At 40.4% G+C, this 72089-nt stretch overlaps 1 long non-coding RNA gene across 2 annotated transcripts; it reads left to right on the top strand.

The window, feature by feature from the left end:
* The first annotated feature begins 18208 nt into the window (after nt 1–18208).
* LOC310843871 lies at nt 18209–63244 on the top strand. 2 transcript variants are annotated; one of them, XR_014563723.1, is made up of 5 exons: nt 18209–18318; nt 33510–33613; nt 59848–59956; nt 61728–61791; nt 63038–63244. It is a non-coding gene; the product is annotated as an uncharacterized lncRNA (long non-coding RNA). The 2 variants fall into 2 exon arrangements; XR_014563722.1 differs by lacking the exon at nt 59848–59956.
* The last annotated feature ends 8845 nt before the right edge of the window (nt 63245–72089 follow it).

Below are 72089 nucleotides of genomic sequence, written 5' to 3'. Positions count from 1 at the left end.
AAAAAGAACACTCAAGTAAGAAAGAGATTGTGATGAAATTAAATTAATTATTAGCATCTGTCTAAGCACTGAGGTTGGATAGAAACCTTCACCTGGAGCTAATATAGGGGAGGCACTGTGTGAAACAGAGGTGACAAGGATGAGTTTTTAAAACTAATTGCTAAACTAAATACTAACAAGTCACCAGATGGCATTAAGCAGAGTTGTTAATCAATCCAAAGGTGCAACTGCAAAACAGAAACAGCAAAACAAAACAAAACAAATTCATTGCAATGACTACTGGAATAGTTCATTAGTTGGCTGGAAGACAGCCAATGTATCACTTTTTAAAAAAAATAATTCCTAGAGCAAGAATGAGAAACTTTTGGTAGTCCAGATGTTGCTGCACTATAACTCCCATCAGCTCTGACCATAGGACATAATGGCAAGGGTTGATGGGAGCTAGAGTCCAACAATATCTCTGGCCTATAGGATGTTGTGAACCGTACATCTCTCCTCTCGTTATCCTTCTATGGTAAAATGGCAGGATGCATTATTAAGGCTAAAATGATTAGACACTGAGGAACATTACCTGAAATAAGACATTATCCAGTCCACATAATATATTTGGAGTTCCCTCTCAATTTTTTGATCTATGCATCAAGCCCACATGGCATGGACACACAAGGCTTTCTTTGTGATTGCCCACAAGTCCTAGTGCTTTGCCAAAGTTAACAACTTTGAAAACAATCTTATGTGGCTTGCTTTTAGTGGCCATTATGAGGTAATTTTAATTTGACCATATATTATACACTTAGGTGAAACCTTAGAGTGCAATCCAATGCATGCCTACCCAGAAGTAAGTTCTTGTTCTGTGTGGCTTACTATATGTATCATACTATTTGTTGTTTGTTATGCTTACTTATATGAACTCTCAGATGCACCTGCTTAGCAAAGATTCTTCACATTTGTTACTGCTCTTCCCAAAGGGGTAGTCATGTCAGGCAACAATCTGAACTGCTCACTAGGAGCAGTGGGGCAGAATAGGAAGGACAGCAGCAACGTGCATGCAGAAGGTCCCGGGTTCAATCCCTGATAAGGCTGGGAGAGACGTCTGTTCAAAATCCCGGAGAGCCACTACCAGGCAGCTTCTTAAATTCCTATGCTCAAGCCAGCCAGGGTGGAAGGTAGGGTGGAGCTAGATTATTATTTTTTGTCATTTTTGCTCTGCCAGCTCATAAAAACATAAGAGCCAATACCCCATCTAGCTCAACATCCTGTACTCGCAGTGGCCAAGCAGATGCCCGTGGGAAGCATCCAAGCAGGATCTGAGCACAACAGCACTTTCCCCTCCTGCGGTTTCCATCAATTGATATTCAGAAGCATAGTGCTGCCAACAGTGGAGGTGGAACACAGTCATCACAGTTAGTGGCCACTGATAGCCGTATCTTCCATGAATTTGTCTAAACCTCTTCTAAAGCCAGCCAAGTTGGTGGCCGTCACTACATCTTATGGGAGTGAATTTGGTAGTTTAAATATGTACTGTGAAGTACTTTCTTTTGTCTGCTGTGCATCTTCCTACATTTAGCTTCATTGACCCGCTCAATCCACCTTCTCCACACCATGAATAATATTGTAGCAGATTTGTGGTTTTATTAGTAGAATATAACTTCAAAGTGATTATCAGATTGAGTTCTATATTTACTATTGTGTCATCTAGAGATATGTTTTCTATTATTTCAACATTTCATCAACATAGGATTATGAGATCCTTTAACAGATATATTAATTGCTGCCATGCCAGTCAAGGGCATTTCCCCCATTGCATCTTTTAAAAGCAGACTTAATGCAATGCACAGTTGCACAGTGATAGCTCTATCCCCTGGTGTAACCACAGTCTAGAGAGTGGCAAAGCTCTGTCTCAATACATAAGTTTTGGCAAGTTGTGAACATCAGAGTCATTTGAAAAAGGGAAGTGAGCTCCTGGCGGCTCCATGCACGGACTTCTTAGTGCTGTGTGAGTATGGTACCAGTGCACAGATGAAGCATTCGTAAAGGACAGTGAAGCAGAACATGGTATTGGTGCTCTGTTACTGTCACATAAGATGCTGTTTTGGACCATATCAGCCCCACTTGCACTGGAATGAAGACTGGGCAGCCTGTAGGCCATTGGTATATTTTTGAAGCTCAGTTTATGCTATGTTCTCTTGATTAAATTCTGCATCCTCAGTTCTTGTATGGCTATTTATGAAGCAGCTGCTTCGCAACGATTTGCATGGATCTTTAATTTGCAGTTTACTAATCCTTTCCTTCTATATTCAAAAAAGACAACCTAAGCTAATTATAAGATGATCTCAAATCACAGGAATTATGGCTTGGCTCATAATTAGCTGGGATCAATACCAGCTCACCCTCCTGCTTCCTGTTTCCATGTTCCACTGCAACTTACCAGTTCATTTTGACTTAGAAGCAATAACATACTTGTTTCAATCCATCTGCATTGGATTGATTCATTGTTTGCACACTACTCTTGACTTCTTGTTATCATTATGGTACTCACTTATCTTAAAATTCTGCTCAGTTCAGTAGCTGCACCCTTTACGGACTTTGCTTACACAGCAATTCAAAAGTACATTAGATACAGTTTTGGGTGCTGTACCTTCATTACAAATATGCTGAAAACTGAAGCACCTACATTTCAGAAAGTTGTTTGTTCACTATGTATTTTGACACCTTTTTAAGATGCCATACCCGAATTTTGCATGGTAGTTCATGAAATCAAGAACGAAGTTTTCAACTGTGTTTGCGTAGAACTGGATGACATTCTGAATCAGGATGGTGGACTGAACCTTTCAAAACTGCAATGATTTTAACCATGTTTTGTATCATAGCTGCTGAGATCAAGGAGCTGGTTGGATACAGTTAGACACCAATTTGAATCAAGATGGCAGAATAAGCCTTTCAAAACTGCATCGATTTTGTGGGGTTCCTAGAATTCCTGAGCTGCTAGTTTAAAATAAAGTAGAGGTGAGTAACCCATGACCCTCCAAATGTTGTTGGACTACAGCTCCTATCATCAATGCTCATTGGCTTTTCTGGAGTTGAAGTCCCACAACAGCTGGAGGCTCACAAGTTTCCCTCTGCTGCTCTAGAAAATCTTCTGAATTTTATACCAAGGGGTTGTATGTTTTGCCTATTCCAATTTCTGAAACAAACCCTTAAAACGTTTCTGTTGTGCATATGCAGAATGTAAGTAGACTGATAAGAATAAATCATGTTGTATAATACTGACACCATACATTTCTATTGGACTCTGCTCTAAACAATATCAATGATTTTTAAATTTATTTGGGGTTTTTTGTTTCTTAAAAAAACAATTTTCATCTCTCTCTCTCTCTCTGGTGTATAGGTTTAGGAGAAAGTGAATTATCTCAATCATATTTATGGGAACTGAGTGTATTTCAGCAACAACCATTATTTCCCACCTTTGACAAAGCTGGTGTAAAATTCAGATGCAAAATAACCCCATTTAATATACCAGAAAGCCTCTTAAAAGACACATTTAATTTCAATTTCTCAGTAGATGTGAACTCCCCCCTGCCCTGCTTCACCCCTACTTTTCAGTTTCAACCCCACAGCCACTGGCCATTTCTTTCTTTTTGACCAGCTTCTCAAATTTTACAGGAGGAGAAACAGGGTTAGACAAAGCAACAAGTAGTGTGGGAAGGCATATTCGAAGTCACAAGTGTTTCCCCAAGTTGGTAAATATTAAGGGATTAATTTCCAGGAGGCTACAGTCAGATTATTGAAAGGACATGGTCAGTGCAAATCAATTACACGGATTGCAAGTAAAAGATGATAGAACTGTTTCTGAAAGAACTCATTGCAATGACAGAATGTGGTAGCATGCAGAAAGTGCTATGCATGTTAGTCTCTCTTATTAAGGCATAGAAACAATATAGCAACACAGGGTGACGCAATAATGGTTTCCAGCTTATAGCTCAGTAGGGTTACTTAGCAACTGCTAGCTAACCTGTACCTTAAAAAAACCCCACCACATTTCTATATAGAGCTTTAGATAGATATCTAAAACTCATTTCCGGTTCTTCTTCTTTTTACTTCATAAACCAGTGCAGAATTGACATACTTAATTTTCGTGAGAGCCTGGACATTTCCATATATAAATGAGGGGGTGGGGAGGGATTTTAGACTTGTCATAGGCAATGCTGATTAACTCAAGAACATGGCACCACAGCCTTGATGGCAGCCTGAGGGCTTCATGCAAAGCTGACTGGAAAATCCCAGGGATTTCATTGAGCCCCATAGCAACAAATGCATCCTGGCTCAGCACACTGAAATCTTCTAAGGGGGTGGGGTGGGTGGGGAGAAGCACATGGTAAAAAAGACCTCGGTCAGAATGAACAGTCGTGGTTTGTTTGCAAAGAAAAATGGGCAAAGAACATAGTCTGAGAGTTTTCTGTATATCCTAACTCTGCATCTGCATGCACAGAGCTTAGTCTTCTCCCATTGCACGAGAACTGTATTCTGTAAAGCAGGACTGGACAGACTTCAAGCTTGTCAATCTAATAGGTTTCTCCCTAGAAACCTGAAATATATCAGCAGGAATCAAATGCGAAACAGTGACTTAGAAAGTTGAATGGCCATGGAATTAGAGCATGGCACCAGTTGCCTCTTACAGGAGCCTGGCAAATATGACCAAGGTGGCTTTATGGGTGAGATCCCAGAATCATGAAACTATTTTCAAGAGCCCATGGGGGCTTTAGATTTTGTCCCCACTTGAGTATCACCTCCCAATACTATAAAGCAAATTGATTTTGAAACCCAGAATGATTTCAAAACTAGTTTATAAAATGGCATAATATTAGTTGTTCTGTTTTTTTATTCAACACAGCAATTTGTATTCATTGGGAGCAGCAATTCATCTTAATACCAGTTGCTGGAGGCCACAGGAGGGGAGAGTGGTATTGTGCTTCAGTGCAAGTTTTCCACAGGTATGTGGCTGGCCCCTATGAGAATAGGATGCTGGACTAGATGGTCCATTGGCATGACCCAGCAGGCTCCTCTTATATTCTCATGTTAAATACAATACTAGCAGCAGCTGAAAAAAGCATGTCAGCTCCTTTAGTTTTTAGCCACTATTATCTACAGATCTCCACAATTTTTCACATTTTATAAAATATATGTCAACAACACAAATGTCCCTTTGAGGTGTTATTTGGTCTGTGACTATGAAAGTTGTGTTTTCTGCTTGAATTATACATACTGAACCGTAAAACTTAACACTGTTGATTTTTTAGAAAGCTAATATATTGGGGGGAGGGGAGAGTTGAGTAGCAGGAATGCTGCTCAATACCAAACTGAATTCTTTCAAGCTCAAGATTTTTGGTCTGAAACATTCAAAGATGTCCAGTGACCTGAAGCTAAATCGTGCTGAAGTGTTGCAAAATTCCTGATCGGTGTAACCGGCAACTAAGGAACTGACAGTCACAACTCTAAAGATATAGCAAGTTGCTCCTAAATCACTAGGGCAACAGGTTGGAAACTGCCAACTGCGGTGCTGCTATGTGTTACTTGCTCATTTCATCACATTGCTAGATTAGTTCAGACCACTGCACCTGTTTGGTTCCCTTTGTTCATTCACTTCACTGCAGGAGCTATAAAGTTGTTAAAATACCAAGAAAGATAATGGGCTTCAGCAAGTTGGGTAGGAGGGGGGTGAAAAATGTTGCTGTATTGTCATATTTTTTTAAAAGCGCTTTTAAAAAATGGGCTAAAAATCTTTACTTAAGCAATTCCCAGAAAAGGCCCCAGAAGATTCCTTTACCAGTCAGGAATGTACATGGCAACTGGGAAATCAATGGCTGACTTCTATCATGTGACATTATGCTATTGGATAGAGTGGCACAAGAGAGTTTTGTGATATGCAGAGTATCAGCATACTGAATCCCTTTGAGAAATTTCTTTTTCAACATGAGAGAGCCTTTTGGGTTAGGCCAACAGCTCATCTAGTCCAGCTTCTTGTTCCCACAGAGGCCAACCAGAAGCCTATGGGAAACCTGCATGCAGGATCTTAGCAAGGGAGCCCTTTCCCTTTCTGTGGTTTTCAGCAGCTGGTAGTCAGATGCATTACTGCCTCCAACTGTGGAAGCAGAGCATAGCTATAATGGCTAGAATTGCTGTATTCTAAGTGGGCATATGCATACACAAAGTCGAAGGAACAGTTTTCAGAGGTTATGTGGCTCTCTCAAAGGAACTTGTTACAATCTTTAAAAAGTCCTTCACTGCATAATGTGGGGGCACCATTCAACAGAGTGAGGCGGCCAACTCTGGAAGCAAATACCTGGTGACAGTGAGGAGCAGAAAGGTATTTGAGAAAAAAACTGTTCCACACAGCCTGCCTTAAAGTAATATTCAACTGCTACCAGCATCTGTCTGTGGAATGGGAAAGGAGAGAAACTTGTCCTCCACCTCAGGCAGCAAAATGCCTTTGGCAGGTGTTGTGTGGCACAAAGATTTATGGAGAAACCTAGAGAGGGATACAGTGGTAACTTGGGTTAAGAACTTAATTCATTCTGGAGGTCCGTTCTTAACCTGAAACTGTTCTTAACCTGAGGCACCACTTTAGCTAATGGGGCCTCCAGCTGCTGCCGCACTGCTGGAGCATGATTTCTGTTCTCATCCTGAAGCAAAGTTCTTAACCCAAGGTACTATTTCTGGGTTCTCAGTCTGTAACCTGAAGCGTCTGTAACCTGAAGCATCTGTAACCCAAGGTACCACTATATTCATTTTCCTGTCTGCAGTTTCACCCTGGACTTTGCTTAGCCAACCAGGCCTCAGGATGCAAAGATGATTCTAAGTATTCTCATTCTAGATAATGCTGATATGTCTCAGACTGTTGGTGTGCCTGTTTATAGTAAATGTAGAAGCAGGGGGTTCTGATCGGATATCAATACCTTTGTATTGGCAAGGGAAATCAATTCTCCATGATATGTTCCCCACTTTCTGGCATAGGAGAATAGAATGAAAACATTTTATGGGCCCTAGCCATTCTTTTCTCTGCTCCTGATGTTGGTCAAACATCATTTTTCACTCATGCTTTCTAGCTAACCTATAGAATGTACTATCATATGATGTGTTGGTGACAAATGGCACTGGTGGCATTAGAAGAGGGTTAGACCAGTAGCAGAGGAGGTGGTGGGGATCTTATCAGTGTGGTGTAGTGGTTAAGAGCGGTAGACTCATAATCTAGGGAACCAGGTTCACGTCTCCGCTCCTCCACATGCATCTGCTGGGTTACCTCGGGCTAGTCACACTTCTCTGAAGTCTCTCAGCCCCACTCACCTCACAGAGTGTTTGTTGTGGGGGAGGAAGGGAAAGGAGAATGTTAGCCGCTTTGAGACTCCTTATAGTGATAAAGTGGGATATCAAATCCAAACTCTTCTTCTCTTCTTCCAATTTGTCAGACCCAACACCAGATGACACGATGGGGTAGCACTGCTTACCTGAGTCACTGTTTGTCCCATGATGGGGAAGAGCTGGGGCAAAGCGGCAGTGAAGTCTGCATGGTGCAAACATATCTTCAGAAGCACTAGATTGGCTCCACTGCTGTTCTTGCAACAACCTTGCTGCTGCCTTAGCTGGAGGAGGGCCAGGTAAGTGGCACAGCCCCACTGGGCCATCCACTACTGGGTTAGCCAAATTAATGATAAGAGCTTCCATATTCAGATGCAGTATACTGTCAATGACCAGAAGCTGAATATGAACTATAGGAATGTTAATCCCTTGTTTACAAGCCTTCAAAAGCATGTTAGCCGATCACTCTTGGAAATAAAATGTGAAACATTGGCTCTGATCTTGCTGGACAGTCTTGATCCAGAGCCCTTTACAAAATATTATGGAACCTGGCTTGTGTTACCTCTACAAGAACTATTTTATTTATACTTAACAACCTCTTTACACTAGCTACAAAGGACTCCCAAACCTAAGAGCTGCTTGAGTTTTCATTTTATTTTATTTTTTTATTTTTTAAAATATTTTTTATTGCTTTTTAGAAATACAGAAATACAGAAAAAAGAATAAAGAGTGGTTATAAGAAAATAGAGTAGAAGAATAACAAATTTCCATATTCTTTTTCCATCTAATCTATAGGACTTCCCCACATCCTCCGAACCCTGCGTTCTCTGTCTTATAAAGCATCAGCAATTTGTTAACTTATTTCAAAACTTATTGTAACTTCCATTTTATCATGTTCCCTAATTTCAATTTTACTGTAACTCAATTCTTATATGCTTTGTATTAAACACAATAAAGTTGTTTCATTATTTTACCTCTAAATTCTTGTGTCTTAATTTTCATTTCATTAACTTACATTTGCTGAAGCTAGAATTTCCTGAAAGGTGCATTTTTTAACATTCATACAGCTTATAGTGTTTTTTCAAATAGTCCTTGAACTTTTCCCAGTCCTCCTCAATTGTTTCTTCTCCCACGTCTCGGATTCTGCCAGTCATTTCAGCCAATTCCATATAGTCCATCAACTGCGATTGCCATTCCTCCAGCGTGGGTAAATCTTGTGTCTTCCAATATTTTGCAATCAGGATCCTTGCTGCTGTGGTAGCATACATGAAAAAGGTTCTGTCCTTCTTAAGCACTCTCTGGTCCACCATGCCCAGAAGGAAGGCCTCTGGTTTCTTAGGTAAGGTAAATCTCAGTACCTTTTTTAGTTCATTATGGATCATTTCCCAGAAGGCCTTCACTTTCGGGCAGGTCCACCAGAGGTGAAAGAATGTCCCTACCGCCTCTCCACATTTCCAACATTTGTTGTCAGACAGATGGTATATCTTAGCTAGCTTGACTGGGGTCATGTACCACCGGTATACCATTTTCATAATATTTTCCTTCAGGGCAGTACATGCCGTAAATTTCAAACCGGTGTTCCATAACCTTTCCCAGTCTACAAACATAATGTTGTGCCCCACATCCTGCGCCCATTTTATCATGGCGGATTTGACTGTCTCATCCTGTGTATTCCACTTAAGCAGCAAATTATACATTCTCGAAAGTAGTTTACTTTTTGGCTCTAACAATTCAGTCTCTAGTTTCGATTTTTCCACCTGGAATCCAACTTTTTTATCTATTTTAAATACCTCTTGAATTTGCGCATAGTGCAGCCAGTCTCGTACCTTAGTTTTCAATTTCTCCAAACTTAACAACCTCCAATTGTCTCCAATTTTTTCAATTATTTCCCAATATTTAGGCCAATGGGCCTCCATGTTGAGTCTCTTACGTGCCTTGGCCTCCACCGGTGAGAGCCACCTCGGAGTCTTACTCTCCAATAAGTCTTTGTATTTTATCCAGACCCTCCAAATTGCTCTTCTGACAATATGGTTTTTAAACAATTTGTGCACTTTAACCTTGTCATACCACAAATATGCATGCCACCCAAACGCATTGTCAAACCCTTCCAGATCTAGGACGTCAGTGTTCTCCAATAAAATCCAATCTTTCAACCAGCAGAAGGCTGCAGATTCATAATATTGCCTCAAGTCTGGCAGGGCAAATCCCCCTCTTTCTTTCGCATCAGTTAATATTTTAAACTTTATTCGGGGCTTTTTGCCCTGCCAAACAAACTTAGAAATATCCTTCTGCCACTTTCCAAAACATTCCACCTTGTCCACGATCTGTAGGGCCTGAAACAAAAATAACATTTTCGGCAATACATTCATCTTTACAGCAGCTATTCGGCCTAACAAGGAAAGTTTCAATCTTGACCATATTTCCAAGTCTCTTTTGATTTCTGACCAGCATTTCTCATAGTTATCTTTAAACAAATTCAAATTTTTGGAGGTCAAGTACACCCCTAGGTATTTTACTTTTTTAACCACATTCAACTCCGTTTCTTTGGAGAACTCATCTGTTTCTGTAACTGTCAAATTTTTTGCTAAAACCTTGGTTTTTTGCTTATTTAACTTAAACCCCGCCACCCGACCAAAATCAGAAATTAATTCTAACACTCTTTTAGTGCTGGAGACTGGTTCCTGAAGTGTTAATACCAAGTCATCTGCAAATGCTTTTAATTTGTATTGTTTCACTCCGACCTCGATTCCCTGAACCAACCGGTCCTTTCTAATCATATTTAGCAACACCTCCAGAACTGAGATGAACAATAGGGGGGATAGAGGGCACCCCTGACGTGTCCCTTTTTCAATTTTAAACTCCTCTGTCACCACATTGTTTACTATCAATTTAGCTTTTTGTTCTGTATAGATTGCTTCTATACCATTTTCGAACCCCCGCCCCACTCCCATCCCTTCCAAATTTTTCTTCATAAACATCCAAGAAATATTATCAAAGGCCTTCTCTGCATCAACAAAAATCAAAACCGCTCTGGTGTTCAGATTTGTTTGTAGAAGCTCCAAAATGTCAATAATGTTTCTTGTGTTGTCAAACAAATGCCTACCAGGGAGAAAGCCGGCCTGGTCCTTGTGAATCACTTCATTTAGTACTTTTTTAAGTCTATTTGCCAAAATATCAGCAAAAATTTTATAATCCACATTTAGGAGTGAAATGGGGCGGTAATTCTTAAGTTGGGTCTTTTCAGTCTCTAATTTAGGTATCAATGTGATGAAAGCTTCTTTCCACGTTTCCGGTGCCTTCCTTCCCTCCATTATCTGGTTACAAACCTCCATCAAAGGTTGTATAAAATAGTCCTTTAAAACTTTATAGTATTTGGAGGTTAAGCCGTCCGGGCCTGGGGACTTGCCAAGTTGAAGATTTTGAATGGCGCTTTCAATTTCTTGCTGTGTAATGTTACAGTTCAGGTTTGTTCTCATTTCCAGGGGTATTTTTTGTAATCCATTAGTTTTAAGAAATTGATCCACCTCTGAAGCTTTTTGCGGCCCTTGTGAATAAAGTTCTTTGAAGTACCTCTGGAAGCACTTTCTGATTTCCTCGGGTTTCTGAACCATTCTCCCTTCGATCTCTAGATTTGTAACCGTATTAAGCTTTTGTCTCTTTTTCAACTGCCAGGCTAGCAGTTTCCCACACTTATTCGCCGATTCGAAGGATCTTTGTTTCATTTGTTTAATTTTCCATTCCACCTCTTGATTTATCAATTTTGAATATTGCGCCTGGAAAAATTTCACTTCTCTTAACACATCCTTCGACTTAGGCCTAGATCTTAATTTTTTCTCTCCTTCTCTTATTTTCTCCAATATCTTGTCCTTCTTTTCATTCCAGAGCCTTTTCTTAATCGTGTTTTGTTGTATTAGAAACCCTCTCATGACTGCCTTACTTGCGTCCCAGATTGTTCTTTTTTCCACGGTAGTATTCAAATTTATCTCAAAATAGTCCTTTAAAGTTTTTTGGGCCTTCTTCACAATCTCCTGATCTCTTAATAAAGTGTCATTCATTTTCCATCTAAAGGAGCCGGTTGTATTAAGTCTCAGTTCCACTTTCAAAGCACTATGGTCGGAGCAGGTTTTTGGGCAGATTTCCACTTTTCTAGTCTTAGGTGCCAGTCCTCTAGTTGTCCAGATTTGGTCGATTCGTGTCCATGTCAGATGAGCTTCAGAAAAGAAAGTCCCTTCTTTCCCTAGAGGGTTCTTAACCCTCCAAATGTCAACTAAGTCCATATTGTCTGTCATTTCAAAAAAAGTTTTAGGTAGTCTGCCGTCTTTCGATATGTTGGCACTTTGTGACTTATCCATATTTACAGACACAACCCCATTCATATCACCCAGCATAATGATGTTACTATAGTCCAAATAATCCAGCATAGTCTCATGCAGCTTCCTGAAAAATTCCGACTTTCCCTCATTTGGAGCATATATTCCTAATATCAAAAATTTTTCTCCTTGTGTCTGTATTTCAATCGCCAAAATTCGGCCATATTCATCTTTGAATAAAAGTTTCGGTGACAGGCTCTCCTTTGCGTAAATCACCACTCCTCTCTTCTTAACTTTGTCCGAAGAAATAAATTCTTGGCCTAGTCTTTTGTTAATTAACACTTTTCTATGGAGCCTTGTCACATGTGTTTCCTGTAGGCAGATAACGTCCAATTGTTCCTTTTTCAAGATGTGAAAGACTTTTCTTCTTTTTTCCGGGGAGTTTCCGCCATTTATGTTCCAACTAAGAAGCTGCAGAGACATCCTGAATCAATTGACGGGTTCTACAATGGGGTATCTAAGCTTCCACCCGATCCCGGGGGAGGTAATGCTGGTCCTGATCCAGGTGGTATAACTCTTGGAGGTGGTCCCAGTGGTGGTGGAGGCCAAGAAGCTGCAGCTCCTTTTTGCAGGTCCTCCTCGTGGTCGTGTAGGAACTTCTGCTGGTCTTCAGGTGATTTAATCTTTATTTTCCTTCCTTTGTAAGTAAATGAAAGTCCTTGTGGAAACTCCCACCTATAAGGAATTCCGTTGTGTCTCAACAATTTGGTCAGATCTATATAGGTAGTCCTAAGTTCCAAGAGATATTTGGGTATATCTCTGTAAATTTCGGCCCTTTTGCCTTCTACCTCCAAAGATTTCTTAAAATGTAGGCCTAATATCTTACCCCTTTCTTCTCTTGATCTCAGAGCAACCAAACAGTCTCTGGGCTTGTCTTTCTTTACTGATTTTCCCAGTCTAAAGGCTGTCACAATTTTAAAGTCCTTTTCTTCCTCAATTCCCCAGAATTTGGAGAACAAAAGTGTCAAAAATCCCTCTAAATTATTTTGCTCCAGTTCCGGGATAGCCCTTATCCTGAGATTACTATCTTTACTTTTCAATTCAACCAATGCCAGGTAGGCTTGTTGTTCCCCTACCTGCCTTCTCAGAGGTCTTACCTCTCCTTTAATTTCATCAACCTTTAAATTCGCCTGTTCTGCTTTTTGGTTGGCTTCCACAGCTAATTTGTAGTTTTCTGCCGTAGCTCCTTGCAATTTCTCAATTGCCTGAGTGTGCTGCGAAACCTGTTCAGTTAATTTGCCAATAGAGGATGTAGCTTGGTCATTCTTTGATGTTTGATTGTCCACTTTTTGGTTTAAAACTGCCAATTGTTCCAAAATTTGTTTTAAAACTGTTTCAGATCCTCCAGTTGCCATATCTTCTGCAGCAGGCTGCACTAGTTCCACCTCCTGTGCTGTCAGCACAGTTGGGACAGATGATCTGCGGTGATGAGTTAAAGTTGTTTGCAAAAGTTGCCCAGATTTTTTCTCTTTTTCTTTATCTTTGGCTTTAGCTGCTCTTGTTCTCCCTGTGCCGCTCATTCCACACCTGCCTCTGTTCAAGGTCAGATGGTCTTTTGTCCCATGGGAAAAACAAGTCCCAAATATAAACAAATGAAACCACAAAAAGTTTCAATAAAGCTCAATTCCCATGCCACTATATTTCCACAGTCCTATAGGGGGAGTATTTCAAAGTTTCAAAAAAGAAAGGAACTATTTTCCGCCATTGAAGTTCCTCAATTCCCCATGTTGAGTTTTGTAATTCCCAAACACAAAAGGAAGGTTTCCAGAGCTTCTGATCTCTTAAAATCCAGCCACAAGGTATCAATATAGGTCCATGCAACAATGTTTAATGTTAATATCTCAGTCTATGCAACAATTTCAATCTCTGTAACAATGTCGTCAGTTTGACAGCAGTTTGACAGTTCTTTTTCTATGCACTGGCAGCCCGATGACGGGGTTATCTCTTTCAACCCCGTTTAGCCCAGAAATAGGGGGATAGTTCCAAAGAATAAAAGTCTATAAATCACACAGTTCTTTCCTTTTTATCTTCAAAATGCAGAGTCTATCAATGCACCCTTTCTTCCATTTTTACAATCCCTTTTTAAATACTTCAGCTCATTTCCGAGCCCTTGCTTTGATCTAATTAGCAGAGTCGGGAGGCGGACTTCCTGTTACTCGCCTCCCGTTTTCAGCCAAATTTCTTCAATTTAGGTTAAAACAATTTAAGTCCCTTACTCACGGGTATGTTGCTCCAATTCCGATAATTTCAAGAAGAAAGGTCAGCGCTCATCAGCAGCAGCAGCGCGGCTTTGCTTCCACGAAAAGAGCGATGAACTCACAGCGCCGCTCCCCCTTTCACGTTCCGGAGCCTCTTACGAGGCTCCTTCCCCGCTTCTGGGGGGGCTCCAGGCGCCCGCCGAGTCCCACGGCCGCAGGCTCGCTCTGCCTGTGGTTTTTCTTAATGGGTCTCCGCTTTGCCGCAGCGGACGACCCTTTTTCGCGGAGCCCCTCTTCACAGCGCGAAGAGGACCGCCATTGCTGTTTCACGCCGCCTCCGGAAGTTATTCATTTTAGAATAACACATAGCAGAGGTGCCAACTTGCAAGGGTGATGGGAGGGCAATGGCAGGAGCTGGAGGTGTAGCTGAAGGTGTCAGATGTGCAACTTCAGTGGCCAGCAGCTCCTCCTCCTCCTGCTGGTTCCACCACTGCTTTGACCACCCTTCCCCTCCATGGCAGGGGAAGAGAAGGACCCAACTACTGGAGCTACGCCACACTCAGCTCCGCCATTTGCCTCCGTGCTTTTGGTTCAAAAATATTGAGGAGGTCCAAAAGTGCTCAGGCCCCAGGAGCTGGTGCCCCTGACATGTACAATGTGAATGTGTTTATGAAGATCAACCTGTACCTGCAAGGTGCTTTCCGTATGAAAAAGTGAGAAGATTGTATTGTGTCTTTCAGCTGTGTTTATGCAAGTGATTTCTTAGACTTTATGTTGCATATTAACTAAAAATGCTTGCCATCATTTTTTGTAGCTTATCCTCTAGTTAAAATAATAATAATCAGCATTTAAAATGGATATTATTGTATCTCTTATATGACCACTTGAATTTAATTAAGCATTCAGTCCTAATTCGCTCCAATTCACTTTCTCTGGAAAAGAATCAAAATGTTTGTGTATTTTACATGTATATTTTTGCTTTGGATGAATAATCAGCCCAACCAGCTACTGATAATAAATTTCAATTTACATAAATTTGAGGAAATTCTAACCTAATATATCAACCAGTATCACAATGGTAATGCATCTGTCATTATACTTCCACATTTTTAGATCTGAAAGTGAAAGCAGGAAGCAGTGGCAGAATCTAGTTCCAGAGAAGGCAAGTGTCTCAATGGGCATTGGCTGACTCAGCCTGAATCTTTATTTCGGATCTATATAACGACCACTTAATAATAATCTCTAAGTGATGTGCATAAAATAATGTAAAATAATGTCCATTATTACACAGATCAAATGAGCAAAAACTAATAGAAAATACTAAATTATATATATGATGGGCTTGTTAAAATAAAATAAAAAACAAGTTTTTAGCAGATGTCTTAAACAATGTAGTAAGACTGCTTGCTTAATGTTAATAGCTAGGGAATTTCAAAGTATCGGTGTTGTCACCCTGAAACATTGACTTCTAACAGATGTGGAACAATGACCGCTCCCCGCTTAAAACGGGGGCCACCCTTTGCGTGGACGCGTGCAGCCCCTAGATCTGGAGCGGCTCCAACAGCATAGGCTTGGCTTTGCCTTCCCTCAGGTGGGATACCTGGAGGTCTCCGCCTACCTCAGTCAGTTGTCCAATCCCACCTGGGGGAAGCGTTGCCAAGGAGACCAGACCAGGTAGGGGAGGGATTACCTGCCCACACAATAGAGGGAGGATCTTACCTGGGAATTCTCCCTTGGCTCCAGAGCTTCTCCCACCCTACCCACCCTCAGTTAATGTCTTATTTTGCGGGTTAACTTTTCCTCACAGGTTTTGCAGGTTAACTTTTCTTCACAGGTGTGCGGGCGCTGCTACGTTAAGGTCGCTGTTAAAGGGCCGGAAAGGAATTTCCCTGCATTGGCAGGTTTCGCCTTTCCCGTAGCAAAATGTCACAACTTTGGTGGTATCAGGGCTTGGGCGGAATGCTTTTGTCCATCTTCCTCTTTGCGGCGGCGATACCAGGGTTCCCCGTTAAAGGGGTTTTCTGAAGGGAGGCTTTGACCATACGCCGAAAGGTTGTCATTGCTCTCCCCTGCGGCGGTGGCGTTACGGGGGCGGCTATCTCTGCTTGAACATATGTTCTCCAGAGCCGGCCCACCCCCCACACACACACACACTGGATAACCCTGATGCTCCCTAGGTCCCCAGCTGGGGACTGGGGAGGGAGAACGCCCAATGCCTGAGCCAAGATCTACCCACATTTGAAATTTAATAAAGTTGTGGCCAATTTAATCCCATAGCACGTTGTCTTGAGTCGTTATTCCACATGACGGGGGGACCGCGCGGGATCTGGGGACTCCGCCTGTCCACGCAAATACTACATGCTATTTTTAAAAGTGCAAGTCCTGCAAATGAAGTGGTTGACTGGCTACTTATGGGGCAAGACTATCATTTGGATGAACTCGATCCAAGCTCCTAAGGGCTTTATTAGGGATAGGTGGAATAGTCTTAATCTAATTTGAGCCCAATGGACACAACTTGAATGATAAATCCTTTCTGTCAAAAATCTGTGCATGGAATATTAAGGTAAAATTTAAAACAAAACAAAGCATGCCAATAAAATAATATTAATTATATAACTAATGAGGTGGTCCAAGGGCTTTCTATCTCTCCTTATACTTTCTTCTTTGGATAGCTTGGAAATAAAGTGTTTCTCAGGGTCATTTAAATGTTTTGCAGAAAAAGCCCCTGGAAGTGACAGTATGTTGCTACATGGTGCCCTTCCTAGTTAACTGTATGGAAAGAAAGAGGCAGCCATGCCCTCCCATGCAATGTCCTTAGTAACTTTACAGTGATTTAACTGGAACTTCCCTTGTCCCATTCTTGATAAAGGTAATCCATCAGGACAGCCAAGGACAATTCAGTCTCGTGAACAGATTGAACACAGAGTGGAATGGATCTAGATAATCCATATCATCCACAAATGCCTACAATGTGCTGCGACAACCCACTCCAGCATCTTCCTTATAAAGAAGCTTTTTGTGGCTGGTCAAAATCACTGGGTCCAGAACTGGCTTTTTAGGTGTGGCTCTACCATGCTCCCAACTCAGCCAGTGAACCCTTCTGTTAGCTTTAATAAGGGTATCAAGGAGGTACATAATCAAGTATAGAGATGCAAGCAACTGGGCTGAATGAACTGAAAGTGATCCAGCAACACGTCCCAAGCTTGTGGCATTGAGCACTTTGATTGGAATGGTACCGACTGTTCAGTTAGTTTCCCCCATGTTGAACAACTTTAGCCTTGAAATCTGAAGCCTGTTTGTCACAGCAGGTCACCGAGGGCTCTCTGGGTCGTTCCCCTAAAAGGTCAGCAACCTCCAGACCACTTGAAAGAGTTCTGCTGGCCAGCTGCTTGAGATATAAGGTAGTCTGCAAAGAGCACCTTCCTTGCAGTATACACTTCCACATGGTAGACATGACTATCTTTCTTCATATGGAGGAACATGAGTTGGAGGGGTCATGTGAACCCCATTATAATTCAGGATATTATTTATTTATTTTCATTTGACAAAAATTATATGCTGCTTTGGGGGGGACACCCTCTAAGGTGTTTATAAACATACAAATGTTTTTGTATAAATATTCATATACTGTCTTCCATATGAGAATTGGGTGGAAGAAAATGGTAAACCATGAATGAGGTACCTGAGGTCCTCCAGATGTTGATGGATTTCATCACCCCAACAAGTATGGCAAGTGGCCCAGGATCATTCAACCTGTGGAGAGCTACAGGATACTTGCCCCCATCACAGACAGACAGACAGATCACAACTACAATGCTGGCTGGTTTGTTCTTTTCCTACAAACACAAGGTAGTTCCACAGTCAGAGAACAGCACTTGTTATCTACACTCCCTTTGAGAATAATACCTTTTATCTATATTCTAAGGACAGTTTGCTTTTGCATTATTTTACAGAGTTCTGCTTCCTAGGAAACAAGCTGCTATGCTGCCCTATAATAAGAAAGAGGAAGTAATTGGATCCATACCCTGTGAGGAGTTGGCTGAGGTGAGATGCAGGTGAAACTGTTGTGTAGAAAACAGAGGTGTGCTTCCTGGAGGGGTGAGAGCATTCCTCTGTCATATACACAGCTCTTTCACCTGTGAGGAATGGTATTGTATTCCATTCAGCAGAAGGGACAACTCTGAAGAAAGTTTTGCATGTGTTAAGTCTGTGCAAGAAGCTTGCAGGCTAATTAGCATAAAGTTCTATTCAGGGGGAAGGACCTTGCAATTTTGAAGTTGCTTGACAGTTGAAGTGACAGTTGAATAGATTTGCTGAATGCTGAGACTCTGTAAGTGAGGATTTCCCTCCCTCACCTAAGTATATCTGAAGACTAAAGAATGCCTTCATTCTGTCTGGTGAGGGAAGAGATTTCTTAAGTGATCTGAAAGTTGTGTTATCTCAGGAAAATGAGGTCCACTTCTATGAGGGAAATCTCAGGGGGAAGCTGAGTAATAATTTGGAAGCTGTTACTTGCCTGTCTTTAATCTAAAGTTACTCGAATCCTACAATAGCAGCCACTGTTAAATGTTATGAATGCAGGTGAAGAGATGGAGTTTTATCCAGTGGTAGTCGTATTCAGGAGGGAAACACTTCCATTTCCACAAGGCAAGAAAACAGAATTTCACTGATAAATCTACCCACTGCAGCACCACATGTCCAGAAGTGACTGGTGTTATGGAGAGGTGCTGAGGAATCACTCTCCCAACACGGGTATCACTGCAGCTTACATTAAATGGTGCAGGGGTAGGGCAGGATAGCAGCAATAGCTACTGCCCCTGTCCAGCCCCGACCTCATTGCCACTGTGCCCTGACCTATTATCATCCAGGTGAACTGCAACAATGCTGGTTGTGTCCCTTGAAAAACTGAAAAATGGGTGCTTGGTCTTGCATGAAAAGAACTATCAGCTATAATCCATGGAAGAAATGTATAATGGGTGGTGATGGTTGTTTATACAGATTGTATAGGCATGGTGGTACTAATTTTCACAATCTTTTGAAACCTATTTGGACTTACCTATTTCATATTTACTGGATATTTATTTCATATATACTGGATACTTTATTTGAGAATAGGGAAGGGTCATAGTTCATTGGTGAAGCACCTGCCTTGCATGTTAGTAGGTCCCAGGTTGATTCCTCAGCATCTCCAGATAGGCCTAGGGAAGTCTTTTGTCTGAAACCCTAGAGCAGCTTTCCACAACCTCTTAAGTGCTATATTTTGCTGCACTACAACTCCCATCATCTTTAACTATTGGCCATGCTGGGTAGGGCTGATGGAAGTTGGAGTCTAAAACATCTTGAGGTTACCAGGTTGAGAAAAGCCAAAGAGCTGCTGCCAATCACTGTATACCATTATAAATGGACAAATAATCTGATTCTGTATAAGGCAGCTTCCATACACTCAATACTGCCATATCTTAATTTGAATTAAAACTTTGTATGACTGCTCCAATGTGAGATTTAGTTTAGCTTTGCTTTTTGTCTCACATGTGAAGCAGTCATGTAACATGCTTAAGACACATTTTAATCCTCATTTGAACTTCTCATTTGAACTTGGCCCACATTGTTCGTGATGCATCTTTCACAGAATCTAGGTTGCATTTGGATGTATCTTGTGAAATGTGGGGTGAGTTTTATAGAATGCAGTTTGGAATCATCTCTTAATTTCATAGATAACTACAACCATGGGATCAGATTTCCTTGAGGAAATGTCAGTTCTTGGAAAATGAGAATTACACTCTAAATTATCTGCCAAGCTTGATAGATCTCCCACCAAATATTTTCTCCCTAAATACTTCTGAGCCTTCTAAAGCATGGGCAGAGATTTAGGACCAAGTACAGGGGAATATTCTGCAGCCCCAATGAGGTAAGTTGATCCTGTATCACAATTTACTCCTTTTCTCTAGAAATACAGAAGGAAGGCCTTCCAGTAAAAAAAAAAAAAAAAGCTTTGACACTTGATTTGAGCACGTCACATAAATGATGAATGAGTGGCAGGTGCCTGAAACAGAAAAAAGATTCCCTTTCTTTCTTTACTACTGATTCCAAAGTCATTATAACTGGATGCCTTGTTGTATTGTAGAACACATTCAGGAGCACAGAATATGTGGAAAATGATTAACATCTATGATGTAATATGAAGCAGAACTTTAAGGCCATAGACTCGGCCAGTTGGTTGTTGCAAAAAGGGCAAAAAGGGCAGTGAGCTGTGAACGTATGGATCAAATTACAGTGGCTCAAATTGCTTAGGAATCTTTATGGTGAACTGCTGTTAATTAAATTGAGAGTCAAAGAATGACAGTACATTACTCTCTGTTGATAAGAGAGATGAATCAGGGAAAAAGTGAATCAGGACTAATTGGGGACTAATTCAAGTTATTATTTAAAGTACTGGCAAGCATGTAAATTGTCAGTGTTTGAGAAGCTATTCTGAGGAGAAAATGACAGGTGGCAATAGGAGTAGGGATGAACCATAGTGGCCATGGGGTATTAGAGACTTCAGGAAACCCTAGCTCCATTAGATATGTAGGTAAAGGAAACACTAACAAAATAAAGAAGGAATATATCTCATGGTATATTCTCATGGTATAATAAAGAATGGTATTTTTTATACTCATGGTATAAAAAAAGAATGGTAGCTTATTTTTTCAAAAAAATATACAATATGCACAAAGTATGAAATATTGCAAATGCTATCAGGCTTTATATCCACCCCTTTCTCCCTGCCCCACCCATTCAGGTATGGAACTAGGTTTTCCTGATTAATGCTGCTTCAAGGCCGCACAACTCCAAGCGAGTGACACAGGTTAAATCTCCAAAGTGATCCATGCCCTATCTCATAAGTCACAAAGCACTGCATGAAAGTCCCACCTGACAGTGCCTCGGGGACTCACCATCTCTTCCCTTTACCACACATGTGACCAAAACCTATTGACCTAGTTATATACATCACCCACCACTAACTGCACCTACCCAACACTAAAATGTGGAATGGGGGGGGGGTCCTGCCTTCCAGCCAATTGTTGGAGGAAACAAAATGGGGATGGAGCATTGCAAATCAGTGGAAAAAGAAAGGAACAGAGATGTCTATAAATGCAAGGAGGTGTTGGTGGAGAAATGGGCTTAAATGTCAGTTGCACCAATATGAATGAGCACATCTACATACCACTTTGTCTGCCCACCTCCTGCATTCTTGGCTTTTTCTACGAAAGCGACTTCAGCTAACCACTACAGCACAGGCTTTAAAGTCGCAAATTGGGAACAAAACTTTGCAAGATCTTCATTATTTGTTGGTGGAATTGTTCAGCCGATGAACTGCGCTGTCACAGAAGCTCTGCAACAAAATATTTTACACACACAAGCCACAGTAGTGTCGTGTTCCTGGTTCAGAGGCAGCTGGGAAACTCTAGGGAATGCATCCAAGCATTAGGTTTTGCCTTTTGTACTCCTTTGGCAATTTCCTGTGCTATGAAAGTATCTGGGGGGTTGCTGTCTACCTAATCACTCTTGCTTTTGTCTTGGTTTGCTTTCCACCGTGATGTTACAGCAAAATAAAAAGGTTGCGGAGTCTTTCATGTCTCTCCCTCCTGCAGGTCCCGCATCTGTAAAGGTCAGCGTTCCACTGGATTTTCACTTACCTCCAAAAATAAGATGGATTCATCATAACTGTAGCTGTCCAGGCATTCAAAGTCCTTTAACAATACAAGCTCCCCTCCCCACCCCCATATAAATGTTTTATAGATCTAGCAGTATTAGTTTTCTCAGTTTCAGGTGAGGTTTTTTCCTTTGTTTCTTTCTGTCAAGACAACTGGTATAACTTTTTTTTTTTTAGCTATGCAGGTTGAAATTCCCCTCACAGTATTAAATCCTAATGTACCATTTCTTTCTCCTGCAGTAACCTCTGAAAGAAAAGGAAGGGGAGGGGATTAAAGCTTTTCAAAGTACTTTTTCATGAATGGAGAAAAGTTTGGATTGGCGCCTGTGAAATCACTAACATTAAAGATAAGTTCTCTCCCCCCCCCCCCAAAAAAAAAAATGGAGCAGAGGCTATTGATTGTATATCATCTTCCAGTCATGGAAAAAGTTTTCAACTTAAAATAAAATGCTGCATTTCTGCGTTGAATATAATAAAATATACCTATATTTGGCACTGAGGGGTGAGTCACGCTTTCGTGTGTGCCTGCTTTCCCAACTGTAAGTCAGACACCTAGGCCACCATTTTAATGCAGGCAGCAACCATTTTGTGCAGGGCTTCTGTTCCCAGCCCTCATTCATGTCAGCAGTGTATAAGTGCACCCCACCCCGTTATGCCCCACCCTGTTTACCCCCGTTCCAACTTCTTCTGGGTCCAAAAGGACCCATGTGCTGGTGATCGTTGCCTGTATTACATCTTCTTTCCTCCCTCCTTTTCTCCCATTTATGTTGTGTCATGGACTGATAACAGTTCGTTAACATTATCAGCCTCTTCCCTTTTTTAAGTCTGTCCATTCTACAATCTTCCTTCTCTGAGGTAGGTCTGTCCACCATCCTATATACTCTAAGATATTATCTGAATGCACTATATGTGGGGGTACTACTGAAGAGTATATTGCAGTGATGCAGTATTCTGCATCTTGTTCCCATCTCAAGGCAGGTTGCTCATATAACATAGATCTTTAACTTGGCTAAATTGGCTGTCATAGGTTTCTGAGCCCAGTTTCCACAAGGGAGTGCTTTATTCCATATTCCCCCTTTGCACTTTAAGATCTGTAGGGGAGGTGCTGTGCTGTAGTCCACCATTAAATTTGTGAAGGTGAGGAGAAGCACAACTTAGTGGTGGCACCCACCTTGGACAACTTGCTTCAAAGAATAACATCTCAACCTTACTGACCAACTTTGGGCAGCAAATAATAGCTTTCTTTAATATGGGCTAGGAGTGAGCCTGAAATTAGAACTTGTGTTGCTTACTTTTTGATAGATTTTAAGGATAGATTTTATTTTAGCCATTTTATTGTGGTTTTGACATTCCAAGTGTTAGTTTCAAAGGAGATTATTGCTTTAGCTAACTGTGGTAGAAGAATTAACATACCAAATAAACCTGGGGTGGAGATTAAGTTTTGACCTACAGGCCACCTTCCAGGGGCTCCATTGTAATGGTGCACAACAAGTGTGTGATCTTTCTTAATTTGATGTATTTTCCGTACATTTTATGTATGTTACGTTCATACCTAAATGGCCTTGGCCCAGTATACCTGAAGGAGCGTCTCCACCCCCATTGTTCAGCCCTGACACAGAGATCTAGCACTGAGGGCCTTCTGGCGGTTCCCTCAAAGCGAGAAGTGAAGCTATAGGAACCAGGCAGAGGGCCTTTTGGTAGTGGCACCCACCCTGGGGAACACCCTCCCATCAGGGAAATAAACAACTAACTGACTTTTAGAAGACATCTGAAGGCAGCGCTGTTTAGGGAAGTTTTTTATTATTATTAATATTCAGTTGGGAGCTGCCCAGAGTGGTTGAGGAAACCCAGCCAGATGGGCAGGGTATAAATTGTATTTGTTTACTTGTTTATATCAATATCCCATTAGAATTATGTGAGCTATACAGATTTTTTAAGTCTAACACAGGCATAGGCAAACTCGGCCCTCCAGATGTTTTGGGACTACAACCCCCATCATCCCTAGCTAACAGGACCAGTGGTCAGGGATGGTGGGAGTTGTAGTCCCAAAACATCTGGAGGGCCAAGTTTGCCTATGCCTGGTCTAACACTAGGAAAACTGCAGAGAATTATAGGGCAGGTTGAAATGATTAACATCAAATGATGTCACATGGTTGGAGATTGGGTAGATCTTGCTAGAAATGGACTTGTGGCCATTTTGGAGGGAATTGGTGAGCCAAATTAGGTCCATATGCTGGAGTTCCCCCACTGATGAAATAAGCAATAAATGTGAGAATACTGGCACCCCTATTTTACCCACTGGTAATATAATATATAAGAAATAACTACCCTGTAGATCTTATCCAAATCCATAACCCTGTGGTATAGGACGTAATTTCAAGGACAGGAATCTGACCAAATTCCTTTAATAGCAATTCAGTTAAGGTATGAGCGATTCTCTAATTTGCTGCTGCTTCTTCCTTAGGTAGTTGTTTCTGTGAAAATATGTCTAATCCATTTCATACACACAAGCACTAGTTGATACATTAGTTGTGCCTATGGTAGATACTGGCTTCTTTACAGAATTACCTAAATCAGTATTCCTGCCACTTACTTTTGCTTGCAGCTTAGTTCAAGCAATTCCTTTTGAGTCAGTTACGACCCATACAGGTCCTTACCAAGCTTAAAAGATGAATTAGCAATTTACGTAAATAGCAGGGATATTTAATTACAATCTTTGTAGCTGTCAAATTTTAGAAGGCATATCAACCCTTATGTTCAAGGACTTATAAGTAAATAATTATTAAAGACGGGGATAAATTGCTACCAAGAAATGTGTGTATACCTAATCTTCTTTATTGGTAGTGCTTCTATCTCTACCTGAAGCATATGCAAGTATGGACCATCCTTTCTGTAAATATGAAACAACGGATGTACCTAGCCGTTAACATAATAAAAGAGACAGAACCATGGGGGGTTGGAAGTAACCTTGTCGGCATTGAGCCAAATTCCCCTGCTTGAGTCAAATAATTCAGCCTAAAGCACAGGTGGCTGTCTAGCCTCTACCTGAATATCTCCAGCATGGAACTGACCACCATCCTTCAAGGAAATTGGTTCCATGTCAAACGGGTCTCCTAATATTCAGTCAACAGCTACCCCCTTGTAACAAGTTACTTCTTTACAAACCTAAATGCCATGGAATGAGAGAAATTAATGAGGATTTGCTGGAATGTGGAAGAAAGTGTGTGTGTGTGTGTGTGTGTGTGTGTGTAAGGGTGAACATAAATCTTGTGTGCTGCTAAAGTTGGAGATAACTCAGTTAAGAACAATATTCAGTAAAATATATTGGCCCAAACTATGCAGAAGATTGCTGTGATAAAGTTCCACTGAAAGCAATGAGACTTACGGTAATTGAGTTATGAGCAGTGCTTTTTCCGGGGGTACGCATACCGCTAAACATTTTGTGAATTTTTGTACTTTTGTCCATTTACTGTATTTATTTTCCCCGATTTGAACTATAAAATGGTGGTTTTCCTGAGTCAAAATGAGAGTACCCCTAAACATTTATTTTTAGAAAAAAGCACTGGTTATGAGTAACCTGTTTTATTAGTTTCAGTGGAACTTAGCCATTGCATGTTAGCTGCAGTGCAGTGTGATAATTTTGAGTTGTTGCTCCTGTTTTCATGCTGCTGCCGTAATGCTTGAAAAAGAAGCTTGTACCATGTCTCCTAATCAAGTATTAGGATCATTTGTGCCTCTTCCAATAAGTATATGCAAGGGTGGGCTTTCTGAATTATATAGAAAAAAGCTGTGAAAATGGAAAGCACAATTCATGGAATGTGTGAAAGAGCTCATGCAATACTAGAAAACATCTGTAAATTCATAATGGCCATTAACTTTATTGCATGTATTTTACAAAGTACATTTCTAGCTGAACTTGAATTCACATTCCCCATACCATCCTGCAAGACACCTATTAAAACATAATAATCTAATAAATTAACCTCATCTTTTTTTGTCCAACTGAAATCCAGCCAACAAACACCTGAAACATCTTACAGCACTTCAGGATGATGGTTAGACTGGTAGGTGAATCAGGGGAAGGGAGCTGGAAGAGCAAACACTGAAAATGCTTTTTTGCCATTCAAATGTGGCACATGGATGGTATAGATGCTCCCAGTTGATTGTAGAGGTCATAATGATACAGTTGGAAGGAGAAATTTTCTAAAAAAGGTGGTTCACAAAATGTGAGGCAAAGCCTCCAAAATGTCTCTTGATTGGGATCGAAATCAGAGTATCTTCTGTTGATTGCCAGTTACTGGAGATCAGTGGGACTGTCACCTCCTTTTCCTAAGCTTTTTCCATTGTCAACTTAAAGTGTGTTATGCCGCTCTCTTCCATAAAATTGCAACCCTTTCTTTTTCCATCCATCTTCTTGCTTCTAAGGTGAGAACAAAAGTGAATTGTAAACTGAAGAACATTCTGTCCACTGGTTTTACATCTGAAGAAACTGCAGAAGTGGTGTTTCTGTTTCCCTCCTTGTTTGTTTGTTTGTTTGTTTGTTTGTTTGTTTGTTTTGTGGTGTGGAAACACTCTAAGACAAACTTTGAGTACATAGGGTTCAGGGGTGGGACAGAGAAATGTTTAAATCACTCAAAGACAATTTATGAGGAATAATCAAAGGGGTAGTGAAAACAGGAAAAGGGGATGGTGGCTGCCTCAGTGTTCCCCTCACCCACCCCAGAAGTCTTACAAAGACATTGCATGTACAAAAAAGATAGCTGTCTTCACAGATTGATGGGGGCAACCTGATTTTCTCCATACAATTACCCAGGAAGAGACTGTAGATTATGAGGTGTATGGGAGCATTATTGTTTTTTTTAACCTTTTGAACATAGAGGAGAATTAGGTTGTTCTAAGGAGGTTAACATGCTAAAGAGGGAGATAGTCCTCGGACCACCTTGTAAGTACAGTACAGATCCATGGACAGATCAGTTTGTTGATTATGCAACTTAAACCACATATCTATATTCATATCTATGTTTGAGTTCAAGGAGGTTGAAATGAATAGGTTCATCCCAGAACACTGAATAAATAGGAATCCTCACCCCTATTCCTTTGGAATTAAGGAATAGGAAACTGCTAATTGCAGGAAATTAAAACATGGATTTTGATCTCTTTAATATAAAGAGACAACACTTCTACAGCCAAGGAGTTCCCTAGAAAATGTAAGTGGTTGAGACAATAGCTAGAACATACTTGGTGATAATTAGGAATGAACAAATCTGGCAGTTTTGGTTCTCTGGTTACCATTTTTCCAATCTTAAATCCATTTAGCCATATTTCTGCATTAATTTGTGATTATTATTTTCTTTAAAAAAAACCTCCTTATGAAAATTATTCTGCATTTTAATGTGATTTTCTCCTAATAGACACATTGACACTAATACGTCCACGTGGAATTCCTTCTAATATATTCATTTTTGAAAACATTGTTTGGCTGAAGAACTGCATCACAAATTTGGATAAGTGTAGATTTTTAAGGATAGGGGTTTTTTTTGTTTATGGTTTGAGAAATGTAAATTAGGTAGTTTCTCATTAAAATGCAAACAGAATCAAATTTCTCCCCATCTCAGAGTATGTTAGCTGATCCAAAAGTGACTATGCATATTACTCTTGATGGAATCAATTTTATTTTACAGCCAATGATAATTTTCTTCATATTCCAGGGAAAGTATATTTTATGGATTTTGGTCTATTGAAAGTTTTTCTGTAGTCTATACAAGATTGCAGATTTATCCTGAGGTAGCCACTGCCCTAACCAATACAACTGAGCAGCTTCATAATACAGTGGTACCTTGGGTTAAGAACTTTAATCATTCTGGAGGTCCGTTCTTAACCTGAAACTGTTCTTAACCTGAGGTACCATTTTAGCTAGTGCGGCCTCCCGCTGCCGCCACGCCACCGCCATGCAATTTCTGTGTCCATCCTGAAGCAAAGTTCTTAACCCGAGATACTATTTATGGGTTAACGGAGTCTGTAACATGAAGCATCTGTAACCTGAAGCATCTGTAACCCGAGGTACCACTGTACCACTGAAGATTAGGAAGTCTTAATCCTCCATTATAAACTGGTTTCTGCATAGCTGATGTCTTGCCCCTCAGGCTACCTGCCCATATAACATTATCTAACATTTTCTGCCAACCACACAGAAGTCAATTGAAAAGGAGGAATAGTAGTTTCTAATCTTCTATGGTATTATAAAGCTCCTCAAATATATTGGTTAGGACAGTAGCTATCTCAGTATAAGTCTGAAATCTGGTGTAAATTAGAGCAAAAATTGATTCATATTTCATTAGGCACACTACCATGGGCAAAATGCCCTTCTTGGGCAGGGGCTTATTTCATCTCAAATCCTGGTATGAGAGAAATACAAGAAAAGGTCTTGGAGTATCTCCACTGGCTATAAGCAATCAAAACTTTGACATGGAAAGTACATTGCTTTTTCCCTACCAAGAATAATCTTTAATGTTAATAAATTAGGTTATACTCATCAACAATATAATTAATTACTTGGGAAAACAATAGGGCAAAACACAAGGATGTGTTCCCTTGTGGTTTTAAAAAAAACAAGCACAATATTCATAATTTAAGAATCAGGGATTGTAGGACAATTGAAGTTATAATCCTGGGAATTACTTTTGTGCAAGCACCATTGAACTCAATGTGACTTACTGTACTTCTGTGTTGGTACCTAGAGGGCTGCCTTGTAATGAAAACAATAAGCCTTGTGGATATTTTTGTTTTTTTTGTTTTTTTAGGAATTGGGTAAAAGTAGAATACTATCACAAGTTTATTTTAGTTCATTCATAACTGGGTGCTATGAGATGCTCCATCTGAATAGAACTAGATCTAAATTCATAGATCAATTAGATTCCCCCTTTATGTCTATCACTGAGAAAACATTTATGCATTTATAAAATCTATATTCCATTTTGAACATAAAAAAACATAAATTGCCTTGCAAGGCAATTTAAAACCATCAAATTAAAATAAAAAATGATAAAATTGAAATAAAACAGTAAAAGCGGAATAATAGGAGCACAAAGAACAGAAAAATTAGTAAAAAAACAAAAGCCAGCTATGGCATAAATAAATATGCCATCTGTTAAAGCCTGAATAGAGTCAAGTTGATTTTTCTGGTTCTTAAAAGTTAACAGAGAAGGCACCAACTGAGTGTTCCTGGGAAGTATATTCCACAACCAGACACCATTACTCAGAAGGCCCTGACCAACACCTGCCTAATCCCGCAGAGATGGTCCTCTGATGAAGATCTTAGAGTAGACAGGTTCTCATGGGTACAGGCAGTTCTTCAGCCATAATGAGCTTTAAAGGTCAAAGCAAGCACCTTGAATTGTGCCTGGAAACATATCAAAAGATTAATTTTGGACAGGTGATTGCAGCGCCATGGAAAGATCCAAGTAAACAACTTCCTCTAACAAAGGCTACAGGTGGGGTGAGGCCACACAAGTCCCTCCAAAAAGTTTCACTCTCCTAAGTCCTACCAACTTGCCTTAGGAATGTGAATTATAGGGTTGCCACCCCACCCCACCAATTCCTGGCCTGAAGAAGGAGGAGGAGGAGGAGGAGGAGGAGAAACAAAACAAAACAAAACAAAACAAAACAAAACAAAACAAAACAAAACAAAACAAAACAAAACAAAACAAAACAAAAACCAAAAAAACAAAAAAACCCCAAAAAAATTACATTTTTATTTATACCCCACCCTCCCCAGCCAGGGCCAGGGCCAGGCTCAGGGCGGCTAACACCAAATATAAATTGCAATAAAGCGTAATAGGGGGGAAAACAAAAAAACAGTTAATTAAAATACGGCTTAAAATACAGCTTATAATGCAGCCTCATTTTAGTAGTAGTCCATATATCAAGACCATAAAGGGAGGAAACATCAGGTATTCACCCGAGCCAGCTATCCATGGGAAGATTTATATACCAGATCCCATATAAGAGGTCAGAGTGATTCTAAGCCGAAGGCCAGGCGGAACAGCTCCATCTTGCAGGCCCTGCAGAAAGATGTCAAATCCCGCAGAGCCCTAGTCTCTTGTGACAGAGCGTTCCACCAAGTCGGGGCCAGTGCTGAAAAGGCTCTGGCCCTAGCTGAGACCAATCTAACCTCCTTGAGGCTCGGGACCTACAAAGTGTTGTTATTTGTGGACCTTAAGGTCCTCCGTGGGACATACCAGGAGAGGCAGTCCTGTAGGTACAAGGGTCCTAGGCCGCATAGGGCTTTAAAGGTCAAAACCAGCACCTTAAACCTGATGCTGTACTCCACCAGATGCCAGTGCTGCTGGTAAAGCACTGGATGAATGTGGTCACGCAGCAAGGCCCCCATAAGGAGTCTCACCACAGCATTCTGCACCCGCTGGAGTTTCTGGAGCAGCTTCAAGGGCAGCCCCATGTAGAGCGAGTTACAATAAGCAAGCCTGGAGGTGACTGTCACATGGATCACTGTGGCCGGATCAGGGCGAGAAAGGTAAGGGACCAAATGCTTAATACAGTGTTCTTCTATGTTCTTCTGTGGCCTCCTGCCTGGTGCACTTCTTGAGCTCTTGGGCAGCCACAGTGAAAACAGAGGCAGGTGACAGGTCAGATAAAGTACGCTTGGGATAGGTGTCTGCAAGGCTCATGGCTTTTATTTCACAGAAGCCACAGGTGCCATATCAGGAACATAGTTTAGCTCTTCTGCCAATGGTAGTCAGCCCCAGATTCCACTAGGTCATCTTCCTCTGTCTCTTGAGCATCAGTCTAGGGTTGCAACACCCCAGACATTCGTTTATTTAAGCTATTTATTAACGGCATTAGCCTAATCGGTGAAAGCTACTGCATCACACCTGCCTTCAGAGTAAGGAGCCGTTCTAATGGCACCTCTGCTGTCTGAATTTGATCCCAAAGTGGAAGTGCAACTGCAGCCTCATCCCCAACAGGTCAAATGCTGCCTCACAGGTTCATTGAACTACTTCCCAACAATGTCTTTTTCATGTGGGGAATTAGTACTTTCAGAACTGAACCTGGACCCAAAAGATGGACTGAACTGGATTCAGATAATCTGTAGTGTCTTAAGAGTGGCTGGCATTGAGAAGCATATATTCAAAGTTGGGCCACCCCACCCCAGTACATCACTTACATTGAACTACAACTGCTACTTTAGCACCCCATTGATTAAGGTATTGCTGAGATAACTAAATTGACTTATAGTCCTAATAAAAGACATTAATCTACAATCATAGAACAATCCAGTTTAAAAATGATCTCACTTGTGTGTGTGTTTTAAAAATCATAATACACATTGTAACTCCATTTGTTGAAACAGAAAGTTTCTTTTCTCTCCTAATAGCAAATTTAGTTGCTATGTGCTATGTGTAGCCAAAACAAGAAGGATGCTCTTAGAGATGCTGATGTTGGCAGAAAGGCAAACAAAACAAAACAAAACCCTGGGGGAGGGAATGCAAGGGGAAATCATCCCAAAGAACCCAACAAAAACTGAACATACTCAATAGCCACAGAATGCTCAATGTCTTCTTTGGTGGGATAGAAAATGAGGAATAGAATCAAGTTCCCATAAGAGACCATGGCTTGCCTGTTTGGAATTGTGGACCGGAGTCCTGCTTTTTGAAGGGTGAGGATACAATCCAACACTTAGTTACAGGCTCCCTTATATGTTGTAATTCTACCCGTTTAAATCAGCAAATGTTTAGACCTGAGCTGAGGCAATTTTCATTCCAAGCAAGTGTAGAAAAAAATAGAACCATTCCAAAATCCCCCTAAAAAAAATAAATCCAGGCAAATTTCCAGAGCAGTGAAGGAGAACAACAAAAGCCTGATATGCAGATAGCAGACACAGGGTGTCTGTTCAGACTCTAGATTGATTGATTTATTACACATTTCCAGCATTCACATCTTGAGAGAATGTCCATCCCCATCAATCATTTAAGAGGATTTATTCTGAGAGGTGCACAGATATGCAGGCTACTGTAAAATATGTCTCAAAGCCTGGTTAGTGTGACTGTGACTCAGCCCATTTGTGCAGCCCACCCTCTGCAGCTTCATTTTGATTTATGTACTGTGGCAGATTATCTCCCTCGTAAATACTAAATTCCATCAATTTATTTGCATTATGCAAAGAGGAGAGCATTTTAGTACCAAAGGGAGCACACCCCATGTTGTGTAATCATGTTGCTTTATGGGGTTTCAGGGATTTTGTTGCTGCTGCTGATGTAATAAAGGTCTGCTTCATGCTATCTGATGCACTGCAACCCCCTTCTTTAATTTTATCGCTGAAGTGATGGGCCAGGCTGAGGTCAGATGATAAAGGACATGATATTAACAAGTCATAAAGTTTCACTTTAGATAATGCAAACTTAAAGAATGCTAATGATGCATAATTTACCACTAGCAACCCTTTCTGTACACTGCACAGCATCTAGCAATGTTAGTAAGGTACTAGGTAATTACAAGCTGCTACCATGTGTCCTCCACAAATATGAGTGAGCTAATTGCTATTAATTTAAAGAAACCTGTGGAGTTTAAATAGAGTAAGCTGCTGTCTGAAAATTATTGGGCTATAATTCTTCTGCCTTCTGGCTGTAGAGATAGTATAAATCTGCAAAGAATGTGCCAGGTTAGATATGTAGTCAGCAGAACCCTGAGATGAAATTAAAGACCCATAAGTCATAAGTTTAAAAAACATTTTCTATAATATGTATACTCAAGTTTTGCTCAGGGAATACCACTGTGTATATAGACACAGACTACAAATGTAATTAAAACCAAAGTGTTTATTCAGTCACTCTGTAGTTTATCACACCACTGGGAATGGAAATCATCACGAGAAGATGCAGCAGTGGTTCAATGTACAGTCATTAACATTTGATTTCTTTTGAGGGGGTAAGGAAAGGGAAGTTCTAGATTTTGCCGTTAACACTATACCCACGAATCGGAAACAAATGTGCATCTAACTGCAACATAATTTTGTCATATTTCCAAACTTCTACTTTCCTAGATATAATAATCTAGTGGGAGAAAAGAGTTCAAGAAGGTACTTCAAGAAACCATTCTGTGTCTACTCTACCCCGCCATGCAAATATTATATGATCTCTGGTAATCTGCTCCTACACATTGTGACAGCTAACCACCTCCCAAATTGCTATCTGTTATATGTCCTGTTCTGTGAATCATTCTGATTGATTGGAAAAGACAGGGACTTTTACCAGATTTAGAGTTGCTGACTGATTCTGGGCCTCATGTATATAAATAGTAAATACTACTCTTGGCAATGAAATAGCTCTGGTTGCTTTATTGTTCATTTATGACATAGACACCAATAGAGAAATATATTTCAGACAAGATTGCGTCAAAATAACAAAATGGCAACCATTGGCTTACTACAAAGCTACTAATCAGGTGTCAATAATACAGGTTGTTTAATGTTGGTGTTAACCTGTACTGTCATAATAAACAAGGTTAATGGCTACAATGAGGCCTCTGGTGGTGAACCACTCTATTCATTATTAACATTTAGAAGGAATTTACAAACATTAATGCTCACCGGGGCATTTGATGGCTTAAATATACAAAAAAAAAAAAAATGCAATTCACTGTAGTATCTGATCCTGCACCTGCATGTGAAGCCTCTGCTCTACTGCTGAGATTTTTGGCATGCAAAACATGAGCTCTTTCACATAGCTACGTGGCTTCAGTTGTCTTCAGTTGAAATAAATAGTATAGAATTAAATATAAATCCTGAGCTCCTGCTATGATGACATGTGAAATGCACCCAGCTATATAGTTAGGAAGACACACAGTAAAACCTGTCTATTTTGAAATTTTATTATTCAGTGGGAGTTGCCAGGATGAAAAGCAGTGACAGACTCAACTACTACATCAGCATGCGGGCATCTTGTATTAATTGATGAAACAACAGTGAAGCTCACAGCTTCAAGGTAAACTCTGTCTGCCAAAACTACCTGAAGTTCATAAGAGTAATTAAGATCTAAACCCAGAAGAATAATTAAAATATGCAAAACACTTATTGATCTTCAGCATCTGGTGACTTGTCAGTTACCACAGACATACAGACACAAAAGCAAGCTTGATTTAACATACTGTTAATTTGCTTTCTTTGATTAAGCAAATTTTTGGAAAATATTCATATCTTTACCTAGTACGTAAAGAATTCTGCTGCTCATACTAGTGTTTCCTAGAAATTTCTCTGGCATTTGGAAGCCAGTTGAGATGCTGTGAAGAGTAAAAATGCTGAACTGAATATATATATATGTAATGAACCAGGTATTTATTTGGATTCACAAGAGATTATGCCATAAGAAATTTGATAGTCTTTAAGATATTAGGGAGTTGGACTAGATGCCCCTTCTAACTCTGCAATTCTTTGATTCTTTGATTCTATTACTTCTGCCCAGAAGTCATCTTCAAAATGCCAATGAAATGTTCAATCTTAGTCCCTATACAATGAATACAAGAGCTTTGAGGACTTAATGTTATGGTGTTGAAAACCATTTGGTGGAAGAAGAAGAGGAGAGCAGATTGCTATTCACCTGCCCCTGAACTGAATATCTAGAACCAACAAAACATTTTCTTGTCACCACAAAACATTTTCAAAAGAGTGAGGTCGTATAACGGGTCTGAATTTCCACCTAGAAATATAGGAAGCTGCCTTTGTTCTTCTGGCTCACTGTTGTCCATAAGTCCTGCAATGATTCACCAGAATTTCAGGCAGGTATCTCTCCAAGTCCTACCTGGAGATGCTAAGGATGGAACCAGGGACATTTAATATCTATTAAATGTCTATACTGCCATTACTCCACAGATCATAGGGCAGTTTTCCATAGAGAAACACAAAAATACATAATATAGTAAGAAACAAAAACAATACTCCCTCACAGTTTAAAAGGCCAGAGTGTTTAATTAGCCAAAGTCCTGGGAAAAAAGGAATGATTTTGCTTGGCAATGAAAGATATGTACAGTAGTACCTCGGGTTACAGACGCTTCAGGTTACAGACTCTGCTAACCCAGAAATAGTACCTTGGGTTAAGAACTTTGCTTCAGGAACAGAAATCGCGTGGCAGCAGCGGGAGGCCCCATTAGCTAAAGTGGTACCTCAGGTTAAGAACTGTTTCAGGTTAAGAATGGACCTCCAGAATGAATTACAGTAAGTTCTTAACCTGAGGTACCACTGTAATGAAGGCACCAGGTGAGCCTCCCTGGGGAGAGCTTGCAAAAAATGGGGAGCCACAGCAAAAAAGGCCTGCTCTCATGTTGCTACCCTCGTGGAGGGGGCACACAGTTGCAGGGTCCGGGTCAGTTATTTGAGGTATGGCAGTCCTGAGCCATTTAAACAGTACTATTTTTCTAGAAAAAAAGGTGCTGGAGCTTACCATGAATGCCTCCCTTGGTGTCTTATAATGCCAATGGAGGCTACCAGAGAGGTTCTGGAACTTACTATGATACCTGTGATGTGATTTATACCACTTTGAGGAGTGGGTTTTTTATCTTTACAACTAATGGTACTGCGTATGAAATAAATACAGCAACATATTTTATGTATGTTGTGAGGACAAGAGCCTGCAGCCCTATGAGTCAAAATTAGGCTAGGAACAGAAATGGGGGGGGGGGCTGAAACCACTGTTCTCTTCCCAGTAATGTGACCATGTAGTCTCCATGTTTAAAATGTGTTCCTATAACAGAGTTTGACTGGAATATATAGAATAACTCTTGACGTGAAAAAAGAAATGGCCCCAAAACACTGCATGCTGGGAAATGTTATTGTCATCAGTTTCTTTTTGCTTTCTGTTTTCTGACATGCTTTACTTCCTGCATTCTATGAACACACACATTCCTTCCTAGCCTTCTTGTCTGAGATCAGTCATCTCTTACCTTCATTGCCAAACAACTAGAGCACTTGATGTTTATATCTATGACTTTTGTTTCATTTCATAAACCAAGAGGCTCCCTGTACTGATGTTCACCCATTTCATTTTACCAAATATAATGGCTTTTTTTTTTTTTTACTTTCTGCTGCCTGTAATACTACCAGCTGGGTTATGCACCTTGATTGTCTTCTTCCTTGAGTTTCTAAGATGCCGCAACACTATTGATTCTTCTCTGTCTATTATTATTATCCCCCCTCACACACTTCATCTCCAGTAATATCAGTTTATTTCAAGACTTCTACTATTCTCACATGACATATTGGTGATTCTATCTTCTAAGAAACAGCATTTATCCTTTTGACTTCTAAATCATTTTTTTTTCTAAACGCAAAACTTTCTGTCTGATCCTGTAACATCTTCTTGGGCATCTATCTAACATCCTGGCTTAAGCCAGTGAAGAAGAACAGAGAACATATAGCGAAACCACATGTTAGCTGCTATTTTAGCATTTTTGCTAGCAATATCAGAGGAGATTTCACCAGCCACAATTTTAGCAAAACTGTGCTTTCCAAAGCAAAATGACTGCTAACATTTTGTACTTTCGCATGGAGGATAGCAATTTGTATTTTAATCCATAACCATCTCTAATTCAAAGCAACTTTATCAGCGCTCCATATAGCAGTCTTCTTGGCTGCAATTACAGCATTAACGTTTAGCTTTTCAGTCTTGATAACACAGTCTAATTTTATCCCATCTGGTTTATTGTGCAAAGTTTTTTTTTCATGCCTGGAGGTGGCATTTCCTTAATCATTTCTTCTGCATGGAATTGCTGGTTGGAGCTTAAAAGGTTTTGTTAGCTACAAGGACCAACTGCAGGTTTCTTCTCCATGAGGACAATGTGTCAGCAGTTCTCTGTAAGAATTGTCTGGAAGGCAATCATTTGGAAGCTCTTGCTGTACTAGGGAGGTCATCAAACCAAACTGAATAAGCTTTTGATCTCGCTTTATTTTCTTAATGACTGTAATGTTAGAGTGACATTTCCTTTCTAATGATTAGCTTTCAGGGAGGTAGGATTACAGACTGCCAGTTTATTAATAGCTGGTGGGAAACAGGTGACCTTAGATTTGCATATTAAACCCATGCCAAAATCAATGTGGAGATATGAAGGTGGAGGAGGATCTTCTCAGCAACAATGTGGAAAGTGTTTGGAAATCGGCATGCAATCAGTCCTTTTCCCTTTTGATGGCCATATGCTTCAATTAGTTCCTGTATTGTACATTTGTGCAAGATGACACCATACCAAACCACTTTAGGCATTTCCAAATAGATGCTTGTGTTATGTTTCTAGGAATATCATGCCAAACATTTTCTCAAACAGAAAAAAGGCTCAGATACTTTGCGTCGCTTTGGCGAAAATGGGATATTTTACCAGTAATATAAAATCTCAATTAGAGATGCCAGGAAATACATTCTGTGATTCATAAAAAATAGCCCCCCAAACAAAAGGTGACCATTTCAAGCCTCAATCTTTTGCATTAAGCTTCCTGGCTTCTCCCCTGCCAACCTATCACTGCTCTTCCTTTCTCAGTGGAAAGAGCAGCAGCAACATCACAAAAAGAGAGAAAATAAGTCTCTCTCTCTCTCCATTACTTCATTACATTGGCTAATAGTGTAATGGGATGCATGGGATTAGCTCCCTAGAGATCCTGCAATTATAGCTCCTTTGGGTAAAGCTAGAGCTCCCATAGTCTTTTATGCCCTCCCATGTCCTTTAAACTGAACACAAGTACAAGCAATCTCTACACATTTGTGTGAAGGTGTGTACAGCTCATCTGTTGTGTATTCAAATGGACAGACTGTACAGTCATTGAACATTACATATAAATAGCTGTGCAAGTGTATGGTTCAAGTATTTGGGTACACAGGCTGCACAGTCATTGAATGTACTATTAGCTAGCATACTGGGGCAATGGAGTGGGGGAAACTGTGTTCCTCTCTTTTCCATGTCTGTCTCATCACTGCCACAGAGGACAAGGAGGTGGGTATTTGGGAGGAGCTGGCAAGTCAATGCAGAAGGGATGCTGGTGATTTTCTTTCAAGCCCTCAGTGTGGTCTATTTTTATTTCTGGGAAAGTTGGGGAAAGCCCAGCCCACAAGAACTTTGGAGAGTTTAAACATCTCTGTTTCTTACGTAGTATATGCAAGCAAGTGGGAAAATCAGAAAGATAAGCTGGACTGGCCTATGCGTTTCCACCCTTTGTCCTCGCTCATATTTTGCTCTTCACACCCATTTTCTGCTATCCATATTCAGAGGAGACTGAACATAACAAAACTGTAGTCGACATACCTAAGGATGAAGGAGAAATTCAATCCAGTTTGCATATAAAGGTGAAGTGACCAGATTTGCACTTTCCAAAACAATGTGCAAAATGAAACACAACCATCTTCTGAAATTCAAACCTCTCCGAATTTTGCAATGCAGTTCGCCACCCAAGCAATGTGTACAAAAATGTTTATCCTTGGGGAAAGTGTACACAAAAGCACATATATCAATGGAATCAACATATATATTCACTATATGTTGTGAACACAGAATAATTTTACTTTCTTTTCTAACACTGATGAATTTTCATGATGACCTTTTATTTATTTATTTTTAAAAAATCCCAAGCTGATGTGGAAATCTGAAAAGCTGAATTTAAGATCGGATAAATTTGAAACAGAGAGACACCAGAATTGACAAATTTGCTCATCCTTAGTTATATTTCTGTTTTCTTCAGTACCTTTGTCTTCTTGCTTTTTTCTATGATTGTTTCCCCCATCATCCAATTCTGTTTTATATCCTTTCTTGCATGAGTCACTCTAGACCAGTGTTTCCCAACCTTGTGCCTCCAGATGTTTTTGGCCTACAACTCCCATCATCCCTAGCTAGCAAGACCAGTGGTCAGGGATGATGGGAGTTGTAGGCCAAAAACATCTGGAGGCACAAGGTTGGGAAACACTGCTCTAGACAATGACTTGTATCTCTGTTTCTAAGCTTGTTCCACATTTGGAAAATGTTGGTTGACTGCATTTCCACCTCCCACCCCCCATGACTGCAGTTATATGAAGAGGCCAGGGATTTTTTTCCTGTATTCCTTTAGCATCTCAAAATTCATTTCTGGATTATGTATTTAATCATACAAACTGATTTGCTGTTTAGAACTTCTGACATTAGAGTTTCCACTATCAGCTTCCCAAATATCATTTGAAGTATTTCCCCCATATTAATCAGCATGACATTTTCACTGCTAGCACCTGTAGCTATTTCTGTGTTTAATCTCTGAGTCTTTTCTGTCCTCTTTTAATATGGTCACTGTATAGAGAAAGAAAATACACAATCCAAATACAGTTAAGCACATTCATTAAAATCAGTTAGAATTCAAGAATGTAAGTATTTCTTTCCAGGACTGGTGCTAATATTAGGTTGAGGAGGTTGCTGCCTAATGCAGCTGATTGTGGGTGTCACGAAAGGGCAGGAACTGGTTTGTTTAATATTGTATTTTTATTCTGAAGGAAAGGCACTTCTGAGATTTTCTCTCTCAGATGCCAAAATAACTTGCCAACCTTGGGTACTAATGACACAGAGTTCAGATCAAAATAAAAATGGGTGTGGGAATTATCACTACTCACCTATTTGCTCGTTATCAGGACTGGATTGATGTCATGCAAATGAAAGCAGGCTATTTTTGACACTGAATTTAAATGCTGTGGATGTCTATCACTGAACTATATGCCTTTACTTGGCAGGAAGGATTTAAGGTAAAGTGACCCCTGACCATTAGGTCCAGTCGTGGCCAACTCTGGGGTTGCGACGCTCATCTCGCTTTATTGGCCAAGGGAGCTGGCATACAGCTTCCAGGTCATGTGGCCAGCATGACTAAGCCACTTCTGGCGAACTAGAGCAGCACACGGAAACGCCATTTACCTTCCTGCTGGAGCGGTACCTATTTATCTACTTGCACTTTGATGTGCTTTTGAACTGCTAGGTGGACAAGAGCAGGGGCCGAGCAATGGGAGCTCACCCTGTTGCGGGGATTCGAACCGCTGACTTTCTGATCGGCAAGCCCTAGGCTCTGTGGTTTAACCCACAGTGCCACTCAGCCAATAAAATGGCCTAGCACAGCACTGTCCTCAACCTTCTCCCATTGGAATGTGACAAACTTAAATGTACTTTACTTTGTCTGGATCGTGCCCATAATATCAGTCCTCCTCCCTAACTTGACAGTGGAAAAGCCTATTAAGTGTGGATTGAGGATCCTATAGGGATGTGGTGGCAGCTGACTAATCTCTCTCCCCCGCCACCAACTCTCCTCTTCAGCTCACCTATCCAGAGAAACTTTCTCCTGCCAATAAATGGGAGGGGAAAGTGCAGGCCCATTTTCCTTTGCAAAGAATGGGTATTGCCCCTGTGGCAACTGCATTAAATGGGTACAAAATAGGATGCAGAGGTCTTGTACACACTTTGTGATGCATCAAAACCGTTAGCCCTGCTGTTGGTATATATAATAATGAGATCTGTAAAACTGAGGACAACATGCTGGTTAATGCTGGCTACTTCACTTTCAGATTATCCATTACACAACAAGCACCCTTTCAATAATATGGTAAACACAGCCTAGAAATGTGAATTTCTGATATCACTCTGCTTCCCTCTCTCCATGTTGTTCTATTACATTCTGAGCCAGAATTGATTGAATTAATTTATTCAAGTACATTGTTGAGTGGCCCATAGCTTTGAGAAGTCTAGGTAGGGTGCATTTACCAACTCTCCTTCATCAACAGTTATCAGCTGGTATTGTGCTTCATCACTATCATCTTCCTGCAATTCTGGGAGATCCTGCCTCTTCAAAGAAATTAAATGGAAGATCCTTATCTGTTGAAGATAACAAATGTGCACTAAACATTTCAGTATTATGAACAGGTGGTCAAGCACAGAAGAATGAATATGTTTTGAGTTGGAAACAATATGAGAAGTAATCGCTGCCATCCCAATTGACTCTAAATGACAACAGGCCATTTCAGAAGTAGGAGATATTCAATGTGGTCACATGAACTAATTGGATTGTAAGCTAGTGCAGTCCAGGCTTTTCTGGGGTTTTTTTATGTTTATGCTCAAACACTGTTATCTGTGCAGTAGGAACCAAGATGCTTTTCTTCTGTTCAGTGAGCAAATGCCAGTTCTCATTAGACCTGCAACTTGGGTTTCATAAAAGCTCTAGCTTGCAAAACTAAAAATAAATAGTGAGAAACAAAATTTGTTTTCTTTCTTTCTAAAAAAAACAGTTTTTAGGAGCAATGGACAAAAGAACATCTTAAAAATAAGTGTTGGGATGAAATGTGAAAGCAGTTATTTCTAAAACATACAACAGGCCAATGTGGCTGCATTTATCCTAAGTTTAACCATGGGAGCCAGGAAGGACTCTAGTCCATAGAGGGAGCACGTGAAGGGACTAAACCCTACACACACCAATGTTGTTTACCAGATGAAAATTCCCCCATTCTGCAATTTGTCACAATATGAAAATGATACATTTGCATATGCATTTTTCTAGTGTGGCAAATAACAGCTTAAGAGGAGCTTTTACCTGAACATGCAAGGGTGTAAACTGCAGAGGGGGGTGGGGTGTGTGCATGCAATTCCCCACACCCCATTGTCCCCCTTCAGGGCTTTGTGCTGAATGGACAAAGGTCTGACAGAAGCCAAGAACTTTGCAAGGATTTGTGGGGTGGGGGGCTTTCATGCAATTTTAATGCTCATGTGTTCAGGAAAATGCTTGAAAAGTGTCTGTCATGATTATAACAGAAGAAAGTGTCTGGGTGGGCAGTGCATCAGGATCAGAGTACATGCTTTTGGCACATACACATTCTCTCTCTCTCTCTCTCTCTCACACACACACACACACACAGAGAGAATATTTACATTTAAAAACATAGGTTGAGTTGGGCCTTGATTAGCAAAATATTGCTTGGAAAAATTCCCAAGGGAAGTAGCTCCCATCGTCCCCTCATCCAATCAGATTCACACACATAATCTACATTTCAATGTTGTTGGTTTCAACGCCAAGACTGATCATATGTCTACTGGTATCTCAGTTTAGGCTCTTAGCCTAAATTGCAGGGATAGGACTTTTCACTACTCTACCTTTTTTCATATACAATGGTATCTTGGGTTACATACGCTTCCGGTTACAGACTCTGCTAACCCAGAAATAGTACCTTGGGTTAAGAACTTTGCTTCAGGATGAGAACAGAAATCGTGCTCCAGCGGTGCAGCAGCCCCATTAGCTAAAGTGGTGCTTCAGGTTAAGACAGTTTCAGGTTAAGAATGGACCTCCGGAACGAATTAAGTACTTAACCTGAGGTTCCACTGTACCTTCCTCCCTCTTCCTACTCTTTCCCTTGGTTCTTCTGAACTGTCATCTATAAGCTCAAATCAGAAGCATTTTAAAATTATCAAGGTTTCCACAGTCACTTTCTTAAAGTCAATGGAGATTCTAGTTTAAGATTAGTCATTTGAAGTTTTCATGTTCTCAATTATGCTCTAAGGTGCTTTTTAAGGGCATTTAGCAGGACTGTTTAGAGGGCTCATTGAATGTATTCAGTCTTTCCCACCATCCCAATAAGTTTTGTAATATGTCTCCTGTTACAGGTAAGGAACAGCAAAAGAATCATTAGGATGCTCCATTGTACATTAGGGAAGTGATTTGTGGGTATATTAACCCCTTGAGTGTCCTAATGACCGATAGAATTATACATTTCAAAGAAAGTGAAAACCCTGCGTTTTCCTCTTGAGAAACACTTTATCCTTCTGCTGTACCCAAGTTCAGGAATTGTAAAAATGGTTATCCTTTGTGTTAGCAGAACTCCAGAAAATTAATACAATTTATGTAGATAACTATGTGGTTCAGAACATGTCACACTAGCAAAATAGACATTCATCTTTCCCCTTTTTTTGTACTAACAGTATTCAGTTTATCATATAGACTATCCTTGCACAACAAAGAAGTGCAATTCTGAAGTTTTTGCCTTGACTGTTGGCAAAATGACAAAAACTTTCTAAGGGACGCATGGGAATATGTTAAATTGGATGCAGGGACTCAGATGTGTGACATAGATTTGCACCATAATAAATTCATAGTTCACTTTTGGTCTCAGTGGGAGCCAAACACTGGATTTCCAAATTAATGTCCTTGGATATTGGTATGAAAATTTGCAGCATATTGCCTTAGAGAAACTTGCACAAAACTTGAAAACTGCTAGGGCACAAAGTTCAGAGGACAAGCTTATGGCTGTGTGATATTGTTTTACTGAGTATGCAGTACAGGAATCAGTGTGTGCAATTGTCCCCCACCTGCAACATATTTTCATTTGTGATTACAGTAATAACTTCAGCCTTGGGAGTACAGTGGGACCTCGGGTTAAGAACCTAATTCGTTCTGGAGGTCCGTTCTTAACCTGAAACTGTTCTTAACCTGAGGTGCCACTTTAGATAATGGGACCTCCCACTGCCGCCACACCGCCGGCACGCAATTTCTGTTCTCATCCTGAAGCAAAGTTCTTAACCCATGGTACTATTTCTGGGTTAGCAGAGTCTGTAACCTGAAGCGTCTGTAACCGGAGGTACCACTGTAATAGGACAGTCTGGAACATGCAAGAAAGATACTTGTGAATTTGAAACTGGATGGAGTTTCCAGACAAATGACTGTTCATACAGAGGCTGTGGCTCATGCAAGAGGTCATCAGTGTGATGGAAGAGTTCACACTATTTTCCTGCTGTGCTGTTCCAGTGCTACTTTTCAGTGAATATCAGAACCAATGAAAAAAAGATGCAGGGCACTTGTCTGTCAAGGGTTAAATCAGAGATAGAATTTCCCCCACATGTAACTTTTACATCAGTTATAAAGTGATAGCTGAATGATGAGAGAATCCATAGATGGATTTTTTTTTTAAAAAAAGCTTTTTCCCATCAAGAAGGAAAACAATTTGCACAATGCTAATCAGAACTTGCTCTTACGTTCTTTTTAAAAAAGGATGTTTCTCTTTGTAAAGGAAAATGTCACAGTCACACTTTAGTATCCAGTGTTCGAAGATCAGCATAGGGTGTGTGTGTGTGTGTGTGTGTGTGTGTGTGTGTATGTGTGTGTGTGTGTGTGTATTTGATCACCCTGTGTCTCAATGCATATTTAACACAACAGTAATGATTGCCAAAAGGATGCCTTCTGGATAGTACCTTAAAAATATGCATTGAGACAAGATACAGTATTTAAATGCCTCTTTATCATAAAACAACTTGGAAGTTCTGTGAAAGAATAATACCAACTAGAGGATAGTTTAAAGACCATAATTGGACTTTATCCCAGAAAAGGCTAAATAAATTGAAATATGTTTTATATCATTATGCATATTTTCCTGTGATAAAAATAGATTTATATTTCATAGTAGCACAAGAAATTGTACAACAGGGGAATAATAATGGAAAGGGAAGGAAGCAATCAAGAAAGAAAGCAGAATATTCCTTATATCCCTTTAGAAAGGAAGCAATAAATTACTTTTGTGAATAATTTCAAAGACTCAAATATGGTCCATGTATATCCCAGGTGACATTTTTTAAAGAAAAAACACTCTCAGCCCCCTGTTCATATAAAAAAGGTATAAAACAATCATTGGGTTTTTAATCTAGAGAGAAAAAAAATGACTACTGAAATATTTACTGTACAAAGTCCTCTTAGAGAGGCCTCTTATTGAATAAAGGAACAGTTTCTGATCAAAAAAATTTCATGGTCCACCAGTAAATTCAAAATTCCAGCTAATATATAAGTTTCTTTCTCAGAAGGGAAACTGTGTTACACCTCTTTAGATCAATGGATCATGCTTAATTAATAAGAGTCATATGTTTCAAAATAATGGAAACTGTGAATAAATTCCTTTTTCTTCTGCTGAAAGAGTTATATGCTCTAATTTCATAGGCGATGGTGCTGAGTGCTGGAACATCACATAATTCTGTATGGTGAGTTCTGGGGAAAGCAAAAGAGCAGCCCATTGTTAGCTTTTAGGCCTGGAATCAGCTACTGCCATACAGGGCTGCCTTTTCATTTGTACTTAAAATTTAAGTGCAAAATTAAATAACAGTCCTTTATTGATGCAGCCATTTTAAAGGAACAGATAGATGGTCAAACAGACACAATGGTGCTGTGAATTAAAACTTCAGAACTTTGACCTGCGATGACTTATCATGCAGGCATACTGATATCCACAGGTATTTCGAGAAAGATTTTTTTTAATAATAAAAAAACCCCGCCACCCTTATTGATTTTAATTTCCATTTTTTGAGATTGATTTGGGGGATGGGAAAAATCTGCACTGTTTTCCCCAGCAGAGGAAACATAATTTCCTGTTTGGGTCATCTTTATATCTTGTTTTTGAAAAGCACAAACCTATCCCATCATGTTTTCTCCTCTTTTTTTGTAATAAGATCAATAGTTTGAAAACTATTTTTCCTTCTCTGAGTGTGCCTTTAGGGCCCAAAGAGTCGACCTTGTGAAAATGGTTATTGCCGTTCTTCAGGCTGCTTTCATAGGTTTCTTTCTTTATGTGAGAAGGGGTGGGAAGTAGCTTTAAGTACAGGTTTTTAACGGTATCAAAGGTAAAAAAAACTTCCACAGCCAAGTTCACTGAAAGTTTCGCTGAGGCTTGTGAACTTAGGCCAATTTATGGCATCTGCTGGAAGTCAGCCAATAAATAATAGCTTCTGCTGAGGCAGGCATTGAGATTCCTATGTAGTTTATAAAAGGAAAATTATAGGGATGGCAGATTGGGCCAGAAACTGCAGATGAACAACTCATTATGTCTTCATAAGACATGAATGATTGTAAAGGGGGAGGGTGTGGATTCACACTCATATTGGCAACCCATTTTATTTCATAGACCAAGAAGGATCATTTTTGCTTCCTAGCTTTCTCCTGGTTTGCTTGCATCTATCCAGACTACATTTCTATTATTATTATTATTATTATTATTATTATTATTATTATTATTATTATGCTGGTTATTAGTGCCACCTGGTTATTAGGTGGTCACCTAACTACCTTCTCTCTCTCTCTCTCTCTCTCTCTCTCTCTCTCTCTCTCTCTCTCCTCTCCCTCTCCCCCTCCCCCTTCCTTCCTTCCTTCCTTCCTTCCTTCCTTCCTTCCTTCCTTCCTTCCTTTTTCCTTTCTTCAGGGGTGAGGGGCTTCTTATCATTTTGCTTTGGTGATGTAAGGAATTCTGAGTACTGTGGGATGTTGTCCCCAACCCCCCACAGCAGCAGCCTTCTTGGAAACTGGGGCATTACTGGGATGTAGTAGATTTATCTCAAGTTTTATCTAGAGCACTGTAGATTATCTAGAGCACACAATTCTGGGTGGCAACATAATAAGGTGCATAAGAGGTTTGCTCCCTCCCCCCCCCACCTTGCAGTACAGTCCTTATGCAGAGCAGTTCAATTAGCTCTTCTGGAACTGCTGGGAGTAGCTACTTAGTATGGTACTAATTCATCTACAAAATAAGAAACAATATACCGTATTTTTTGCTCTATAAGACTCACTTTTTGACAATTGGGCATGGAGTTGACTCAATGCTATCATATTACAGCTATGAGAACAGCCCAGGATTTAGTGGTTCCCAGGTTGGTCCAGCTTCAGCCCCACTCTCAGGCCCATTTTTGGGCCTTCCACTAGCTCCATTCAGTAAGGATCCTCCCATTGGGTCTCTTGCCTGACCACACATTTGTTAGGGTTGGCACCAATTGAGTGATGCTTGCACTTCAGTGTGTGTTTTAATGATGATTCTTCTCACAAAGGAAAATGTCTCTGTTATACATTCCTTAATATCCATTGCATAGATACCTTTTTAAAAATAAAATCACATTGCAAATGAGCAGTAATGACTGCCAAAATAATGCCTTCCAATCAGTACCCTTAAAAATAAGCATTGAGACAAGATGCAATATTTAAATGCCACTTAAAAAAAAAAAAGTTTGGAAGTTCCAGGGAAAGATTATATTAACTAGAGGACATTTTAATGACCATAACTGGACTTTAAATTTCAACACAAGAACATATGAAGAGTCCCTCTAGTTCAGTGGTTCCCAACCCCTTTTGGCCGTGCCCCACCTAAGCATCTCTAAAATCCTGATCGCCCCCCCCCCCACGAGGACCATTCACTGTTAAAAACTCATTCTCAAATTGCCCCCCTTAAAAATCAAATTGCCTCCCTGTGAGGTGTATGGTTGGGAACCACGGCTCTGGATCAAACTAAAGGCCCATCTAGTCCCACATCGTGTGGCCAACCAGATGTCTGTTTGTGGACTCCCATGTGCATCTGTTTAGCCAACTGTGAGAACAGGTTACTGAACTAGATGGATATTTAGACTGATTCAGCAGGGTCTTCTTGTGTTCTTATGGGAAGCCCCAAAACTGGACCTGAGGGCAACAGGGCTCTCCCTACTTGTGATTCCCATCAACTCGTACTCTAATGCATACTGCCTCCAACAGTGAAAGTAGAAAGAACATAATTATCAAGACAAGTAGACATTGTTAGTTTTAGCCTCCATAAATTTACCTACCGTAATCCACTTCTGAAGTCATCCAAGTTGGTGGCCATCACTGCATCTTATGAGAGCAAATCCCATGTTTCACTCTCCAAAGAACAAAGAAGAACATATATTTGTAAAGAGAAACGTAACTATCTGCATCATGACTAGATGAACTCATATCTTGTATCAACTGCACAAGTTGTGCTGGTGCTGTAGCTACTAAACTCTTTTTATAGTTGCATGTGTGTCTGTTAGCATCTATATATCTATCATCTACCTATCTATCATCTATCTAAATTGCTAGATGGCTAAAATTGTAAAGTTAGCATTTTTCTTACTTCCTGCCATGTCTAGAGACAATATAGGTAATTACTAGATGATAGAAACAGCAACAGGGCATAATATGCCCTGACCTATTGTCATCTATTGGAAACAAGTTACAAGTTATGATTTCTCAGTCTCATCCACTACATTCAAAATTTTTATATATAACCACACTTGCCGAAAGTATTTTCAATGCTTTTCTAGACTATTTGAAAAATGAGAACAACATATTATGTAATGCATCACACAATAATAGCAAATAACAGAGTTGATAAACTGAAGAAGATAGTTCAGCATTCTTTTGCAAGCTGACACATATGCACACAAAATCATTCAATTTGAGGGGTGAAATAAAATAAAATTTGATTCTTCAAATTAAATGTGTAAAGAATATCATTTCATGGTGATAACTTGCCAACAGGAAAGGGAGATAATTTGCAAAATATTGCACAGCTTAATCAAGATGAAGCCTTTTGGTAGGCTACTTGTTCCCCTTTATGCTCATGTGACAAATATAGTTTGAAAAATACTTGACAGCACAATCTTGTGCATGTTTACTTAGAACTAGGTTCCACTGTGGTCAATGAGGCTCACTTTCAGGTAAGTGTGCAGAGAATTGCAGTCTCAGTCATTCACATAATACTAATATTATGTCTAGTTTAGAGTTTAGTTTAGAGGTCCTAAGGAAGTCAGACTATCCTCCACCAGGGCCATGGCCTTTTCAGTGATGGCTCCAACCTGGTGGAATGCTCTGTCCCATGAGACCAAGGCCCTGCAGGATTTAACTTCCTTCCACAGGGTCTGTAAGACAGAGCTATTCCGCCTGGCTTTCAATTTGAACTTAGCCTGATCTTTTATTCCCCTTCCTCCCTTCCCTCTCCCCTTTTTATGAAGATTACCCGCTGTGGGATCCCACAGCTAATTCTCCCCTAGTCTCCTTGCTGGCCCAAATAGGACTAACTTAGTCAGCTAGCCCTGGTGATCATCTAATGTTTATTGGATGGATTTCTCCACTAAATTGATTTTTGAATTCTGAATTTATTCTTATTCACATTTTATACTGTATTTTATGCTGTTTTTTGTTGCATCAATTAAGTGTTTTAAATTTGTTGTTAGCCTCCCTGAGCCCGGTTTTTTGAACCAGGAAGGGTGGGGTATAAATAAAAATTTATTTATAATTTATTTATTTAGTTAGTTTGAAGTTGCCATACAACTAATTTGTATATATATGATACTAGTTTGTAAGGTTTGGAAGAGCCTGTTGGGTTACAGGATGTAGTGATGGTCACCAACTTGTATGGCTTTAAAAGAGCATTCGACAAGTTCATGGAGGACAAAGTTATCCATGACAGCTAACCCTTATGGCCATGTTCTGCCTCCACTGTTAGAGATAGTGAGCCTCTGAATACAAGCTGGAAGCAACTACATGGGTCATCTAGTCCAACCCCCTGCAATGCAGGAATTTTTTTGCCCAAGGTTGGACTTGAACCCATGACCCTGAGATTAATCGTCTCATGCTCTACCAACTGAGCTACCCCATCATGAATATGGATGAGAGTGAAGGGTGGGGAGTATGTGGCTGGCTGGCTGGTTTAGTGTGGACCCAGGTGCAGTGTGTAGATCAGGCTTCCTCAACCTTGACCCTCCAGATGTTTTGAGACTACAGTTCCCATCATCCATGACCACTGGTCCTGTTAGCTAGGGATCATGGAAGTTGTAGGCCAGAAACTTCTGGAGGTCTGAGGTTGAGGAAGCCTGGTGTAGATGGATTAATGTGGACTCACCTGCTTTTGGATTTGGTCTTGTCCACTGATGGTTTGTGCCCCTCAGAATATTACACAGGAGGGAAAAGAGCACCCTCCTGAGTTCACCACCCTTGTGCTAAATACAAAGTATCCTAGGCCTTAAACACTGAGAGCTTTCCTAAAATGTTTCCCCTTTTCCAGACAGTAGCAAATTCTTTTCTAGTACTACAGAAAATTAAACTCCTTTCAGGTCACTGTGGTGCCAATAATAGCTTTACTTTAAAATATTTTTGAATAATTCATAAGCACAAGAATAACATTCTGACATTTACCTGATCTATCCTAAAGATTAGACTCTAATGGGAAACTTGATCATATTCACTAGCAGTTTCTAGGGAACAGTGTGTGAGGGAGGGAGACTCAAGTAGGTCTGAATGGCAGATTGAGGCTGTACATAGAGCTACCGCCTCTTTAGTAAGTTTTAAAGCCAATGCAGGTGCTTAGGATCAAACATGATGTGACCCCCTACATATTAGTGGCCAGAAATTATGAGTTGCTCCTTTCTGCATTAGTTCTGCCTGAAGAGAACACAGATCTGAGGCTGATGCACATGTGAGAGAGCCTATCGCTTGGCAGATATTTACACAGACAAGGTACTGCAGCACAATGTTTAGAGTTTCCTGTTAACATGCCATATGCCTTTGAAGACACTGCAGGTGGCTCAAAATTCAGCAACTAGATAAACTAGACTGGGACAAAGCAAATGGAATTATGCTGGCTCCCAGCAAGGCCATCTCCAAATGGAACTCCTTGTCTCAGACAATCATTGCTTCCTGTCCCCAGCCTGTCCACTTCTGCTTCTGGCTTCTATCCATCTAAAGAGCTACCTGTCACTGTTTCATGGACTACTGTCACAACTGCCACCACGGGCCAGTCATTCACAACCCTGACCCAGCAGATCTGCCTAGGCATTGCCATTTTGCTCCTGACACAACCTGGCAACAGCATATCTCTGCAGGTACCTGGAGAGCCAGGTAGCTGTGATCTGAAGAAAAACCCTTCCTTGGGGAGAGGCACTGTGGCAATGCGGCGAACATTTCATTCTAGTAATGGTGAAGAATACTTATGTAAAGTTTTGCACATTACCAGTATGAAACTGTAAATAGTACTTGCCTCTGCAAAGAGGGGTGGTCTCTCTCTGTGCCACCTTGCCCACAATGCCTCCACCAAGGAAGGCATTCCTCAGAGTAAAACATGGGCAACTTGTCCCCAGAGAGCCTTAGAGGGGCCTGCACTGCCAACCCTGAAGTGCAGCAAAAAAAAGAAAGAAAAAGAGGAAGGTGGAGATGGAGTAAGAGGTGGTGTTGGAGGTAGTTGGCACTCGGGGAGGCAGTGGCGATTGGCCCACTTCACCTCAGGTGCAACCATGTTCTGGTCCTATTTCAAAGCACAATTCAAGAGGTTGGTATTGACCTATAAAGTCCTAAATGACTTATGACCCAAGTGCTAGAATCACCTCTTCTTAACATCAAACTACTTGTACATTAGGGACACGGGTGGTGGTGTGGGTTAAACCACAGAGCCTAGGACTTGCTGATCAGAAGCTCGGCGGTTCAAATCCTCACGACAGGTTGAGCTCCCGTTGTTCAGTCCCAGCTCCTGCCCACCTAGCAGTTCGAAAGCACGTCAAAGTACAAGTAGATAAATTGGTACTGCCCTGGCGGGAAGGTAAATGGCATTTCTGTGTGCTGCTCTGGTTCACCAGAAGTGACTTAGTCATGCTGGCCACATGACCCGGAAGCTGTACGCCGGCTCCTTTGGCCAATAAAGCGAGATGAGCACCGCAACCCCAGAGTCGGTCACGACTGGACCTAATGGTCAGGGGTCCCTTTACCTTTACCTTACTTGTACATTAAAACTTGTCTGAGAGGCTCTTTTCTTGTTTCAAGCACCGTTAGACACGAGAGGATGGAAACAAGAAATAGGGGCTTCCATGCAGTGGTGCCCTGGTTTTGGAATTTTATTCTCAGTGAATTTTGCCAGGAAACAGGTCTGTGAGTTCACAGTTTTGAACCCACCAGTTTCACAACACAGTGCCCTAGTTGTATTTCACAGCAATGGTTTCCCCCCGCCTATCCATCTGGCACCTCTGCTGTGTAGTCCTACTACCCAAAGGCCATCTTATAATACTTTTCCCCTAAAAATACAAATAGTAATCCCCCTCCACACAGAGATATGGATTTGAGAGACAAGCTGACAAAGTGCTTTTTTATATCGTCTTTCCCCTTCTTCTTCTTTTCTGAGGAAGAGTTTTATCATAGTGTCTCCTTCAGTTTATTTTTCTCAAGCAAATATGCTAACCTAAGTAATCTTATGAAAGGCAAACAGATAAAGCTTGAGAATGCAGTGCTTATGAAAAGTCTATAAGCTCTGTCAAGGAAGTTATTTGTATTGACTGGCTAGAGAAATTATTGAAACCAAACTAAATTTGGAACAAAAGATGCACTGTTGTTGTTGAGTTTGCAAACAACACAACATTTAAGGGGATCCATAAACTAATGAAATAGCTCTTTGACAGAAGAGTGTGCTGGCAGTATATCATGAACCACATTTCAAAGGCTCAGCCAACACAATCCTCCTAGTTATGGCGAACAGCTTCTGACTAGCACAGCACCTTCATAAATATAGTCAGGTATCTAAAATCATTATTTGGACTTTTCCTTCCCTATAGTGTTGAATCTAATAATGTAGAGCTGTTCAGTTTCTGATGTCCCCAATACATCTTCATGTTTCCAAAAACCAAGTGGTAAAAAAAGGGGGGTGGGGGAACCAACACACAAACATTCACCAGAGAAGCACCAAGGGAAAATTGTTGTTAAAACCGCAATCCCTTCTGCTAAACATGCTTATCCATGAGTAAGTCTCAGAATGATAGCACTAACAATGTGTGTGTTTAGGAGCAGAGCCAAATAAATAAAGAAGTTAATCCATAATTGTTATCAGTCCAAATGAATGGAACTAAATCCAACACCCCAAAGGTTTATATGGATGTTTATTAGAGGCTTGGATTTGTGTGTTTATTACTTAAGTTTATCCAATGGAGAAGCTGAAAAACAAAGGTTAAGTCAAGGCTACTTCCACATTCCATGAATAATAGTGGATATGCAGAAATGAATATCTTCTTGGAGAATACGGGCAGGGGGTTGTACTGAAGAAGCTGGTGCATTAGTGGGTACTCTTTGCTTCATCTCTGTCATTGGAAACCCAAGTAGTCTCTGTGGAAAGGTCACCCAATACCAACTTAAGCTGGTACTGTTCAAAGTGAAGCAACAACATTTGCAACATTTGGGGGATGATAAACAGAAAAGCAATCTGTTCTTTCTGCTCAGTGATTTCTTTTATTCTAATAACTATTTGTTGGTAAATTCCTTTAAGACTATACTTCCTGTTCCTTCTCAAGCCAATACAAGTAAGTGTTACCAGGTGCTGGTGTTAACTTCCTGGCTCCATCTTGGCCATATGTCCCTTTGCTCTTCTAGGGCAAGTGCCTTTGTGGGCTGGCCCCAAGGCCACTCTCGTGAACCAGTGAATGGTAGGCCGGATCATCCCCTGATGCTAAAATTGGCCAATGGCGGCAGGGCCTCGTGGGCATTCCTCTGGGCACAGGATCAACTGCCCTGTGGTGGCACTGGGCCCCACACCCAGGGCCAAGATAAACTGCAGCCTGCCAGGCCATTCAGCCTACACTTAGAATAGCATTGTTTGCCATGAGTAATGATCATCACTTTTTCCTTATCCCTTCAGTTAGTAGTCTTCCCAGACTACCATTTCTTTCTGCACACTTATTCTGTCATTCTGGTGTTATAAGGTATGGTCCTGAGAAACAGGAGGCAGTGTGAATGATGGATAAAATAGCTGTGGGCCCAGTGAAATGTTTGCCCTAGGCCAGGGGTCTGCAACCCGTGGCTCCAGAGCCACATGTGGCTCTTTTACACCTTTGCCACGGCTCCGGGGCGGATACTTGTGAGGGGAGGAAGTGCATTGTGCACCCCGACATTCCCCACTGTGGCGGGCGCTGTACTGGCTGTGACGTCGCATGGGGGCGGTGCGTGCGTTAGTCATGCACCGTCCCGACGTCACCTTCCCGCCCGCTGTCAGATCGGAGGGCAGCGGCGCACATGCTTTAAATGTCACAATGGTTTTGTGGCTCCCAGGTTTTTTTTCTTCGGAAACAGGTCCAAGTGGCTCTTTTTATCTTAAAGGTTGCAGACCCCTGCCCTAGGCTGACTAGTTTGCCTTCTCATCAGGGTTTCATGCAGGAGAATGCCAGGCACTGAACCTGGGACTCTACCACTGCGCTACAGCTCTTCTTCATATAGTAATTTGGGGCATGACAATTAAAATATATGAATTACAGTTTGGGGAATGCCATCTGGGAACAGCCACATCCTAATTGGTATAAATATATATACTTCCCATGTGTATGGAATGCAAGGGGAAAAATGGGAGATATTTTCATGATGATATTTAACCGTTTAAAACTGAGCTATAATTATTTGTTTGAGTATAGCGGTACATTGTTTGTGTACAATGATTATATAATTATAACAACAATACTATTGCTTTATTATTTTTCTAAAAGAGGTAGAAATTATTTCCCACAGTCACCCTTTGTTTTCTTTCCATGTTCTTTTTTGGGCTCCCCCCCCCCAAAAAAAATTGCTTTAGGTGATGTTACGCATTAAAAGAAAATATGATGAAAATTACCCACAGATGGTATTTAACACCTGCCAAACTAGCGAAAAAAGGAAAAGGGAAATGTTGAAAATCCAATGAAGTAGAGGGATCTTTTTTCCACATGTGGTGGTCCTGTAAGGTAATCAGGGAATTCTGGGAGGTAATTTACAATTAATTTAAAAAGATATTCAAAAAAACAAAAACTTTCCCCAAAAACCTGAAACATTACGCTTGGGAATGGTAACAACAAAATAATGTTTTATTATATGCCACCACTGTGGCTCGAATCTTATTGGTGGAGAACAAGTATGGTACCCATTAAGGAAGAGTGGCAGTTTAAAATGCTTGAATATGCTGAACTGGCAGGTAAAACAAATAGGATAAGAAAAAAGGATGATAAAGAATATAAGGAGGATTGGAAAAAGTTTATTGAATATGTTAAGAATCAGTGTAAACAAGTAAATAACCTAGCAGGTCTTGAATAAACCCAGCAGAATAGGAGCTAATAGAAATTTGAAGAAATAGAAATAGGAAGACACTTGAAGATTAAAAATTTGGAATATGCAATTTAGTAGAAAAGTAAAGAAACCAGGAAAAGGGTGGAAGGGGAGTCACTAGTTATTAGTTGTATGTTGTGATTGGTATGAAAGTTGTATAATTGGTGGATGGAGGGAAGGGGATGTGGGATGTGTGTGTTTTTTTGTAATAAAAATGCAAATAAAAATATTTTTTTAAAAGAAAGAAGTAGGCAACAATATAGTGATAATATAGTAATAAGACAGACACATGGACAATTTTGCTAGACATATCAAAGCTGTATTAGCTTTCATTACAAATCCTCAGAAATTTTCCCTAGGTAGGAAGTATTCTGATTTTCCTTGAACTTCACTTCAGGCATAATTCAGTGCCACTTCTATGCAGCAAAAGTTTACAAAAGAAAACCAGAACTTTAATTCACTTTGTTTAAGACGTGAAGTGAAATTTGTGTTTGTAAATGTATCTGCAGAACAGAAAACCAGAAAGCAGTCCTTGAAATTTGTGTTTCAGCAGATTATTTCACATGTCAATTTCAACTCTACCACTATAGATTTCAAAAAGAAACGTAGTAATTAATCTCTCCAGAACAACAAAGGAGATTGTTGTTGATAAAATGACAGGATAATGACAAAAATATTTTCCCAGCTTGTTCACTTGTAATATCTGTTCTGTGTGCCAAATTCATTTTCAATATTATTTTACCTCTTAATTTCATACCTAAAGATATTGCATAAATCAAGTATAAAAGTCAAACTGTGGTCATAATAATACAGTGGCAATGTTGAGACCTTAATGAGATGGCAATTTGTTTTAATTGATCCAATTTCTGCATAAATTACAGGAATAGTTGTCTACCCTTAGCCTTATCTTTATTACTTGACCCAAACAACTCTAGGAGGCCATTCACTGGGTTCTCAGTGTTTGCGCTTTAAGTACCTCAACAGTAACTATAAATCCAAACAAACACACATTTGCAATGCCCTGGTAAAAAGACATTTTTTAAAAAAAACAAACAAACCAAAACACCTGTCATTATTGAATTGCTCCCAGATTACTTGGGGTAAAAGTATTCATATGAATGGGGTATTTAATGAGCCATACCACAAGGTCTCAGGTTCAATCTGCATCATTTCCAGATAGGTAGCCTCTTCTTTGAAATTGCTGAACCCTCTGTGAATTCTCTTACCTTGAGTAAGCAGCTCTGACATTGGAAGTCAAGGCTGTCCTGATGGTCTGCTGAACTTCTGTTCCCCAGCATAGCTAGCATCCTATCGGGCTCTGGTACTCACCTAGAAGCCAAGTCTCGAAATCCCTGCATCTGAAAGCAAGGCCAAGGCAGCAGCAATACCATTTCGTAGTCATAGCTCATTTAGAGCCACAAATGAAATATATTCCTTCTGGAACTGCATTATGGAAGCATGAGCAAATCACATCACATGGAAAGTCCAGAGAAGTCTGGGTATTGCTCTCTGGTACCATAGACTGGCTATCACTCCAAAAAATTAACTGTGCAGTTATGAAACAACCATGACCAGAATTGAACAGTTACAGGTAGGTAGCCGTGTTGGTCTGCCATAGTCAAAACAAAACAAAATTCCTTCCAGTAGCACCTTAAAGACCAACTAAGTTAGTTCTTGGTATGAGCTTTCGTGTGCATGCACACTTATCTGAAGAAGTGTGCATGCACACGAAAGCTCATACCAAGAACTAACTTAGTTGGTCTTTAAGGTGCTACTGAACAGAATTGAACAGTTACAGTAGTCAGAAAGAAAAATTTGTTACTGTGATGTAATTCCCCACTCTTCCCCACTTGGTGTGCTCGCTGCAGAACTTCACAAAACCTGTCTTTGTTTATTCCTCTCTTCATTTTATTGTTTGTAATGCCTTCCATTCTATACTTACAATGCAATAAACTAAACACTAATAAAGAAGCTAGGTCTCTAATAATATTGGCTGTGAGTCCTGGAAGACCTGCTCCCTGCTCTGCAGGCCTGTTTTCACCCAGCCTGGGAAGGCAGGACCCTGACTGACTTCAGCTGCAAAAGCTGAGGCTGCTGAACAGTCTCTTGGGCTTGAGTATTGTTTAGGGGTTTTTGTCAGGGGGCGGGGCTGTTGTTATTAATGTTATTTTTTGATTTTTTTTCTTTTGGATCTTATTACGATCTATGTGGAAATGGTTCTGTTTGGTTGTGTAATTTTTGATGCTTTATTTATTGTTTATGACTGCTTTGGGTGTGTTGCAATTATGCATTATTTCATGTTGTAAGCGGCCCTGAGCATGGTTTGAACTATGAAAAGGTGGCATGCAAAGAAAATTATGCATGTATATATGTATGTAGGTACACAGAGAGAGAGAGGGGAAGAGAAGACAAATATGACCTTATATAAGGAATTTAGTTAAAATTAAGTTAAGGGAGCATCATAAAGAGAATTGTGTAGATTCCCCCCCCCCAGGTCTTGTAGAGGGCACAACTGAACCTTGCAATTATTTTGTTTGAAATTGTACATATCTGGTACCTCTAACTAGGACAAATATATGGATTTTTCTTGTCTGTAGAAATTTCATTGTGACTTCTCTCCAATACAGCAGTCTCAGAAAGATTTTAGGAACCTATTTGTCACCACGCTAGGTGACAACAACCCAAAACTATTTCTCACAGCATGACAAATAATATCTACCATTGGAGACGCAGAGGTTGTATCTCATTTGTAAATGTAACAACTATAAGACAACAGAGCTGAAATTTCCCACTGAAAGAGCAAAAGGCTTGCTGTACAATTTCTTTTACACTGCACTATGCAAATCTTGTAACGGAAGTGTTGGTAGTTACAAGCAGTATGTTTTCAGATTTATTTTATGTGTGCTGTGTGTCAGTGTTGTTTATCAGTTGTCTTCACAAGCCTGCCAAGAGACATAGGGCTGCTTTGGGGTTTTGATTGTTAGGGGTGTGTGGTGTGTGTGTGTGTTAGTAGACAGATAGAAAAGGATCATACAGCAGTTCACACAGGCTTTCTCTCAGCTCTTTTCAAGGACTCAGTTGAACACTAACTTATCAGTTGCTCTAATAAAAATGAAATTATGTTGTTTCCAAGGTGGCAGTTACAGAGCTTTGAGGTCTGGATGCTCAAAAGTTCTTCATTTGCCGAAGCTACACAATGTTACCACTGTCCTCTGATAAGTCTGATGGGTTGTGGGTCTCAGAACTAAAGTGTTTAGCAACAGGTCAATTGACTTTTTTTGTCAGACTTGCCAATTTGTGGTTTCTAAAACACATGCATAGTTCAGCCATTTATTATTTTGAGCCAGTGAAAGGCATCACTAATATTGCATTGCACCCATGGGAACCTTTTCTGAGTAAAGATGTTTTGGTTTGGGTTTGACTTAATGTGATAACACACCTGTATTATTAATGACCTGTTTAAACCAATCCATAAATGATATTGTAACTATAAATTATTTGTCCTGTCTACAAAGGAACTTGTGCCTGCCCAGACAATTTGGCTGCCAGTATATCCCTCTGCTGTTCAGACACCTATTGATATCCACATAAGACCAAGAGATGCAAAAAGGGATCTCATGGAAGGTGTGGGGAGGTGGAGATATGGGAGGAGGATGGGGTGTAAACAGAAAGCCAAAGAGAGCTCTTGAGAGAAATAAATCTTCCATGTAATCATTAACATTCAAGTGTTCCTGGATACTAAAATGCAATGGAAGAAAACAACACATTCTGTTTGCAGTATTTACAGTGTTCTTAAATACAAAGGAGAAATTAAAATTTTGTAGATGCTGGTCGCATTTTCCACAAAAAACACTATTTATCTTGATAAGCTGCAGGTGACTGGTGACAGAAAGAATGAGTTTTTGTTTTAGAGTGCTAACTTCAATCTCCTAGCTATTCAGGCATATTTATATTTTATTTTATTTATATCTCACCTTTCACTTGACAGGGACTCAAAGAGGCTTACAGATAAAATGAGAACAGCTAAAAACTTCCACCTGTTGCCTCCACATCTGTTTCCCCTTTTCTTAGAAGCTCAGGCCAATGCATCTGAAACCAGGATGTAGCTCCACTGCCCACTTATTCTTTCCATTTACCAGACTCAATAGCCTCTCAGGTCAACTCCTGAGCTTTATTGACTTACCAAGTGAAAACAATTGTTTGTGGCTCAGGCTGAAACAAAACTGAGTGGTCCTAGCAGTGGGTGTTAGAGCAAGGCATATGCCAGCTGCATAGGATCGTCCCTCATGTGCCATCCCATAGCCAGTGAGGTTGTCATACATTTAGGCCACAGTATGCAAAATCCTATGAGCCACAGCCTCAGTCTAGTGGCACAGGAGATTAGGCTGTGTTGAATCACAGATTTTTAGTCAGCATATTATTCGGTGAGGTATACTTTTGTTTCTCCTGCTAAAATTCAACTGCAAAATTGCCACCAGCAGGCCTTCCCTATCATCTCAGGATGAAACTGGACAATGTTGCGTATAAGAAGCCAGGAAGAAAAGAAATCAAAGACCTAGGAGTTCAAACAAAAGCTGTTTCCCAAAATTCAGCAAGATCTTTGTGTCTTCAATGATCTTTCCCTTCTGTTCTCATATATATTTGTTTGCTGATCAGTGTCTAAATACTTCTGTTAAATATCAGGTGATATCAGTTATTACAGCCTGAACATGTAGCAACCGCGGATGGCAGACTAGATGGATTTGTAAAACAAATGCAACCTTTTGTCATTATGAAAATGTATGCCATTTGTAAAACAAAAACATCAAATTACTTTTATGCTTACAATACTGTAAGTCAGAACTTATAGATGTTCAACAGCATCATAAATGTGACTTATTTGTTTCAAGAACATGGAACAATAGTACATATTGAAAATTGCAGAAGGCAGACTAGATTGAATAGGGCAGGTGTGGGGAGGGAATACAGGGCAAGATCCAGTAAAAGATAACATTTTAACTCTAATTAACCTTAATGAGGAATATGCAGGCATATGCTTAAATCTTCCGCTGAAAGTGAAGGGACTTCATTGCATAGTTTTGGCTAGATTGTGGAAACAGTTCTCATCAACTCCTATGCTTATTTCTGAAAATCATAACTGTTCTTAAATATAAAAATATTTCACCCATCACAGTCTTCATAACTATTAACTCATTGCTGCTTCTGGGGAGAGAGTGGGGGGAATTTTCCTGTTTTTGATTCTTCCGAACACATATAATGAATACATCAGAGGTGGAGAGATGGTGACTCTCCTGATGTTGTTGAAGCCCAACTCTCACCATCCCTGCTCTCTGCTGCCATTGCCATAGCACACTGATGCTTCCATTTCAGCCTCAGCAGCGTCAGGAGAAGGGAAGAACCAGCAGAGCAGGACTGTTGGTGGAGAGCTGTCCTTCCCTGTCCCAGTTGTTCCTCTGCAGCTAACCTAGATGCAATTTAGGTGAGCTGTAAGGGGGAAGTGTGTAGTGACAATGTTAAGGGAAGTGGGGTTTGGGAAGGGGGTGAATTTGGTGACGTGTAAAAGGTGGATGAGGCGGTTTGGTGAGGGAGTGAGGATCTGGCAGGGCTTTGGCAATGCAACATGTCAGCATTGTCAGGCTTAAGCTGATAAGCCTCAATATGACAGTGCTGACAGGGCCTCCTCTGTACATCATTCAGGCATGTGGGCAATGAAAAGCAAACAGCAACATCATTAATCTGAACCTTGGGAGTCAGGGTTATGTTGCCCATTCAAGAAGACTGCTTCTCAGTGTGATACCAAGCACACACCTACTGAGTTTAGGAAGGATGACTATAACCAGTCCTGGGATGGGGAATTTAAGGCCCCAATATGTTGTTGATCTATAGCTCCCATCATCCCTGACCATGGACCATGCTGATGGGACTTGAAGTCCAACAACATAAGGTTCCCCATAATGTTGCATATCAGATAGACACATTGCAAAAGCTGTGACCTATTTTTCAACCTTTTCAGTCTCATGTATTGATAACTGGGATGTGGGCACAATATATAAGCATAAGTTACAGGTGTGCAGGAACTATTTTGCTCATCTCAATATATTTTTGCATAGGATTAAAATTATATGTGAAAAGAGCTTTCTATCTTCCTGCTGTTCTTGAGAATTTACCTCTAACTACTATTCACCCTCCTGCCTCAGTCACATCATTGTTTTATAAATCATCAATGTTCTGCAACATGCATCTCAAGAAGGCATCATCAATTGCTTTTTATTTTGACCGTTGTTACACATTTATTTTCTCTTCATTGTTTGCAGTACTTTGAAGCTGGAAAATGCAATTTCTTGAGTATTGATTTTGTCCTTTTCCATTTAGTAAGCTAAGACCCTAAATACACAAATATCTATGCACGTTTCTTCCCATCAGTAATCTGAGAATATATCTTACAAATGGAGACATGCAAAAAGATGCAGGTGGTTTTCTCTCACTTTCTCGGCACTTTTGCTCTCATTTCTAGTCATGTTGCCAAAATTTTCATTTACCTGGTTTGGAATGCATATTTTCCTAGCTGATGATTCCTGGATATGCAATACAAATCAAATGTTATTTTCCTCAGAAGCTCTAATATGACTCAGAATACAAAACAAGCATCCTCATACACAGAGGCCTACACTGCTTTTATAATCTGTGGTGGCAATCCTATGGCCCTTCAGAGGGCATCTCAGGGACTATAATATATATCGGTTCTTCTTTTCCAATGATATACATACATAGAGAGCAAGAAAGTGAGAGTGTTGTTATTAGAGAGGAAGATCCAGTGTGAGACAAGGAGATACAGTGTTGGATTCCCCCTCCTTGCCACAATGGGAACTTCCAGTGCTGTGGCCCAGTTGATACTGGAGCTCTGATATTGGTAAGGGCAAAAGGAGAGGGGGTGCCAGGGTCATTTGGGTATTTTCAGTGAAAGATCAGGAAACAACTTTGATCCAAAGGCTCCAAAGCCATCTCTGTCAGCTGACAAGCTTCAAACCAAGCAAAGGTTTCTGGTTACCCTTGCATTGCTCTCAACTGGGAGGGAAAGTATTTTATTAAAAATGGATGGAAAACTGCAAGAATGGTCCTCTAACCTCAGTAATGTGCTTCAAATATGATGCCAGCAGAGCTTAGGATATGATGATTGAACCATCTTCCTTTCCTCATTGCTAATATTGGGATTGCAGTTGTGTGGGGTTTTGTTTTGTTTTTTGGTCCAGGCAACATCTGCTGCTTTGACAGGGTTAAGGAACCACAACCAAAGGAGGACTGTTGAGATTCAAGGTAGGAAGAGTTTCTAACCACAGGAAAAGGCTTTTCAGATGCCACATTAATAAGCATACGCCCTGGACATTTAAAAAAAATTCCTCTGAAGAGCATCAGTGTGTTGATTCTGTTGGGGAGGGGTCCTCAACTTTTTCATAACCATAAATATGACTGTACATAATTTGCACACACTGCAGTTTAGGCAAGGCACATAACTGGTGCACAGCTATATTATCTATCCTACATGGAACTTGACCCCAGGATGTGATTTTCAGCTGCAAGGGAAACATTCTCTCTCTCTCTCTCTCTCTCTCTCTCTCTCTCTCTCTCTCTCTCCTTCCTTCCTTCCTTCCTTCCTTCCTTCCTTCTCTTTCTTTCTTTCTTTCTTTCTTTCTTTCTTTCTTTCTCTCTCATATTGCATAATCATGACTGCATTATTTAAAATTATATGAGCAAGGGGTAGGCTAAAGGCTGCATTTTAAATACTTGCATGTGCATCTTTAAAACTTTACTAACAGATTTTGTACATTTCAATTAAGATGTATTGTGGAAATGGCTAAGTGTCACAGATGGTAATACTGCTGGGGCTACTTCAGCGTTTTGATTACAGTTTGCACAATATGCTACTTTTTATGCATTTAAAAGTCATAAAATTTTATTAAAAGAAAGTGAAGCAGAGATATGTTTTGATCTGCAAAAATGCAAAAGCTGCTCAGCTGATTACTGTACACTTCTAGGTTTCATGTAAATAAAGGGCATGATTAACTAGATGCAGAAAGATTGGAAGCAACATTCAGTACAAATAGGACAAACTGTTATGTCTTCTTGCAACCCCCACCCCCACCCCCAAGAAAGAAATGTATTGGAGACCTGTCATGTATTGTGCTGGCTGGCAAGGGGAAAAAAACTTATACTGCTAAGTCCAAGAGTAGGCAAACTAAGGCCCGGTGGCTGGATCCAGTCCAATCGCCTTCTAAATCCGGCCTGCGGACGGTCCGGGAATCAGTGTGTTTTTACAAGAGTAGAATGTGTCCTTTTATTTAAAATGCATGTCTTGGTTATTTGTGGGGCATAGGAATTCATTCATTTTTTCCCCTTCAAAAAATAGTCTGGCCCCCCACAAGGTCTGAGGGACAGTGGACCGGCCCCCTGCTGAAAAAGTTTGCTGACCCTTGGCTAAGTCCATAGTAGAATTAGAATTCAGTAGTTACCCCTTCTTCTCTGCCTCTTTTGTCTTCTCTTCCACCTCTTTTTTCTTCACTAGCATCCTGCACAAAATAAGAGAAAATTATGTTGGAAGACTTTATTATCCATTGTTATACCCACAATGTACAAGAAGGTTCTAAAAAGCAGCTCATCCCAACTGCATGTTCCACAACAGAAAAAAAGAAAGAATATTATCTCTTCTTGCTCAACTGAGAGTGAGCAACAATATACAATGGAAACTGGTTGGCCATTGCTATACAACTGGACAGAAGTCTACAATGACTGCGAGTCATGGAGGACCAAGATTTGTAAAGTATAATCTGAATGAATCCCGTTCAAAGATTGTTAGCCTCCATTCTCCTGTGGCATTCTATTGGCTAAAATAAATGGAGAGTTTTAGTTTACCCAATCCCCTTACTGCAGTTTTCAGGTGAGAAAGGAAATTGCCCAAATACATATCCCTGTGGAGAAGAGAAGATAACTTACACCTCCTTCCAGTAGAGATAATTTTCTTCTTGACTACGCTTTTTTCCCTTTTTTAAAAAAAGTAAATGACACCAATTTCCACATCAATGTTATCATCCTTACTTGCTATGGTGACTACATATCCAAAAGTGCTAACCGCATCTTCCCAAAGCCTCCCATCAAGGCAGCTTCTCAGTCAGGGATAGAATCCTGTGCATCAATATTCATCCTGACAGCAACAAGATGGTAAGAGAAGAGTTGAAAGAAACATGGCTGTTCACCTTGGACCAAGCGAATAGTAGTAGAAATAAAAGAAGGAAAAAGAAGTGTAGAAGTGGAAGGGAAAAAGAGGCAAATTCCAAAATGGCGCTGGGGAAAAATGAAGTTAATAAAATCATAAAAATATACTTATAAAATAGTGAAATGACTAATGTGTTTCACTGAAGATGTTCAGAAACACAAAAATACAGTTTTCCTATTAAGGCAAGAGATATCACTATCCTACTTCCTTACACCAGCCAGTAAAACAATATTTTGCTGTGACTAAATAGCTTTCTACTTTAGCTTTTTCTACTGGAGTGTATTATTTATTTATTTTTAGAAATCAGTAATATTTTAGTAAGCCAGCCACCACTTTGTTTATCACACTGGATGTATATGTAGGACAGTGGTCATATCTTTTTAAAAAGTAAAGATAAGAGTTATCTACAGACATCATTTTGGGTGTAGAAACATTTGATGATTGGGTGGCTAGGAAGGAAATCCATGCTGGATTCCAATTATGACTAATGAATACACCAGGCAACAGTTGAGATTAGAGGGTCACATTTATTACTATTGAGTCAAGGATCTGCAGTGGGCTGGACAATAATCTATTTCTTTGTGGTCATAATTAACAGGGTGAAACACTGAGAAAGCCCCATGTTTTCTCTTTTGAGTGACACCATACTGGTTCCACGTTAACCATCAGGTAAGGTTAAATGATGTATGCCTTTCATTGATGGCCCAATATAATTGCACATTGAGTGCCTACTGGCTGCTCCATCTCATTCCCACTGTCCAGCATTCACAGGGAAGAAGCCTACCAGACCCAAGTGATGCTCCTCTCCCTTTCCCTCTCAAGCCAACTGGGAGAAAAAGGTACAATGGGAAGGCATCGCTTTACCCAGGGGATGCTCACCAGAGCATATACAACTCTCCTTCCCTAACCACACCATCTGTCCAAGTGTGCCCAAACCTTTCTTTTTAAAAAAGCAAAAAACAATTACTCCACATCCTGGCCAATTACACATACATCTCAGCCAAATCAAGCAGTGTGGAGTAGGTGAAAAAAGGTAGTCCCAGAAAGCCAATTGTGAGATCAACCAAAGAAGAAAGTGGTCCACCAGAAGGTGACTCGCTAACTCCCAGCCTCTGTCTGGCTGTGCCATGTAACGGGGACAGCTGGAGCCCCCTAAGTTCCCTTATTCCACACCTAGTAGGAGGTGGTCTCCAAATAAATCCATTCCATACGTAATGTGGGTGGACGAGGAATGGAAAGGAGAGAAGATGGCTCCTCACCATGTGAAGATAGATCAAAGGCCCTGTTCTTAATACAGAGGTACCTCGGGTTACAGACGCTTCAGGTTACAGACTCCGCTAACCCAGAAATAGTACCTCGGGTTAAGAACTTTGCTTCGGGATGAGAACAGAAATTGTGCGGTGGTGAGGCGGCAGCAGTGGGAGGCCCCATTAGCTAAAGTGGTGCCTCAGGTTAAGAACAGTTTCAGGTTAAGAATGGACCTCCAGAATAAATTAAGTTCTTAACCCGAGGTACCACTGTATTTGGATGGTCATGATCAGTGCTGCCCCCCAGGGGGTACTCAAGGATATGCAGTACCGGCATCTCTCTTTTGTTGTTGTTAAAAAGTGTGGCACTTACTGTAACAACTTCAAGTGAGTTCCGGCACCTATTTTTCAGGGAGGGGGGAAGAAGCACTGGTCATGATCATGTTTACCACCGTAAAAACCAGGATATGGAATAAAGCATGCTCACCTGAAGAAATCAGACCCTTTCAAATGGTCAGAACTAAGTTGCTCTGAAGAATCTAATCTCAGCAGAGGAAAAGATAGAGCTGTCCGAGTAGAATAGTAGCAACCAGAGCCATTGAGCAGGATACAATGAGGGGAAAGGATGGAGCTGTTAACAAGAACTGTTATGAAGTGCCGGGTAAGTTCATGTCAGTTTTTCTGTAATTTAAATTGAAGATTGTAAAGTGCTATAGGTTACAAGAGGTCAGGTATTTCTACCCAAACTGGGAACCCAGCCTGATTGCTACTTTGCAGCTGGAGGTCCCAAATGTGATAGTATAACAGAAAAAGAACAAGTATTCCAGAAAATTACCCTTGTAATATATATCCCACAGCAAAAAATACAAAAGATCATTTGAAAATGTAGTCACTATGTATTTTTAGAGAGTCTGATGAGGATAGTATTGAGGTGGAACTTGGTTTGATTTACTTTTTTTTTTACTTTCCCCAAATTTAGTCAGGGAGAAAATGATCTCTGCTGGAAGGAAAGAAGAATGTATTTTCCACTGAGAGTTATCTTATATATTCTGCATAGACAGAAATGCTGTTGTTCATTATCGAGTCACGATTAAACAAGACTAAAAATTGCTTTAATTAAGTGTCCTAAAAAGCAATCAAGAGATGGGTGGGTATTTTTTGTTTTGTTTTTATTTTAAAAAGCAAACTGTTTTTCTCTCTCAAAAGCTCTAGGCATATGAGGCATTGTTTGGATTATGAGAAATCTCATTGATTAGACTTGATTTGTTTTTAGAGCCAATGAGAGTATTTTTCAAGAGTTTAAGCATGTAAGAAACACCATTTTCAGTGGAATATCATTTAAGTAGGACAGTCTAGTCCAACAGGGTGGTCCAACATACAGCTCACAAGGCTTTTTTTTGTGATTTTCAGTAACACTTTACCCCTCCCCCCCTTCAGCACCCCTCACCTGGGTAAGCAGGCCCTGGGCTTTGAGAAGGAGGTGTGAGGGCTCTGACAGGGTCCCAGAGTCCTGTCTCCTCCATCCCAAAGCCTAATTAGTGCTTTCTCAGCTATGGGATGAAGGAAGGAGGACTCTAGGATCCTCACGCCTCCTTCCCAAGCCTGCTCCTCACCTAGCCAGCTTTGGAAAGACAGCATAATGGCTGGTAGAAGGACATCAAAATTTGGCCTTGCTTCCCTCCACCCACGCAACAAGGCAGTGTGTGGCCTGAAGGTTTTATGTCAAAGTGGCCCATTTGGTATGAAAAGTTGGACCACCCTGGTCTAGAGGGTTTAAAAAACCACCACCACCAAGTTGTCATAATCAGCCAGGAAAGGCCAATGTGGTACCTTCCAGATTGTGGGACTATAATGCCCACTAGCCCATGGTGATGATGGAAGTTTTAGCCTAACAGGATCTGTGGGACACCACATTGGTTCTCCCTGTGCTATGTTTAACTACACTGGATAATTTTTATTTTTGTTATGAATTAGCATATCATAAAAATAAGTAAATGTGTAGAAAGTTTCAGACACACAATACATTCCTCTATGTAAACAGCAACTGGCATCCAGATTTGTCTTTACATATACAGCTATCTATAGGTGTGGATATTTATTATGCCATCCCCAGGGTAGACTGTTTTTCATCAATCCACATTAGCTCCCATATCCTGAGATTGTTGCATATTAGAGAAAGATACTGGATGGGGGTGGGGGGGGGCTATGCATCTATTTATTGTGCAAGTGAATGGACGTGTGAGGTCTCCAGGCTTGGGGATGCCAGCTGCCAGAGATTCTGGCTGTGAGGCTGGGATGAGATGACAGGATGTGAACGGTTGATGAAATAAATAAATAAAATGCAGTTAACGTTTTTCACTATTCTCTCTGCATGTCTCTCTGCACCTGTGTGTTTCAGAGAAATAGCTTGGCAAGGAAGCTCAGCTCTTCTTTCATAAATATAGCCAGAGATGACTTAGAATGAGACCCCCAAACAGCCATAGCCAATATGGTGCTGTCCAGGTGCTGAAGTCTATAATTTTCATCAGCTGTGTGGATGGCCAATTCCAGAGACCATGGGAGTTGAAGCCCAACATATTTGGAGGGAACGATGAAACCTTTGGGCTTCCCGACCCTAAAAGGACATTGGGCAAATCCTTTGTTTGTATAAAAGCTAGTAAACCAATGGTAAGAAACTGGAGGGCCATAACTCAAATTCAGCCAATGTTTGACCACCAGATGCACCCCATCACTCAGCTGTTCCACTTATAGTGACTAAAATGCCACTTTTAGTCAGAATTCAGGTATTAAATAGGTATGTTTTTGCACTCCTATGTCACTGTTTAAATATCTAAGTTTTCTGCCTCAAAAACTTTTGAGTCTGCATATTACATTGGCTGTTCTACTGAAATCCTTGTGTGACTGGAATGGCGGAAAATGCGTGGCATGAAGGAATCCATGCTTCTCCACGATAATTCATGTAGTTGTGATTATGTTGGCTAGAATAACAGTAGCAAAGGTGTGAGCATGTCTAAGCATTGCTGCTTCATACCATTTGATATGAAGCAGCAATGATTCTTCTTTATCTTTCAGTGCCATCTGATGCCATCACTTATAGTTGCCCAGTTGAGTTGGGAGTTGGAAGCAGATCAAAATACTGATAATAAAATAAAGCTTTAAAAAATGAAGGAGAAGAAAAGAGTAGCGAGACACAGACCAGCTGTGTAGGATATAGGATTGGGGCACAATCTGATGCTCTCTGCAACAGTGGCCCAGGAACAGCACAAGATTTTGCAGATCTCCCTGTTCACAAGAAGAAAGGGAGATCCACCCTCGAAGAGAGAGGAAGAGTTGTCCTTGGAAGCCTCCTCCTGACTTGTGTGGAAAGGATTGCTCCTCCACCATTGGTGTTCTGATGGTTGAGGGAGCAATCCAGGGGTGTATCAAGGACAGATTGATATTTGGAAACTTGGAATCTACTTGACAGGTGGCGGAGGAGATTATGCTGATTCTAGCAATGGTGCACTTATTTCCCCTTCCACTGAGACCAATGGAAGGGGAAAGATAAACACAGTACCCTGACCTTTTACTCTGCTGGTGCAAGCCTGGCAGGTCTTGGATTTGACAGTTCCATGATGGGTTCACCTCTCTTGGCCCCCTTAGTATTGCTCTATTAACATTTTGCTTTTTGTTTTTGTTTTTAAAGAGGAATGGTATTAACTAATAGAGCTTCATAGATAAGGGACAATGGGAGGGATAAAGTGAGTGACAGAGGAAGAAGGAGGACAGAGGGAGGGAAAGAGAGAGATAGAAGATTGATAAGAGAGATTGGAAAATTACAAAGAAAGGGAAACAAGCACTGAATGGGTAGGAATAAACAGAGAAATTTAGTAATTTGAATTCTCTGCATAATATATTTATGTGAATAAATAATTTCTGCTATCAATCTGTCACAGAGAAATCACACTTTATCACTTTTAAATTTCAATTAATCCTGTTTTGCAATGGAAGAGCAAAGGTCTTATTCTGGTTCCCTTGGATGTGGGCCAGCATGGGTTAAGTGACTGACAGCAAATGGCCCTGATCCAGAAAAGTTAGTTGTGTTTAGATGCCACTGTTTTTATTCCTTAAAACTAATGAACTAACTAACAAAACCCCTTTGGTCTGATTGATTTTGACATTATTCAAAGATAATTACCTTTCTCTGTATTGGAATCATTATATTTTTACATTTCAGTGTTTTATGTGAAGTGGCCCCTATTTGCTGCCAATAACATACCAAAAATATTCCAAAATAGAAATAATACAAAAATATTACAGCACCAAAATCATTATTTGGAAAACAGAATCTATCAGGTTTGGTTCAAATCCAGTCATCATAATCATATCTGGACAGTTTCACCAATATATTTTTTTTAAAAAAATCTAGACTGGGAAAACTCAAGCAGAGAAACCACATCCTTAATTAGTATGAGAATATCTTCAGCATACATATTACTTAACCTATAATTCTTCTAGCCTGCAGAGACAGCTTTCATCTCCAGATGGAATCAGATTATTGTTGGCCAGTGCTTGATAGTAACTTACTGTTCCTGATAAAAATAGATAAAAGCTGAAAATGTGCTTTATGCTCCACATGAGATCATTAACATCCTAGAACCTTGGGGTTTGCCTTTTTAATAAAGTACCAGACTGCAGAGTTTAAACAAACTCTGCAAGAGAGGCAATGTATTTAAAGATGTATTGAATCGGCCTTCAGATAACCAATCTTATACCCAAAGTATTCACATGCGATGTTAATCAGGCTACCAATCATAACTCAGGGAAACACAAATAAACACAGACAACATTGTGTCTAATTGCCTTTAGTGCTACACTAAAACATAGTACCGTTGGCAAGTATCTGGCAGAGAGCAGTGACAGTTACACCTCCTCACTTTACCTCCATGTATTAAAAGTAGATCTGCGCTTGGGTTGGCATTCACAGTGTCTGAAAGGCATCAATTGACTTTTGCATAATTACACCTCAAAACGGAGAGATGCTTTTCTAGTGGCTAATGCATCCTTGATGTAAAACTCTCCCACCGCACATTTAAACCAACCGAGGACACAATTCACTAAGCCTTTCCCCTCTGCAAACCCCATTTATTTCAATTGCGCAGGAAAAGCATTAAGTGGACTGCATCCTTAGACTCTTAATAAGCCATAAAGGTCAAACATGTCAGCTGATATAATAAATCAGCATAGTACTATTTGCTCAGGGGAACCATTCTGATTTGAGAAGGAAGAGATCTAGGACACTGATATAAATAGATTCTTTGATGCTCTAATACAAGATACAGACAAGTATGATACAGAAGTGGTCGGGGCAGTGGGCTGGTGCTGCATCACTGCCCTCCCAAGAGCTGCATTTCTGCTGCTTGCCAGGAAAATGTGTGGGACAGAATGACAGCAAAGGTCAGGGCTGTGCAGGTGCTCCAGCAGAACCAATCCAACGCTTCCGTCAGTGTGCCCATGCAGCCCTGAACTCAAGGTTGTCCTGCTAAGCAACTGCACTGTCCCAGTATGTAAAATAGCTGCAGTGGTCCATAGTGCTTGCTACTTCTGACATTATGTTATTCATACCTTGTAAGTCCGTTCTTATTGTACCGTAACCCTCAATAATTGCAAGTGGCAAAGTAGGTCAATGGGAGCATCCAAACACTATGCTATTTTTTTTAGACCAAAATAACTTCTTCTTTTTCCCCTGTTTCCATATTCCTAATTTGGCACTGTATTCTCATTTCAATGCATATACAATTGCTATTAGTGTTGGACAACCATTCAGCATGGTTAACCCATTTTTTTCTACTCTATTTATCTTGGGGTTGTTTCTTCCCTCAACTTCTTTCTCTTTCTCTCTTTCTCTCTCTCTCTCTGACTCATTCTCAGTATTTTCTGGCCTTTGTTTAATAGCACAATCATCACTTGATAACATCTGTGTGTCTTCTGCAATTCTGTCAAATTTGCTAGGATGGAGAGATTTAAGTGCTGCAATTTCCCTTCTGAGATCCTGCTGCTGCCTCATTTCAGCATACAATTTTTGTCTTTCAGCCTTTCCCCCTTCTTTCTTTCTCTCACTTTTGTCCTCTATAAAAATGTTTTATATTCAAATTCACTATGGAGAGCAACTTCTTTGCATAAATTACCCATGAACGCAAGCATATGACACAAAATATAAAAGGAAGCAAGGAGTGCACAAATCAAGACAACCAGCTTTGATTGCCATAACAAATCCCCCTCTCTTCAAATTCATGGGAGCTTTTACAAGGCAGAAATCTAATCTCAGATGGGCAGGCCATCATTGCACACTTCGAGGAATCTGCATTTGCTGGCAGTATTAAAATCTTCCCTGGAGAGTTTTCAGTGGGTACTTTCCCATTTTAACTACACTCTGGTGCCTTTTCTGAACCTTTCTGTTATAGCAACAGAACAGAAGTGAAGGCATCTAAAATGATCCCTGTGTATATTTACATTGGGTGCTCAAATATAAAAATAACCAATCAGTCTAGTTATTTGTTCTTTGAAATAGTTGCTGTCCAAACCTTCTCTATGTTATTGGTAGATCTTTAGAGTTTCTTTTTTACTGAAAAATATCAGGAATGGCTTACCATGGAGGAGAGAGCTGTCGATCACTACCAACCAGGATTTTGTGTGTGGAGGGAGAGAGATTTGAGGAGATTTTATTAATAGCAACCAGGTCCACACACCCAAAAAGCTAGGAGCAGTTTGCATAGACGTGCACATGGACGCACATGCACGCGCACACACGCGCACACACACACACACTGCAGTAGCCATTGTGGTGGGGCAGAGCCAAGGAGCCACCAGACATCAGCATCACTTCAGCTTACTTGGGAAGTATTCAGGCAGGGCAGTGGTGGAGACGCATTGCACAGTCATACTGACAAAGCAATTCTAGCTTTACCACCAGTGCATCAGCACAGTCTTGACCTTGCTGCCACCCTGACCCACCTATAACCAGCAAGCGTATAGAGTCTTTAATTCTGCTCACACATCTGTATTTTATACTGAGAGCAAATACTAAAGGTAAAGGTAAAGGGACCCCTGACAGTTAA

The sequence above is a fragment of the Podarcis gaigeae genome (genome assembly GCF_964106915.1).
Source record: "Podarcis gaigeae genome assembly, chromosome: 4".
Taxonomy (NCBI): domain Eukaryota; kingdom Metazoa; phylum Chordata; class Lepidosauria; order Squamata; family Lacertidae; genus Podarcis; species Podarcis gaigeae.
The sequence above is the reverse complement of the archived record's forward strand: the minus strand, read 5'-3'. Positions and strand labels throughout refer to the sequence as shown.